Source organism: Anopheles merus, unplaced genomic scaffold (genome assembly GCF_017562075.2).
Source record: "Anopheles merus strain MAF unplaced genomic scaffold, AmerM5.1 LNR4000021, whole genome shotgun sequence".
NCBI classification, from domain to species: Eukaryota; Metazoa; Arthropoda; class Insecta; order Diptera; family Culicidae; genus Anopheles; species Anopheles merus.
Genome location: NW_024427601.1, coordinates 129547 through 201635, shown reverse-complemented (window position 1 = coordinate 201635; position 72089 = coordinate 129547). Strand labels below are relative to the sequence as shown.

The 72089-nt window shown below is 44.0% G+C and overlaps 2 protein-coding genes and 1 long non-coding RNA gene across 14 annotated transcripts; 2 read left to right on the top strand and 1 right to left on the bottom strand.

The window, feature by feature from the left end:
* The first annotated feature begins 20639 nt into the window (after nt 1-20639).
* Nucleotides 20640-46005, top strand: LOC121601046. 9 transcript variants are annotated; one of them, XM_041929841.1, is made up of 9 exons: nt 20823-20943; nt 21367-21641; nt 24022-24212; nt 24285-24673; nt 31012-31082; nt 31173-31748; nt 31828-32026; nt 32123-32223; nt 42496-46005. In XM_041929841.1, exons 6-9 carry the CDS (start codon nt 31182-31184, stop codon nt 42853-42855), a joined length of 1227 nt encoding a protein of 408 aa, XP_041785775.1. In that variant the 5' UTR covers nt 20823-20943; nt 21367-21641; nt 24022-24212; nt 24285-24673; nt 31012-31082; nt 31173-31181; the 3' UTR covers nt 42856-46005. The 9 variants fall into 9 exon arrangements, with proteins under 9 accessions (XP_041785778.1, XP_041785775.1, XP_041785779.1 ...); XM_041929844.1 differs by lacking the exon at nt 20823-20943 and adding an exon at nt 20640-20816 and having other exon boundaries at nt 24022-24673; XM_041929845.1 differs by having other exon boundaries at nt 21527-21641; nt 24022-24673.
* A 1030-nt stretch (nt 46006-47035) lies between these two features.
* On the top strand, nt 47036-53538 carry LOC121601053. Of its 3 annotated transcripts, none has more exons than XM_041929854.1 (4): nt 47036-52064; nt 52137-52500; nt 52587-52894; nt 52968-53538. In XM_041929854.1, exons 1-4 carry the CDS (start codon nt 52052-52054, stop codon nt 53354-53356), a joined length of 1074 nt encoding a protein of 357 aa, XP_041785788.1. In that variant the 5' UTR covers nt 47036-52051; the 3' UTR covers nt 53357-53538. The 3 variants fall into 3 exon arrangements, with proteins under 3 accessions (XP_041785788.1, XP_041785789.1, XP_041785787.1); XM_041929855.1 differs by having other exon boundaries at nt 47036-52500; nt 52968-53162; nt 53230-53289; XM_041929853.1 differs by having other exon boundaries at nt 47036-52500.
* Nucleotides 53539-63503: 9965 nt separating this feature from the next.
* On the bottom strand, nt 63504-64621 carry LOC121601050. Of its 2 annotated transcripts, none has more exons than XR_006005975.1 (3): nt 64029-64621; nt 63860-63963; nt 63504-63775 (listed from the first exon to the last, which is right to left on the bottom strand). It is a non-coding gene; the product is annotated as an uncharacterized LOC121601050 (long non-coding RNA). The 2 variants fall into 2 exon arrangements; XR_006005974.1 differs by having other exon boundaries at nt 63860-63957.
* Nucleotides 64622-72089: the final 7468 nt, after the last annotated feature.

Genomic DNA, 72089 nt, shown 5'->3' with positions numbered 1-72089 from the left:
TATGTTTCAGTTTTTGAGGATCTCTATTTTGTAAAATCAATGCAAAATCATCGGAATAATGTATAATTTTCACTTCCGTTTCATTTATCATATCATGAATCTCTTTAGTACAGATATTAAACAAACTTGGAGATAATATATCTCCTTGAGGAAGTCCATCTGATGCAAGTTTTCTAACCGTACTACCTTCAGCATTTATCTCTATTGTTCGATTGTTTAGAAAAGTACCTATCCACCTTATGATTTCTTTCGGGGTATTTTGTTTTTCCATGATATTAATCAAGGTCCGTTTTTACGTTATTATAAGCATTTGTTAGATCTATGAAAATAATACCCGTCACTACTTTCTTTTTTTTTGTTCATCATTATCTTGTTGGTAATATAATCTAAACATTGATTGGTAGATCTTTCTTTAACAAACCCAAATGTAGTGTCTGGTATAACCTTATTTACACTCCAAAATTTATTTAGTTTTTCCAAAACAGCAGCATTAGCTAATTTAATTATGGTTGGTATTAATGCAATACCTCTATATTTGTTAGGGTCCATTTTGTCTTTTTGGTTGGGTTTAGCAAATGTTATCATTTTTATTTTTTTGTAATGTTTTTTTATGCTACCTTTTTTCCACATATCGTTAATTTCATTTACTATTACTTGTTTTGTTTTGTCATTCATTTGAATGGTGCTGTGTTTTTCTTTTTATTTAATATTCTATTCTATTACATTTTATTATTATTATTATTATTTATTTAATCTTCAACGGGCCGTATGGCCTAATTAAGATGTAACCATTCAATAAAAAAAAAATACATAGCAAAAACAAGATTTGCATCGCAATTCACTGCGGCCACAGCAAAAGCCGGAGACGTTCCTTGAAGCACTGAGTTGAGATGTTGAAGTCGAAGCAATCCGAGACAGTGTTGAAGACAGCCGACATGCGGAACATAGGGTCAGACCGACCAGCACTGGAACGGGGTTGAGCGAGCCGTAGAGTTTCTCTAGACCTAAGTGTTCGGGATGGTGCATAGATATCGACTCGATGCAACAAAGGCGATGAGTTGATAGAGCCATTTAGCAATCCAGCGATGAAAGAGCACTGTGCATTGCGTCTTCTAACCGAAAGAGGTACAAGGCCTAGAAGACGGCACCGCGCAGCATACGCAGGAAGATTATTGCGATCCTGCCAGGGAAGTAGGCGTAGGGTATATCGCGTGAGCTTACGTTGAATCGCCTCAAGTCGAGAAATTGAAGAAGCGGTAGTTGGTCTCCAGACTACGCACGAATATTCCAGAACCGAACGAACGATGCAGTTGTACACAGCTTTGATGCACATGGGGTTGCGGAATTCATTAGTTGTCCGGATAACCACGCCAAGTAATTGATTTCCTCTGGCTACAACGTCATCGATATGCTGTTTAAAGTTCAAACTAGAGTCAAGCAGAACGCCCAGGTCTTTGGCATGATTCTGTCGATTAACTGCAGTGCCGTCCATGAAGTAGGTCCCAGTCACTGGGATCGACTAAAAGACACACAGTAGCATTTCTCGATGCAGATAGTCAGTCCATTACGCTTGCACCACGAACAGAAAATTTCGATGCAGTCTTGTAGGAATGTACAATCACCTGTGTTGTAAATCGGCGCAAAAATTTTTGGGTCGTCGGCAAACTGATACTGTCGGGAGGTAAAGCGAGGGTAACATCGTTGATAAACAATATGAAGAGAAGCAGGCCAATATTGCTTCCTTGTGGCACATCCGAGCTGCTGACTATTTCTTTGGACATGTGCTTATCAATTTTCACGATGTATGTGCGATTAATTAGGTAAGACTTAAGCCACTGTACGAGCGAGCTGGGAACTCCTAGCTTGTCGAGTTTAGCGAGAAGAATTGCGTGCGGAAGAGAGTCGAATGCTGCTTTCAGATCTGTATAAATTGCATCGACTTGAGCTCCGGCATCAATTTGACTAGTGCAATAGGTTACAAATTCAACCAGGTTCGTGGTAGTCGACTTTTTTGGGCTTAGGTAGCTGCGGCATGCATGTAGCAGATGTTTGTATATCACTAGTTCGAACACCTTGGCAATGGCACACAAAGATGTAATACCCCGGTAGTTGATGGCATCTGTCCTGTCACCCTTTTTGTAAATAGGAACCATCCAAGATTTCCTCCATGTTTTGGGAAAGTAGTCATTGGCTAGCGATGCATTGAACATTTTGCAAGGATAGGTGCTACTGTCGTTTGACAGCGTTTCAGCACGGTAGAAGGAATTCCGTCGGGTCCAGGAGCGAAGGAAGGCTTTAGTTGCGCTAGGGCAGATAAAACGATCTCACTGTCGATGAAAGGAGTGCTCATGTTAATTGCGCCAGCCGGAGTGTTGACGAGAGCAGCATCAATGGTTTCGCTATCATTCATGGCCGGTGAAAAGCAATCTGCGAAGCGATCCGCGAAGAGATTGCACATTTCATTAGTGTTGGCACTTGTTGCTCCTTTGTACGTAATGGATTTCGGTGTATGCGTGGATTTTGTTTTGCTGTGGTAGAAGCGCCAAAACGAGTCAGGCCACCTGCAGAGGTTACGTTGGATTTACTCAAATATCTGCGATATCGAAACCTGTTATAGCTGCAGTATAAAGAGTGCGTGTCAAAGTAGATCGAGCGAGATCTTTGGCAGCGGCGCGTTTGGTAGTGACGATAAGCAGCTCTTTTTACACGTTTGAGTCGTTTGAGTGTGCGGTCCGCCCAGGGGGGGTTAGGTTTAGGACGCTGAACTGGGACGCATACAACAAAGGCTTGCAGCATGAAGGACGAGAATGAACATACTGCTTCGTCAAGTGAAACAAAATTGGAACAATGAAAGCTATTGTTAAACATTGATATCATGTCGTTCAGTTTCACATAGTCAGCTTTAGCAAAGTTATAACGATAAAATGCGGTTGTCGTCGAGTTTTGTCGAGTCGTCGAATTGCGTCGGGTCGACGAGTTAATACGTATATTGAAGTCAAACGCCGGGTGGTAGGAGTCAAGAGGTACAAGCGGAACAACACTTGGAAAGACAGGCGAACACAATTTAGCTGCAGCGTTGTTAGCGTAGAGCAGGACAAGCATGCGTCCGTGTGAATTATTGATGTGATTAAGTTGCACTAATCCGTTAAATTTAAATCCATCCACAAAGGTGTTGTTGGCCAGTGAGCGCGCAGTTGGTTCATAGTGCGTGATTGATGAGTATGCTGGCGAGGACGAAGGATCAGCTGTGGACCAGCTTATGCTAGGCTGATTGAAATCGCCAATAACACACAACAGATCCGAAGGCTTCAGTGTGAGAGTGAAGCCGCTGATACAATCATGTAGAGAGCGAAGAGTCGATATCTCGGAGCTAAGCTGCGGTGGAATGTATACTACCATGACGTACAGATGTGCGTTATTGCAGGTGACGCGCACACAAATATACTCGAGAGAACGATCACGGGAAGGTAATTCTATCGACTCGTATGCGTTAGAAACGGCTAGCAAAACACCACCACCGCGAGAGCTAGAGCCGCTGAGAGAGCGATCACAGCAGTAAACAGAGAAGTTGTTGTTGAAGAGAAGAGCAGATGGAATGTTGTCAACAAGCCAAGTTTCCGTGAGGGCGATGAGGTCGAAGTCAGCCTCCGATACAGCTAGGTGAAATTCTTTTGTTTTAGTACGCAAACCTCTAACGTTTTGATAATAGAAGCTTAAATACTCAGAAGTAGCGTTGTCATTGTGGCGGTTGGATAAAGCGGGTATACGGTAAGTCAATTGAGCTGCGTTGTCAGAGCATGAGGCTTGGCGTGTTTGTTGCGTGCAATGAGCGGAACTTCGTCTAGTTGAGAAAAAAACGATCGATTGTAGACTGGTGCAGGTGCGGAGATGGTGGTTTTGGGGCGGTCCAGAAACAAGTGTTGAGTTGGGTGCTTCCAAGGTATCATTCACCGGGGGGTGACACTGTTGTGATGATGTTGTTTCAGGACCAGGTGGAGTAGACGTGCGTGCGGCTAAACGGTGAGTCGTTGTTGGTGTGCGTGTGGTGTAGCGGTGATCAGTACTAGTAGCTGGTGTGCGTGTTGTAAAGCGGTTTCGGGTGGCTATAGGAGATGAGGTTTGGTGGTCGTGTTGACGGGATGGAAAAAACTCACGTACACCGATACCGACGGGCCAGGTGGATGGTGTGAGTGCCGCATCTCGAAGGATAGCCGGGACTCTCACTTTGAATGAAATCCAATTCATGCTGTCCACACTAACCCCTCTTCTCAGCAGGCAATACGCTATAACGTCATCGGTGGCTAAGCGACCACTTGTTCCACAGTGACGGCCGTTGATAAGCGGGATAGGCGGATCCAGATCCTATCTGTGAATGGCTCACGAGATGCAGCTTGAAGCGGTGATGATAACGGATCGGTTCCCACCAGTTCATGAGGTTGTGTAGGTGCCGGCTGGACGGCAATCGTGGTATTGGTGTATGCCTTTGGCGATGACGCGGCACAAAGGATGTTACCGCTACTGTTTACAATTCTGTTTACACCAGGAGATACCGAATCCTCGATTAAGCACCTCCGCTTTCTACCAGTAGCCGGTCGAGCATCAGGATTCCGAATGTGAGGCATGGAAGCAGTTTGAAGGAGGGTAAAACCACTGCGAACTTCGGCGACAATAGGCTCAACGAGCTTGCCGATAGCTGCTACAGCTGTGGTGAGGGCGGCTTGGAAAGCGACCTGGGCGCCTATTTCTTTTACCGAACGGCAGCGCGGATTTTTAAGAATGTTAGTGCAGCCAATGCAGCTTCAGTGCAGGTCGACATTGGACAATACTGCGTCAACCAGCTCGGGGGGGGGGGGGCAATTTGCAACAGCCGCGGTGGGACGTAGCGTCACAATATGCACAACTGATGATGCAGCCGGTGGCCTCTAGCGGTTCAGCACACGAGAAGCAAATAGCCGCTATCGCGAAATCACGCGTAATCACAGCACAACACTGCTAAGCCGAGCAGGAAAAAACAGCAGGAAACCACAGTTGCGGTGCAACTAAACAATTCGCCTAGACGCAACGATGATGTGAAGCAGTTTAATAGTCCGTAGAATAGGCAACAATGCGATGCGACACAGAAAACACAAGAAAATTACTGAAAAATCACGGAGCGCGACGGAAGTGCGGCCGAACAGTTAAACGTCAAACGTCAAACGTAATGTTGCCAAATTTCGGGATGAAATGATGTTTTTCCTGTGAAATAATGTGTCCAAGCATTAAAAGATAGTTTATTTCCTGAACTATGCACAGAACACTTACCTTTTCTCGAGATTTCACATAAAATTTCACGATTGCACACAATCTTACGGACGGTTGTCCGTGTTTGTTTACGTTTCTGACTTGCAGGGTTTTCCATTTGAGTTTAGACTAGCAGCATACTTTTTTTGAATAGTCGCAATAGATTCTTGACTGGCATCCTTTATTTTTGATGACGAGCAATGGATTATTGACTAGGAGCAATTGATTTCAGCAGGTCCCTTCATGACAGCCTAAGAGTACTGCGTTTATAACATCCGGTGTGACAGATCGACTTGGATAATAATCTGTGGATAATATTTAATTTCATCCGCTCATTTGTTTAAATCATTTGTTTTACTGTTATGTATCATCGACAAAGAAAGATATATTTTATATGATAGGTTTTCGATGCTATTGTTTTGATTTTATGAATGCACAATACAACACAAAAGCACTTAACGGCTGAATTGAAATATGCAGTAGTGGACCCACATGCATAACCTGACCACAAGCTAGATTGCACAAGTTTTTCAGAGTAACCATATGTAGTTCTATCGATTTTCGATCGAATATCGGTTTACAATCGAGCACACTAAAATTCAATTTTTCTGACCGAAAATCAAATATTTTTCTAAGTATTCACCGTTCAACAATAAAATTGGAATTTAATAAATTTTGTGAGTGAATAAAAGGTTGTTTTCCGAAAATTACCGAGTTTGCTTTAGATTTCCTACCGATAACCTCTAAAAACAATCTGGTCACTCCGCGCCAGCAACCGGCCTGCTGAAATCAATTGCTGCTAGTCAAAAATCCATTAATCGTAATCAAAAATAGAGGATGCTAGTCAAGAATCTATTGCGACTATTCAAAAAAAAGCTGCTGCTAGTCTTAACTCAATTGGAAAACCCTGTAACAGATATGCGAGCTGTCTTGTGACGAAGTCAAATACATTATATAGATTCTTGACTAGTATCCTCCATTTTTGATTACGAGCAATGGATTATTGACTCGAAGCAATTGATTTCAGCAGACCGGTTGCTGGCGCGGAATGACCAGATTGTTTTTAAAGGTTATCGGTAGGAACTCTAAAGCAAATACGGTATTTTTCTATATGACAGTCTAAAAGTGTCTCGTTTATAACACCCGGTGTGACAGATCGACTTGAATAATAATCTGTGGATAATATTTAATTTCATCCGTCCACTAGTTTAAAACATTTGTTTTACTGCTATTTATCATCCACAAAATAAGATATATTTTACCTGATAGGTTTAATTCTTGTGTTTTTCGAATTGATAAAAATTCATAAAATGTATCTAAAAACATTAACTACTACTAACTAAGTAACACAAATAAACTAAATAAAATCATCCAAGCATCCGTTGTAACGTAACGCTGATCAGCCTTTACTAGAGTTTTATAATAGAGATTTGTGCATTCCTATCTCACTCAGTAGACCCGTCGTCAGTAGACCTGGAAGCGGATCAACGACAGTCTCCGCTGGTGGTCTTCTCGATGTCGATCACCGCCTCGCAAGCTGTTTCTATACCTCGTGCTACTGGGAATTTTCCGTTAGTGTGCGCTTCCATCTACGGGTGCGATCAAGAAGGAAGACACCAACGTCGAGTTGCGCACTCAAATTATCCAGCCGTAGCAGTAGTGACACCTCGCCGCCATCGCGATTTTTTTCGCTCGAAGAAGAACCCGCTTGGATTCAGCCGACAAGAAAAACGACGCCTCCATTTTTTCTGTACCATTTCGTCGCAAGTGAGGAAACGCCATTTTCTCCACCCGAGAAGGAAGACGATGCACGCCGCTTCTGAAGCGTTTTCACACCGATCGACCGCAACGACGACACCCTGGTTACGTGAACAATTAAGGTAAGATCCACCGTTTTTATTCACTACTAACCCCGACGCGGAAGGATGCAGCGTAGCCCGCAACAAGGTGCAGCGCCGGTCGCTAGCCCTGCAGTTGCCATCAGCCCTGCGGTGGCCGCCAGTCCTGCGGTGGTCGCCAGCCCCGCAGCTGGACTCCCCACATCGAGTCCATACTTAATCGAGGGGGGTTATCCTCGCTCGTGACGCTTCTACCGACCTGCCGGAGTTCCAAGTGGAGACCGTAAACGCCATGCGTCTCAAGCCGCCCGAATTGGATACCGCCGACATTCATACGTTCTTCTACGCCTTTGAGAACTGGTTCGATGCCTGGAATATTTCTCCGAACCATCATGTTAGACGTTTTAACATCCTGAAAACACAGATCCCTAGGCGAATTCTTCCCGAGTTGCGTGCCATTTTCGACAGCGTACCAAATACTCACCGCGTCGAATCCGCGAAGAAAGCCTTCATACTACTTTTCGAAGAGTCGCAGTGAAGCCGCCTACACCGTTTGCTATCCGAAATAAGCCTCGGCGACCGCAAGCCTTCTCAACTACTAGCCGAGATGCGGCGAACAGCAAACGGTGCGATGACCGACTCCATGTTGATCGATCTTTGGATCGGTCGGCTGCCGCCCTACGTGCAGTCCGCCGTGATCGCGTCCTCTCAAAACGCCGACGAGAAAGTTAAGGTAACCGATTCAGTGGTAGCCTCTTTCGCCTTGTACAACCGCACCGGTCCGTACCAAACCATCGCCGAGGTATGGAATAAGGAGGTCGACCGCCTTTCCTGACAGGTAGCCGAGCTGAGTAAACGCTTAGAAACTCTAATAAATCAGAACCAAGCTCGTGAACGCTCACGGGCCCGCTCACACTCTCACAATCGCAACACGAATCAGGCTACTAATCCTAACACTAACGGCAATTGTTTCTACCACGACCGATACGGGCAGCAAGCAAGTAACTGCCGCGCTCCGTGCTCGTTTAACACTCGTCCTCAAAATAACGGTACTCCTACTACTTCTGCATGACGGATCGCGGGAGACGTCCAGCTTCTAGTCGATTCGATATCATCGGCCAGTCATCGCCTTATTCAAAGACTATAAAACTAACCAACCCTTCCTTATCGACACCGGCGCCGACGTCTCCGTTATACCTCGACAGCACAGCTCCGTTCCTTGCAAACCATCAACCATGAAACTATTTGCCGCTAACAGTACGCCTATCCAAGTGTATGGAGAGTCACTCTACACATTGGATCTTGGTCTTCGACGCGCCTTTCTGTGGAACTTCGTGATCGCAGACGTGGGTACCGCAATAATAGGAGCCGCTTTCCTCCAACATTTTCACGTTTTAGTGGACATGCGCGACAAATGCCTCGTAGACACCTTAACCAACTTACGAACGTCGGGTATTCCTGATCCACCAGTTGCCCGGTGTATAATTTATATATATGTATATATAAGTTATTATATATAAGTTGTTAATATCATTAATTTTTATATCATTATGCCGATGTCGGAAACCTTTTTTCATTAAATTTTAGTTCAAGTTTCTGTTAATTTTGTGTTTTACATATGTGATCTGAATCGTTATGAAATATACATCACTCATCTTTTCCAAATTCAGTTAGACCATTTCGCTTTGCTTTGAATTCTAAATCAGAATGTATGGGGTGCGCGGTACGGATAAGAAGAACATTGGAGCGGGGGTACAAATAAACGCATCACAACACCAACCCGCTGCGCAAATTCGAGCAGTTTCCAGCGCTGAAAACCCGCTGCGCAAAGCGACGGAAGAAATTATGGCATTCGGAGAATTTTATCATGCCTTCTTTTTCTCTCCAACGGCAAATTTGTCAAGCAGCTCGTCGAGCTACCCGTCCCTGGCTCCGCCTCATACCCCTCGCCTGAGCGCGCTGCCGAAGGTTTGGATGTGTTGGTGCGTCAGACGGCCAATCGCTGTCAGCCGTCGTCCGTGCTTTTTCCCACCATAGCGCTATCTCTTTCTCGCGTGTGGTCAATGCTCATGAGTTGCTGTGGCGCTCAAAAAAGCCGTTAACAAACATTGCGGCGATGAAGTTGCATTTTCACAAATCAAACCAAAAAAGCGCAATAAGTTCTATTGTTGCAATGTAAAAATGACTAAGGAATAGCTAGCGCACGCTGGAGGGTTTGCTGTGAAACGCGCTGAATCCTAATTCGCATTAACACGTTCATCCCGGCGCTGATTTTCATCAACTTTCCTTTCCACCAGCACCTGGACGCACCTGGACCAGAACGCAGGCTGGAAAGGCAGTGGGGCCTGCCATCGATCTGAACGTATTAAGCATTAAGCATAACTTTGTTACACTAAGCTTTTGCTTTCGTATGTTGTAGATTACACAGATATGCTGAGCCGTCTGCGCAAGGGTATGAGCGTGCGTGTGTGTGCAAAACTGTCGCCAAATGTGTTTTTTTTTCCGAAATGTTATGATCCATCGGTCAAAGAAAGGAAGGTGTTCATGAAAGGCGGAAAGACGAATTGAGGCCCCTGTCAATGGTAACTGATGACAGGGAGGAGGGGGTAGTGGCACACAGCTGTTGGGAGATTAAACATTATACTTTAATTGCCGGCGGGAAGGGGGGTGGCCATGGGACCCCTACGATCATCGGTCACAGGCCCTAAAATTGTAGCCGCCATGAGGGGAGGGGAGGTGCAAATGGTTTTCTCCAGCCACGGAGCCCTAAAGACCATCTTTCCGGGGGCCCTTGTCGCTAATAATCTGTCCACTTGTAGACATACGGCATACTACAGACTAGAAATCTTCGGCGACCGCCTAGTCCGCCTATCGTTAGGTCTGCCGCTGATTACATGACCGTGTTTTTTTTATTGTGGAGGTGCATCCTTCCCCCTGCCTGCAGCGTATGCATCGGGAAGCAGACAATGTGGCAGTATGCAAGTTACCCGCTGGATAGGAGCGGTCCCGCGGCACCGCCGTCATTCCTCACATCTGCATGCCCGTCATGGGTTCTAACCGCGTATGAACCGTCCGCCGTAGCAAGGTCTGACTATCCGGCTACGTGGTACTCAAGTCCTGAAAAGGCCGGCATGATCGCGTAAACTATTACGCCAATAATAATAATAATAATAACAAGAAGAAGAACTTAGCATAGAAGTCCACACTCGGGGAAGGTTTTTGTTTTGACTTTGGTGCTGCCGGGTCTACCGCTGTGGCGCGACAAATGCATACCGATCCGAACTCATTCCAAGGCATTGTCGGATATCGGCGTCATGATAACTTCTCCAAACCAACAAGCCGCCAGATTCTGGACGGGCAGGTGCAGCACCATATGCGCGAAAGAAATTTGCTACATATCACATGCACGTTTGCTTCGATCGTGTGCCTTTTTAACACCCCCAACAGCAGAACCGATCGCAAAGATCGTGGTGCCAATCCGATAGTTGTGTTGTCTCTCAGGTAGCGAAATCGAAAATGCATGGACTTTGTAGCCGCAGCGGATGAAAATGTACGCATCAGAATCAAATAGTTTTGGGGTTTCCACACGCACACACACACACACACACACACACACACACACACACACAAACACACACACACGCACGCGAGCACGCACGCACGCACACACACACGCACACATGCACGTACGCGTGTACGCGGGCAGGCACCCGCGAAAGCGCAAACGCAAGCACCCACGCACCCACGAAAACGCGAACGCAAGCACGCACTCCCACCCCCCCACCAGACCACCCCCCCCCCCCCCTCCACGCATGATCGATTACGGCTACCGTATCGGTAGAACGGCTGGTTCAGCTTTCTTGTATCGCATCCTCATCCAAAGCGCCGGGCGAGGTGGGGGATCGCGGCATGATAGAGTGAACGGTCACTTTCCCCGCGCTGTGTGCGTGTGTGTGTGTGTCGAGACCCAAAAACTGAAGACAGATTTCGGCAAATTAAAAAAAAAATTATAACCACTATACACTGTGCTACATGATGCATAGAAGGTCGTTGAAGCACCAAACATGTTCAAATTAAAAAATATTAGATTAGTGTTAGACGTTCTCCTACGCTTGTTTGAAATAGGCTTCTTCACCCTCGATTGGCACGGGCATCGAATGGTCTCATCAGCAACAGCACGAAATTAAATAAACCATCAATACACCGATAACACTTTAAATCCCAATCCAGCTTCTCCCACAGCGTCTCAAGGTCACACACAAATTAATAAATGCTAACACCCACTGTTTTCTCACGAAGTCGCAAAAAAAGGATAAAAAAACACTAGGACGTAGAATGTCTTTAAACCGTTATGATGATACCATTTATTCCACTCAACTACACGTATACGAACGCTCGATCGATCCGCTGATCGATCGCACGAAGCCCACGATAGCCGATTCCCCAGGATGCTGAGAGAGAATTTACGCACAAAATTCTCTCTCACGCACGCTCCCACATGACACACACACACATGAAAGATGCTGTTCAAAACCGGTGACCATTTCGCCGTTGACGGTTTCGAACCTCATCGATTTACATGACCACCCACCAATAACAATACACAACCGCAATGCACATATATGAATCAACGCATACACCGCAACAACCAATCAGCTGGTGGCGGAAGGCACGGGTAGAAGCGCAAGTAAGGCAAGGCAGGGTGAGGGAGGGAGAAGAAGCGGACGAGAAAATGGGCGCCAATATTTTTAAATTTTTTTTTACCGTTTTTTTTGCTCCGTCGCCATAAATAGTTCGTCCATTTCGCCAACAGATAGCGCTAAACTTGCTCGACCCAACGCAGGAATCGCTGAAGTCCAGCGCGGTTTATTTTATTTCGTGCCGCTGCTGATGAGACCATTCGATGCCCCTGCCAATTGAGGGTGAAGAAGCCTATTTCAAACAAGTGTACGAGAACGTCTAACACTAATCTAATATTTTTAATTTGAACATGTTTGATGCTTCAACGACCTTCTATGCATCATGTAGCACAGTGTTTAGTGGTTATAATTTTTTTTAATTTGCCGAAATCTGTCTCCAGTTTTTGGGTCTCGACACACACACACGCACACAGCGCGGGGAAAGTGACCGTTCACTCTATCATGCCGCGATCCCCCACCCCGCCCGGCGCTAGGGATGAGGATGCGCTACATGATAGCTGAACCAGCCTTTCTTCCGATAAGGTAGCCGTACTCGCTCGTGCGTGTGCGTGGGTTCGTAGGTGCGTTCTTGCGTGCGCGCGTTCGTAGGTGCGTTATCGTGTGCGCGCTTTCGTGGGTGCGTTATCGCGTGCGCGCGTACGTGCATATGTGTGTGCGCGCATACGTTCATGTGTGTGTGTGTGCATGTGTATGTGTGCATGTGTGTGTGTGTGTGTGTTTGTGTGTGTGTTTGTGTGTGTGTGTGTGTGTGTGTGTGTGTGTGTGTGTGTGTGTGTGTGTGTGTGTGTGTGTATGTGTGTGTGTGTATGTTTGTGAGTTTGAAAGCGCGTGTTTGTGTGTTTGGGTGTGTGCGTGCGTTTGGAAACCCCAAAACTATTTGATTCTGATGCGTACATTTTCATCCGCAACGCCATAACGCCAGAACGCCATAACGCCTTCCGCCGCTTTGCGCAGCGGGCGCCCGCTGCGAAAAGCGACGGAAGAAATCATGCCGTTCGGAGAATTTTATCATGCCATCTTTTATCATCTTTTCATCATTTTATCATCTTTTTCCCTCCAACGGCAAATTTGTCAAGCAGTCATCCTAATCTGCATTAACACGTTCAGTCCGGCGCTGATTTTCATGAGGTTACCGTTCCGCCGGCATCTAGAACGTAAGCTGATTGTGGAACCGGTATACTGGAAAGTTCACTGGCAGTCCCTGGCACGCACACACACAGCGCGGGGAAAGTGACCGTTCACTCTATCATGTCGCGATACCCCACCCCACCCGGCGCAGGATGAGGATGCGCTACAAGAAAGCTGAACCAGCCTTTCTTCCAAAAAGGTAGCCGTACTCGCTCGTGCGGGAGGGGGGGGGATTGGTGGTGGGTGCGCGCTCGCCTGCGCGCATTCGTGGGTGCGCGCTCGCGTGCGCGCGTTCGTGCATGTGTGCGTGCATGCGTGTGTGTGTGTGTGCGTACGTGCGGAAACCCCACAACTGCTTCATTCTGATGCGTAAATTTTTATCCACTGCGGCAACAAAGTCCATGCATTTTTGATCTCGCTACCTGAGAGACAACACAACCATTGGATTGACACCACCATCTTTGCGATCGGCTCTGCTGTTGGGGGTATTAAAAAGACACACGATCGAAGCAAACGTGCATGTGATATGTAGCACATTTCTTTCCAAATCAGCTAGCAGATCCAAGTGGAAACAAAATTTGAATTGAATTCATACAAAAGAGGATTCTGGATTTGTTTATTACGGTGCGCGTATGGTGCTGCACCTGTCCGTCCAGAATCTGGTGGCTTGGTGGCTGGGCAAGCCGGTATCATAACGCCGTTCGACTGGCACTGCCTTGGAATGAGTTCGGTTCGGTAGGTTCATGTCCTTTGGTCGAGGGCATTTCGTGCATTTGTCGCGTCACAGTGGTAGTCCGGCAGCAATAAAGACAAGCCAATCTCTTCTCCGGGTGTGGACTGTTATGCTAAGTTCTTATTATTATTATTATTATTGTTGGGGTAATAGCCTATGCGATCATGCCGGCCATTTCAGGACTTGAATATCACGTAGCCGGATAGTCACCTCTTGCTACGGCGGACGGTTCATACGCGGTTAGAACCCATGACGGGCATGCTGTTAAGATGTGCGGAATGATGGCGGTGCCGCGGGACCGCTCCTATCCAGCGGGTAACTTGCATACTGCCACACTGTCTCCTGCTCGATGCATACGCTGCAGGCAGGGGGAAGGATGCACCTCCACGATAGAAAAAAACACCGTCATGAACCAGCGGTGGATCTAACGGTAGGCGGACTAGGCGGTCGCCGAAGATTTCTAGTCTGTAGTATGTCGTATGTCTACAAGTGGACAGAGTATTAGCGACAAGGGCCCCCGGAAAGATGGTCGTTGGTGCCCCGTGGCTAGAGAAGTATAATGTTCAATCCATCCATCCCCCCTCCATCCGCCTGCAATTTAAGTATAATGTTCAATTTATCTCCCAACAGCTGTGTGCCAGTACCCCCTCCTCCCGGTCATCAGTTACCATTTACAGGGGCCTCAATTCGTCTTTCCTCCTTTCATGAACACCTTTCTTTCTTTGACCTATGGATCATAACATTCCGGAAGAGCATACATTCGGCGACAGTTTTGCATACACACGCACACTCACAACCATGCGCAGGATGCTTAGCATATCTATGTAATCGGGTAACAGTTTTTGCAACAGGCGAAAGCAAAATCTTAGTGCTATGCTTACTGCTTAACACGTTCAGCACGATGGCAGGCCCCAGGGACTGCTAGTGAACTTTCCAGTATACCGGTTCCACAATCAGCTTGCGTTCTAGATGCCGGCGGAACGGTAAGCTCATGAAAATCAGCGCCGGACTGAACGTGTTAATGCGGATTAGGATTCTGCGCGTTGCACAGCAAACCCTCCTGCGTAAACTAGCGATTCCTTAGTCATTTTTATATTGCAGTGTTTGAACTCATTGCGATTTTTGGGTTTGATTTGTGAAAATGCAACTTCATCGCCGCAATGTTTGTTAACGGCATTTTTAGGCGCCACAACAGCTCGCGAGCATTGACCGCACGCGAGAAAGAGATAGCGCTATGGAGGGAAAAAGCACGGACGACGGCTGACAGCGATTGGCCGTCTGATGCACCAACACATCTAAACCTTCGGCAGCGCGCTCAGGCGAGGGGAATGAGGCGGAGCCAGGAACGGGCAGCTCGACGAGCTGCTTGACAAATTTGCCGTTGGAGAGAAAAGGAAGGCATGATAAAATTCTCAGAACGCCATAACGCCTTCCGTCGCTTTGCGCAGCGGGATCTAGACTGAAAATTGCAGGCTAGTTTTTTGTGTGGTTTTGTATGGAGTGTTTACATGATTTCAGCCTCCAACTGTCAAACTCCATACAAATGCTACCAATGCTGATGAAGCAAGACGTTTTGTCGCATTTTGTAACTATTATCGTAAATTTGTACAAAATTTTGCAAAGATAGCTAAACCTATTAATAATTTGATTAAGAAAGACGTTAAGTTTGCATGGACATCAGAATGTCAAGCAGCTTTCGATACCTTGAAACAAAGCTTACTCTCACCCACAATTTTACAATATCCAGATTTTAAAAAGCAATTTATGATTACGACAGACGCATCGGATATGGCATGTGGTGCAGTGTTATCACAAATAACAGATGGAAACGATTTACCAGTCGCGTTTGCAAGTAAAAGTTTTACACCAGGAGAGAAGAATAAGCCAATTATCGAGAAAGAGCTTACTGCTATACATTGGGCAATCAATTATTTTAAACCTTATGTATATGGTCAAAAATTTATAGTTAGAACAGATCATAGACCATTAGCATACCTATTTGGTATGAAAAATCCTACTTCTAAACTGAGTAGAATGAGACTAGATTTAGAAGAATTTGACTTTGAAATAGAATATTTAGCAGGTAAAGCTAATGTTGCGGCAGACGCACTATCAAGAATAATCCTTAACTCGGATGTCCTGAAGGCATCAATACCAAAATCCAAAACGATTTTAATGGTTAATACGAGAGCCATGGTTAAGAAAAATAACGCACAAACTGATATAAACAAAGGTATACCAATCGCAACAACAGGGACTGATCACCCCGAGATGTGGAAAACAGAAAGACTTTCAGAAGTGAGAAAGGTATTGAAAATATGTACGCAGAAAAATAAGAACAACAATGAATTCATTATATACAACCATTCATATGGTAAAGCACTAGGAAAATTTCTTTTGAGAAAAGATGTAAATGGAAGTCAAGCATTAGAGTTTGCTCTTCTAGAAATGTGCAAAATTGCGAAGCAATATGGAAGAAATAAGCTAGCGTGGTCAGAAGAAGACCATTTATTCAAAGAATATTCCCAACAAACTATTAAGGAAATCGCCAACAGAGCCATTACCAAGTTTGAAATAATCCTGTTTACTCCAACTAGATGGATAACAACAGAGAAAGATAGGCTGAGAATAATTTCAGATTATCATATGACCCCTTCGGGAGGACATATAGGCCAGTACAGACTGTACCAGAAAATAAGGGAAAAATACAAATGGAAAAATATGAAAGATGATATCAAGAAATACGTACGAAATTGTAAGGCATGCATAGTTAATAAGACGATTAGACATACTAAGGAAGACACAGTTGTAACTACAACACCGACAAAACCTTTTAACATAATATCAATCGACACAGTAGGACCACTAACAAAAACTAACAAAAACAACAGGTATGCAATAACCATACAATGTGACTTAACAAAATACATCGTAGTAATACCTATCCATAACAAAGAAGCAAATACTATAGCAAGAGCATTGGTAGAAAACTTTATTCTTACATTTGGAACATTTATCGAATTAAAATCAGATCAAGGATTAGAATATAACAATGAAATATGACACAAAATCTCAGAAATCTTAAAAATCAAACAGACCTTTAGCACAGCTTACCACCCACAGACAATAGGATTATTAGAAAGAAATCATAGATGTCTAAACGAATACCTCAGAAGTTATACAAACGAACATCATGATGACTGGGACGATTGGACAAAATTTTACGAATTTGTTTACAATACAACAGAACATGCAGACACAAACTACACATCATACGAACTGGTATTTGGTAGAAAAGCAAATTTACCACAAGAAATATTCAAAACAAAAATAGAACCAGTTTATAATATTGACCAATATTATTTTGAAATGAAATATAAACTCCAAAAATCTAACGAAATAGCTAGAGAAAATTTGATAAAAGCAAAGAATAAAAGACAGCAAATCTTAAATAAAGATACAGTACCACTCATTATAAAGATAGGAGATCAGGTTTATTTGGAAAATGAAAACAGAAAAAAATTAGATCCAGTCTACATTGGACCTTTCACAGTAGTAAGTGACCAAGGGCCTAATTGCGTAATACAGAACAATACAATAAAGAAAACCTCTACAGTACACAAAAATAGACTAATTAAGTACACAGGAGAATAACTTCAATCATTGTAATTCATTACGTTATTCTATTAAAGGGGGGAGGAGTAGCATGCATATGCTATACTTAGTTCATATAATTCTCATTACACTCAAATAACAGAAATTGTCAACATACAACACACAATAACAACCCTTAAGTCAGAAAATGTAAATCAGCAGAAAAACTCTTATCCCAAAACACTTACAAAACATGCAAGCCACACACTAACTTTCAAGGACGAAAAAACATTACTCAGCACAAAACCCGTAAGAACGCACTTTGAGCGTAAAACCATAGCATTGCATAATAGCAACCATGAAGTCACTTATAATGAAATAGGAGACACCGTATCCTCGTGTGTACAAACAGAACCGTTGACCGTAAGCGTAGGAAACAAAACACCGCGTAAGCACAAGAACCCAGAACTGACCTTACAGAACAATTGCAACCATATGTAAACTCAAAAACCTAACCCTCAGCATAACTGACATAAAACAGAAAGCGAAAGTAAAACCAAATCTAGCTATACTCGTAACTCGTATAAATAAAGATGTAAGATAAGACCGAGCACTGCTCAGTACGCACAGTGACATGGTTCAGTGGAGCCGTTTAAGTCTTATCGGAATTCGCACAAACAACACAAATGTGTTAAATTAATGCATTGTGTCCACCCGTTACCTGGAGCCCCGATGGCTCCCAGTGATCATCCGAAACTCTGCTTTGTTTTTTTGACGAATTGACCCCGCGAGTGATGTTTAATCCTTCTGCACCGCTGCTCTAACAATTGCAACCTGATCCGAACATTACATGAGAAAACATATAGAATTTCAAAATTTTACCCAATAATTATTTTTACAGGAGTAAAATAGAGGAGTCATAATTGCCCTATACCAACAAGTATACGAATTTGTAAACGATGATAGGAATTTCAAATTGAAGCAAATTTTTCGCAGGCCGAATTTGATGCTGCGGCGGGCCGCATTTGGTCCCCGGGCGACCGCTGCCGTATAGCATTTACCGCTCGTATAAACCATTGTGCAGTAGTTTATGGACGTACAAGTTAGCTTGCCGACCCCTGGGGACGAAGTGGTGAGTATCGTTCGGGCGGCGAAGATAGTTATTTGAGAGCAGGGAAGAGAGAGAGAGAGTTTGGTGCTCTCTCCTATGGACTACAACAGCTGTCGGACGTTTGCTATTTGGCTTGAAACACACACTTTAGTTGTATTGATTAAAATTTGTGTATGAAAATTAAAATACAGTGGTACAATCAGAGCATCGAAGAAAAGTCCGGTCCCGAATGGCCGATGACCAAAGGAAGGAAGGAAGACCAAAGGAGCATGCACCAAGCAAAATTTGGCTACATCGCTTCGTTTACTTGGCCGACGGATCGATGCAATCTGTCAAACAGTGAAAAAGTATCTTGGAAACATTACAGGGTTTTCCAAGTCACTCTCGAATGTAAACATTGTTATTCACCACGTGCAAAATTTTATTCCATATCGATCTGGTATTTCATTTCCATCATTGTAATTTTTAATTTATTCAGCATGATTTTAAACACTTCAACGGGCTGCTGCCATCGTTTCACCAGCGTTTGTAGCCGGATCGCATAACCCGTTGACAGATGAAGAATTGAAAATCGTGCTGAAGAAATTATGATGGAAATGAAATATCAGAGTAATGTGGAATAACATTTTGCACGTGGTGAAAAAAAAAATGTTTACATTCGAAAACGACTTGGCCCCTGTGGCAGACAATGATGCCACAACTCAAAGCGATAATTTTTGGGGATTAAGAGGCTGAATCTTGATTCAAAACGCTAGTCAGCGAACCGGCTCAACATCCCCCAACGGCTGAAGTATGTTTTGCAAGTAAATGTAAATAGTTACCTATCAAGGGATATAAATTTCTGTATGTCCTTTTGGATTTTTTTCTCTAGCCATCAGAAAAAAAAATTTCAAACGATTTTTTTTGTCAAATATGACAAGATACGTGTCGACTATCGAGTTGAGTGTGTGTATGTGGATTTTTAGATAATTAATTAAATTTTTAGAATGTCCGGGATTTGAATCAAAACGTCCGTAATATGAATAATAATATGGATATAATAATATAAATAATTACCTATCAAGGGATGTAAATTTCTGTATGTCTTTTTGGATTTTTTTCTCTAGCCATCAGAATAAAAATTAATGCAAACGATTTTCTTTGCCAAATATGACAAAAAACGTGTCGACTATCGAGTCGAATGTGTGTGTGTGGATTTTTAGATAATCAATTAAATTTTTAGAATGTCCGGGATTTGAATCAAAACGTTCGCAATATAAATAATAATATGGATATATTAATATAAATAATTACCTATCGAGGGATGTAAATTTCTGTATTTCCTTTTGGATTTTTTTTCTCTAGCCATCAGAAAAAAAAATTTAATGCAAATGATTTTTTTGTCAAATATGTCAAGATACGTGTCGACTATCGAGTCGAGTATGTGTGTGTGGATTGTAAGATAATTAATTAAATTTTGAGGATGTCCGGGATTCGAATCAAAACGTCCGTGATATGAAACATGAGTTTGACACTGTGAAAATATATGAATAAAAATACATTTATGATTTTGACAATGTTGCAAAAAAATAATGGGGCCCTTCGCGATTCTAGTCAGCTTTTTATATGTAGTTTGGCGGTTGGAAGCTGAAATCATGTCAACACTCCATACAAAACCACACACAAAACTAGCCTGCGATTTTCAGCCTAGATTATTCTAGCCTCAAAGCTAGAATTAGATTCGACCACGTGATCCAAAAATGGCAAAACAAGATGGTGTTTTCATTTATTCCAAGGTGCCTAGGTGGTAGATAGATAGATAGATAGACAGACTAGGTGGTCTCATAGCATGTTTTTATGTCTAAATTTGAACGGCACTTTTTCGAGAATATTTGTGGTTTATACAGTCAGCCTGTTTGAACCCGCTTCATTTGTGGTGGACATTGCTAGTGGTTAGTTATTTATAGAGATAGGGCTATAAAACCATAATTATGTCTCGAAGTTAACCTGGTAAATCGCGTTAAAAAACTAACAATAAATTGTATTGTGTAAAAGCATGCTAATTTGCTACTTTTAGGACATGTAAGGTTGAACAATTAAACGCTGTGGCACAGGGCGTACACAAATGATAGCTCTACAGTATAGATGAACATGTCACTGGTCACTGGAACATGGCCCAACTTCCGAACAATTCTATAGCTCGCTGAAAGAGTCTATTATATGTCTGAACCAAAATACAACTCGCGGAACATCTCAATAATATCCTCTAAACCCCTGTAATAACTTTTTTTTTACCGGTATGAGTTGACATCTAATTTGCTTTCCACAGTAATTTCACTCGCTCCGTTCTCTCAGAATGCATCATACTCTCTTTACTATGTTATTTTGCTCTCTTATCGATTTTGTTGCTCACTTGTACAATAATGAAACTCCCAACACAGACGTAGTCAAAGGTTCCGAAGATTTTAGTTTTTCACTAGAGCCAGGATAGGAGAAAACCAAACGATACCGTACAAATACAGTGTATTTGGTGCACTAGAAATACATTTTATTCGTGACAACAGTGTTACTTTCTTCAGAGTAATACATTTATAAGCAATAAATCATTTGGTGTTACAAATAGCCGAGTGCAAATTCGACACATTACTTGTTTTTTATGTTTTAAGTTATTTTCTTCCTTTCTCTGGTGTAAAACATACAAATGTGATATATTCAATGTGTAACTGGCAATTAAATGCAATTTAGTCGAAAAATGCAAGGGCAGCGTGTATGCGCAAATTCAATTATAAATGTATACATAAGATACATTGAATCATTTTTGGATTCGTTTGGCCAGCCTTACATACAGATTTAAAGTTTAAGCTATCTCAACCTGGCGAAAACTATCTCATCGGATCAAGCAAACGTTCGAGAAAGTGCACCAACATTCATTAAAGCAATTGTTTAATGTGGCCAAAAGGTTCAAAGTATAATAATTATTTTCCAACTTTATCACTTCTGCAGTGTGCATATCAATATCACAAACTTGATCGAGAATATTTGTGGTTTACATTGCTAGTGTTTAGTTATTTATAGAGATAGGGCTACAAAACCATAATTATGCCTCGAAGTTAACCTGGTAAATCGCGTTAAAAAACTAACAATTAATTATATTGTGTAATAGCATGCTCTAGCAAAACATAAACGATTCGTTGATTTATTACACACCTTGATTATGTAGCTTGGTTTGACAAACCAGCACTCGTTTTGGGACAATCAACAAATCCTCAATTTGACAGGTATGTAAAAAAAGTTTAGATACAATGTACGTGTACCATTGCTATTTTATTTTATTTTGGAAGCAATTGTTTGATATTCACTTTCTCTGAGTATTGATACATTCAGGGGAAGTTATGTAAAGACGGACACTCCGGATAAGGTCGACACTTCCCATAAAAATCATGAAAAGGAACTTTGAAAAATTCAACAACTCAGCATCCAAACTGAAAGTAAAAAAAACACATTTTTGGCATAATATATGCAACATTGGTTAAATACGTACAAATCAAATTTTCAATCGTGCGCGCCCTTCCAACTAATTTGACTGATGGAAGTATCGTAGGAGAAAAAGCGGGTATAGGTATCTACATTAAAAACAAACAACACTAACACTTCTATAATTACAACTTAAAAAATACTACATCCATAACTACAACTGAACAAATTGGTATAGAGAAAGCCTTAAAAATACCAGAAGAAAATGAAATAGAAACCCCCATTATATATACCGACAGTCTAACATCCTGTAACATCCTTCAGAACGCATTAATAGAAAATAAAATGGAACAAATCTTGTACAACATACTAAAAATTGCACCTAAAATACAAACAGATATTTTTTGGATCCCATCACATGTGGGAATTGATGGAAATGACAAAGCCGACGACCAAGCGAAAAACAGAACTCTCTCAACAAGCACAATACAGAATAAAATAAGATATACAGACGCTATCCAAACATTTCAAAACGAAATGAAAAAAAAAAAACACACAAAAATGGCTCATAAACACATCAAGAGAAAAAGGGAAAAAATTCTTAGAATTCCAAAAAGAATTTAGACTAGAGTTGTGGCACAAAGGAATTAATTTAAAAGGAAATGAGATAAAAATGATAAATAAGATTTTAGCAGGACATGACCTATCTGAATTTTGGCTACAGAAAATGAAAATAACAGATAACGGTACGCGCGATATATGCCAGACCCTTGAAAAGGGAAGACATAAAATTTTCGAATGTCAAAAACACAAACGTGAAAGAGATATAACCATACAAAATCTGAAAGACATTTTCAGTTGGCTGAAAAAAAGTGGGAACACATGTAAACAAATATTACAATTCATAGCAAAAAACAACATAACATTATAGTCACAACAAAAAAAAATGCACTACAACATTATAATTATACATACGATTATTTAATTTAATTCATTATTTATTTTATTTGTTTATCTATTATTTATTTCCCAAAAAATCAGAATACAGTCTGTTCCCGAGTTACGCGGTTCTCGACTTACGCGGATTCGGAGATACGCGGTTTTCTAAATTTGACAGATTAAATGTCAAATCAGTGCAATTTGCTTCAAGTTCGGTAAAAATTGCATTTTTTCCAACAAATTGAAACCACTTAAAAGCCAGAAATGGGGCCCTTTCCGTTGTAAGTCCGTAGGCTGAAATTTCAGCCTGTCAGCTGTTTGCATTGTATAGCAGTTTTCGGGCAGCTATCTGAGTGTGTATAATATACAGGTGGGCTTATCCCAAGGTGTATGAATTTAAAAGGCTGATTTTTATCGCTTTTGCTTATGAATAAAGATTTTAAGAGTGTTTTGAGTATTCGTCAAGTCTCAAGAAAGCTTGTTTGAACAAAAGTTTTCACCTATTCTATTAAAAAATGATATTCAAATTTGGTTTAAAAAAACATGTTATGAGACCACCTGGACTACATACACTTTGATTCCAGATTCCACCACGTCATCTCTTTGATGCACCTTGGGGTAAATGTAAACAACACTGTGTTTTCAAGCAGGTACTCGAATCTAATTCTAGCTTTGAGGCTAGAATAATCTAAACTGAAAATTGCAGGCTAATTTGTTGTGTGGTTTTGCATGGAGTGTTTGCATGATTTCAGCCTCCAAATGTCAAACTCCATACAAAAAACTGACTAAAATCGTGAAGAGCCCCAATATTAGAATTTTCTTCCCGAATCATATCAAATAAATGATAAAGTGTATAAAAATACCAAATTAAATAAAAAACTACGGGTAATCAATAGTATTTCAGTCAAAAAACGTGAAATTCGACTTACGCGGATATTCGAGTTACGCGGATTCGTCGGGAACGCAGAAACCGCGTAACTCGGGAACAGACTGTATAGGTAAACCCCACGAATATCGGTTGAAACCAAGGATTTTCCCATCAACAACGAACACCGAATATTAGTTGAAAACAAGGATTTTACCATTTTACCAACAAGGGACCACGATATTCGTCGATAACAAGGATTTTACGTGTAATCAGTGAATAATTGCCTTTTATGAGAATTTTACAAACAAAATGCCGTCGGCGAAGATAGAAACAGCTTTCAAACGTAAACAAACAGTTTACTATGCTCTTGCTTTCAGAAATCCAATGGTAGCGGCACACGATTCGATCGTAGTGGCATATGATTCGACCATAGTGGAACGCGATTCAACCGTACTGGCACGCGATTCAACCATGGATGCACGCATTCGATCGTAGTGGCATGCGGTTCGAAGCAGGCGGTTTGCGATTCGATGCAAATGGCACGAGATTCGAACGTAGATGGAAACAGGTGTAATATTGCTTGTGCAACCACCGATACGCTTCTCCTTCTCGGGGATTTTAACTTCCCCAATCTTTCCAGGAACACTGATGATTCTAACGTTTCTGCACTTCGAATCAATTATAAGAATTCACGTATTAACTGCCGCTCTTTGCTTCACTGCATCTAGAGTAATGGACTTTCTAAAATCAACTTTATACCTAATGCATCGAATAACATTCTCGATCTCATAATTTTCTCTGCTGAGATCCTACATTATTGTGCCCCACCGGTGATGTCACCTTTCCCCATGGATGCCGTTGATGTCCATCATCCTCCTGTTGAACTACGCTTAACTGGTGCTGGCAATACAGCTCGTTCCTGGTGTTCTACCTCACCAAGTCGTGAGTCCGGCACACGTAACTACAGGCGAACTAATTTTATCCGTCGAGCAGAACTGCTGCAATCTACCGAATGGTCTTTCCTGGAAGGTAATCCGGATCTTAACTCAGCATTGGAACTATTTAACACAACACTACTGGTGCTTATATCTGATTGTTATCCTCTAATGCCACCGCGTCGCAGTCCACCATGGTCTGATGCACGTTTACGCCGTCTAAAGCAAAATAAAGCGTAATGCTTTCGCTTTTAAAGTACAAATGGTACACAACACTCCAGATTAAGGATCATCGCTGCCCATAATGTATATTACAAATATAACAGACAACTTTATACGGAGACGTTTGACGACACCCCCTCCCCACCCCCTTACTCCATTTGGCACAACAACCGCTGCCCGTCAAGGCCTGCCTGCACCCACTAGTGAAGTGGGCTTGGCTTTCAGTGACTTTTTTTACCGTAGCCCTACGTATGAGGGCATAGTCTATTCGGGGGTCCACCCCCTTACAGCGTTACATAATTGATGGATGACGCCTTAGAAAAATTTAATATGTGCATTTAAGGGCCGGTCTGGTGGTACAGTCGTCAACTCGAACGACTTAACAACATGCCCGTCATGAGTTCAAGCCCCGAATAGACCGTGCCGTGAAAGAATAGAATACAACGTAGGACTGACTATCCTGCTATGGTAACAATAAGTCACTGAAAGCCAAGCTCACTTTACTAGTGGATACTGGAAGGCCTTGACCAACAACGGTTGTTGTGCCAAAGAAGCAAGGATGTTATATATGCCAATTTAATCAAAATATGTATGGAATAAGACGGCATCGTCAAAATGCCAATTGAAAAAAAAATATCATTGCAAAGAGACTTGCGAAGAGTCATCTTAGAGAGATTTCACTGTTGTTCGATAAACAACGATATCCACACAGCAAGGATAGCCTGTAAATCTTCAATCGTAATAAGTAACTCGTAACTAACATACTCGTTATCACATTCGAGTGAGTTTCGCTCATCAGACACCCAACACGATTCTGGAGGTATGTCGAATCAAAACGGGGTTACAGCTCGCTCCTCGCTGTTCTCAAATATAACAACGTCTCCACAATCAGTAAGGAAGGCATGTGCAACCTATTTGCTGACCGTTACAAGGACTGCTTTACTACGGATGATGCAAGCTTATCATTAGACGCAGCTTTAAATAATGTGCCCCGTGATGTTGTTGATATTGATGTACGCGATATTATTATTTCGGTAGATACTGCATGTTCTGCAGCAGGTCAAAACCTCATACAACCCTGGACCCGATGGTATTCCTACGGCAATCCTTGCCAAATGCCGCGAATTTTTAGCAGAGCCTATGGCTCACATCTACCAACTCTCTTTTGCACAAAGTAGTGTACCCACGGCCTGGAAATCCTCTGTGATGTTTCCGGTGTACAAAAAAGGGGATAAAAGCTCTGCTGAGAACTACCGCGGTATAACAGGTTGCCTTCTTGTAGTTCTCTCGTTCTTATATTTCTACACGCCAGCATGGTTTCTTTCCTCGACGCAGTGTTACCACAAACCTGGTGGAATTTGTCTCCAACTGCCACGCAGCCTTTACTTCCGGAGCTCAGATGGATGCAGTATACACTGATCTTAAGGCTGCGTTTGATCGTGTGAACCATCGCTTGCTGTTGGCTAAGCTCGCCCGGATCGGTCTCTCTACTCCGCTGGTGAATTGGTTCAAGTCCTACATCTCTGAACGTAGCTACTACATACAAATCGACGGTGTCTAACGTCTTCGAGAGTTCATCCGGCATTCCTCAGAGCAGCAACTTGGGACCCCTGTTGGTCTCGCTTTTTATCAATGACGTCACACTGGCCATTACGGAAGCAGATTGTCTGCTTTATGCGGATGATGTTAAGCTGTTTCATGTCGTACGGAACACTTCTGACTCTCTTTCTCTGCAAGGATCGGTTGATGTTTTTTCTGACTGGTGCAACAATAACGACCTGCTAATTTCTGTTGATAAGTGTACGTCAATGTCGTTCTTTAGAATAGCTAGTCCAATAAAGTATAACTATAGCATATGGTCAGGGATTTAGGAGTCACCCTGGACCGCAAACTAGATTTCCGACAACATTACTGTGATATTTTAGACAAAGCTAACAAAACGCTAGAATTTATTCGTCGTCATTCGAGAGAGTTCAATGACCCGCATTGCTTGTTAACTCTGTATAAGTCCTATATTTGTTCTATCCTCAAGTTTAGTTCTACAGTTTGGTGTCTGTTCTATAGTATATAATCCAATAGGATAGAAGCTGTCCAAAAGAGAGTTACACGTATTGTCCTACACTTCACTCCGTGGCGTAATGTAACCCCTCGTCCATCGTATCATACTCGTTGTTTGTTGTTTGGTCTGGACACACTTGGTAGGAGACGTGATAATGCCAAATGTACGTTTATGTCCAAACTTATTGTCGGTGAGATAGATTCGCCATAACTTCTGGCTAGAGTCAACATAAATGTCCCTCCTAGAGTGTTCCGTAACTACAGACTAATAACTGAGCTTTCAAGACGTGCATACAGCGAGAACGACCCTATGACTGCGATGGCCCGTAAATTTAATCAGCGTTACACTTCATTTGACTGGCACCAACCTACAAGATTCTGTTGATCCGTCTTGACATTGTACAGTGCGTTTAACCTGCTCTTTGTGTTAGTTATTTAAGTTCTAGCTTTAATTCAGTGATAAGGCCGCTTGTTTGGCCAATCACTTAAATACAATAAACAATTAAACAATTGAACAACTCACGAAGGGAAAATCACTCAAAATAGAGCGAGAGACAAATAGAAAGAGCGAAAGGTCTATATAAAATCTTCGGCTTTTGACCGTTGGGACTGTTCCGCGCCGAGGACATGCGGTCGGATAAATTGTTTACACGTATAACCTTTGTGTAAATCAGTGTATTGGAAACACCCAATTATTCTTTATGTTAAAAAAGTTTTTATTCGATGGAGTTTTTCTTCTATGATATTTTTGACCACCCGATGTGAGGATTGTAACGTCACTAGCTATGTTTGCCTACTCTTTGGAAGTATTTTTGGTTATAAAAGGATTTTAACGACACTTGTAAGATACCACTTCCGTTTATTGCAAGAGGTTTTGTTGCCGGCTTTAGACTGCTCCTGACAGGATCGCTATGTAATGTTAAGGAAAAGGAGCTATGAAAAGGAGATCCGCTCGGGTTTATTCATTACTTATACATATTAACAGTAATACTTATGCTGAGGAACGACGACAGACAGAAGATCTTTGCTTGAGCGAGGATGATCCTGGTCATAATATAGCTGCGCCAGAAACTCTCCGTGGTTAACAACCAACGGAGTCAGCCCACCCCAAGGCTCAACCTGGACCGGTTGAAATGCACTGATGTGGCGGAGGTGTACGCGAAGTGCTTCAGGCCGACAACAACATCGCCGCGATGCCCCTCATAGATCACCGACTACGGTGCTGATGGCTCGTTCCACCATACGCCAAACACAAGATCGACCGCTTACCACGTGGAGAGAAAAAGGAATGGTTCGACAAAAAGTGCAGACGAGCACTATCGGAGAAGAATGCAGCGCGCGCCTGGATGGTACCGCATGAAACCTGTCAAAACGTGGAGAAATGCAGACGACTGGAGAAACAGCAGACTCTGCTCTTCCAAGCCAACCAGCGTGAAAAGTCAGATGAACAGCTGCTGGAGCAGCTTTCTCAGTCGGGGGACACCCGCTTGTTCTACAGGAGATTGAAGGATGCACGAAGCGGGTTTGCTCCTAAAACCGCAATGTGCCGGAATGTAGTAGGAAAACTCCTGACAAACAAGATGAGTGATTGAGGCAGGTGATCGAAAGGTGGAAGTGCTTCTTCGAAAGACACCTGAATGGAGCAGAGACGCTGGCGCAGGTGGTTGAACATGGCAACCACCACAGCAGCAGCACAGTAGTAATAACAGCGACAGCATTGGCGCATACGACGAGGTGCCCCCGCCATCTCTGGATGAGATTGCCGGCGCTATCAATCTGCTTAAGAGTAAAATGTCTGCTGGCAGTGATGGGCTGGCGGCCGAGCTATTCCCGTCTTGAAGGCTTACCGGAGAGGCTTACCGTCGAAATGCATCAGCCGATCAGCATGAGGAAGTACATGAGGAGTGGAAGCTGGGTGTTATTTACGGAGTATAAAAAAAGGGCGACAGGCTGGATTGCTCGAATTTCCGAGCCATCACAGTCCTGAATGCCGCCTACAAGATCCTGTCCCAGATCCTGTTCCGCAGACTTGCGCCCCTTGCTACAAAGGTGGAATTTTGTCGGCAACTACCAAGCTGGGTTTGTTGGAAGCAAATCTACCACCGACCCAATTTGCATTTGCGGTGTAGCGCAAGGTGAGAGTTTCGAGCTTGACGTTGGAATCATTCATATCTCACAGCGATCTGAGGCAAGGGGACGGATTTTCAACATCGCCCTGGAAGGTGTCATTCGAAGCGTGGGCCTGGACAACGACATCCGTGCCATGATCCTCTATCGGTTCCTCCAATTTCTTGGCTTCAAGGATGACATAGATATCATCGGCAGAAGAACAGCGAAGGTGTGTGAGGCGTACACCCGACTGAACCACGAAGCAGCAAGAATTGGATTGAGAATCAATGCGACGAAGACGAAGTACCTGCTTACCGGAGACTCAGACCATCTGGGAAGCAGTGTATTAGTTGACGGCGACAATCTCGAGGTAGAAAAGGAGTTCTGCTATCTTGGAACGGTCGTTACTTCGAACAACGACGTCAGCAGCGAAATCCGGAGACGCTTTATGCAGGGGAATCGGGCATACTATGGGCTTCCAGTTCCAGAAGACTTCAAGCCCGCACGAAATGTGAGATATGAGCATCCTGGAGAATGATGGTTGATTAGGTTGAGAGAGAGAGAGAGAAAGAGAGATAGAGGGAGAGAGAGAGAGAGAGAGAGAGAAAGAGAGAGAAATTCTGGTTTATTCACAACTTCACAACTTTTTAAATCAACTACAACAAAATTACCATTTGTTGCAAGAGTTTCGGCTGCATTTTCGATGTATTCGTAAAGCCTACCAATGATCAACTTTGACGGAAAAAAGACTGACTGCATTAACCCCATCTCCAATTTTTTGGAAATGAATTGGGTTAGTAAGGAGTTGGATTGGAATTACAACTGTTTACAGCGTTATAGTTGATTCTCGTACCTTTTACTTCCAATCACGTGTCGTCACTTGCAACTCGCAAACTACTATTATCAAATGCCTGCCTATACAATCGACTTGCGCGCACACTGTGGTCGTCGCATTAACGGAATGCAATGCTACTGCGACGATCCAGAGTTCAGTTTTTCCATCCTTTCTTCCTTGGTAACAAAATTCGACGAACCAAATGATGGCTACGTTGTGCACCACCTGCGAAGCTTTTTATGTCACGAAGAAGAATGTTCGTTTATTACTCATCTGTTATTCGAAAAAAAAATCTAAAACATTTTATTCTGCGTTACGTAACAAAAGTTAAACTACCCCTCTCCCGCATGCAATAAATCATTACGATTGACGACACCCCCTCCCCACCCCCTTACTTCTTTTGGCACAACAACAGCTGCCGGTCAAGACCTGCCTGCACCCACTAGTGAAGTGGGCTTAGCTTTCAGTGACTTTTTTTTACCGTAGCAGGATAGTAAGTCCTACGTATGAGCGTTACATAATTGATGGACGACGCCTTAGAAAAATTTAATATGTGCATTTAAGGGCCAGTCTGGTGGTACAGTCGTCAACTCTAACGACTTAACAACATGCCCGTCATGGGTTCAAGCCCCGAATAGACCGTGCCGTGAAAGAATAGAATACAACGTAGGACTGACTATCCTGCTATGGTAACAATAAGTCACTGAAAGCCAAGCTCACTTTACTAGTGGATACTGGAAGGCCTTGACCAACAACGGTTGTTGTGCCAAAGAAGCAAGGATGTTATATATGCCAATTTAATCAAAATATGTATGGAATAAGACGGCATCGTCAAAATGCCAATTGAAAAAAAATATCATTGCAAAGAGACTTGCGAAGAGTCATCTTAGAGAGATTTCACTGTTGTTCGATAAACAACGGTATCCACACAGCAAGGATAGCCTGTAAATCTTCAATCGTAATAATTAAAACTTATTTATACGTTTTCATAAAGTAAAATCGAATAGTCACTGATACATGTAGCATTCAGTTGCTAAATCCTCATATAATTGCATGGTTTATTCTTTCAAACCTTTAGTATTTGCTGCATTCTGTAGCAAATCTATTCGAATTCAGTTTATTATGAATGCCCTATGAACCAAAAAGTTAATTTAATTTTATTCAATGATGAGTTCATTCATACTACCAATCATGAATTCTGCTTCCAGATGAACTATATTAACGAACTATTTCAGTTGCACAGTTGGATGACACAGATTACCTGGTGAATATTCACAAGGTACGTATTTAACATATATCTGCTGCGTCAAATGTAATGCAAATAGACAATAATAATATAACATGAATAAGAATGTTTTTAAACTTTTAGCTGGACATAATGCTACTCAGTTGGGCATACGATGGCGTAAACGGGTCTGTGCCTCGGAATACTGGTCCAGAATGTGCTGATTACTTATCACCTGTTCGTAAACTGGTAGAAACAATGGTGATAATACCATTGTGTCTAATAGCTATCAAGTGCTCCGTGAGCCGACTAAAACCGATCGCATACCAGCAGATAGATCGCTTTACCAGTAGTCCATTTAGCGGTAATAGAACACTTAGCACCAGCAATTATAATCTCAATAATTTAAGCTATCAGCGGAATATGGTTGAACAAGAACCGCGAGATTTACTTATGCCACATCATCGAGAACGTTCATTCTCTTCAGCATCAATTGCTAGTGGAATTGTAGAAGATATTCATTGTCAGCGATGCTTGCATCAAAGTGCTACGCCAATTCGAGGAATGGCATTTCCTGTTGACTTTTCTGTTCCTAGTTGGGGTAAACAATTTCTTCTTGTTACTATGACATTAACGTTAGGTGTTGAGCTTGGATTTAAATTTGCAACTAGAACTGTTATTTACATTTTAAATCCGTGCCATATTACCACCATAATGCAGGTAAGCCAATTATGGTAAAACATCTATATTATCTTTAGTAATCGTCTTTACTTTATTAACTGTAATTATAATTTTTCAGATATATCTATTGGCCTGTAACAAATCAACCAAAAGCAGTACCGTACTTTTTCGACTACAAATGAACTATTTAAATGGTCCATTACTAGCCTTCATGTTTCCAGAAACAGATAGCCGTCAGCTACCACTTGAATCATCAATCTACTGGATTCAACACGCACTCATGTGTATTATACCTATATTCTTATTAAAAAGTGGAGGTAAGTTGTCTGGAAGGGATTATTATTTATGGAAGGTGTATTATTTTAATACTCACACCATTTACTATGTTTAAAACCTTTTTTCTTACATTGTAGGAGTCTATAATATGGAACCTCTAAATGATTTCACCTGGAACGTTATTGGTTACGCTACTTTGATACTCTATCATTTTGGAATCCTGCAAGTTATAGCATCTGTGAGTCTTTTGACATCTAATTATTTTGGTTTTGTTGATTTCATTTTTTTTTAAATAACTTAAAATCATCATTTATTGTACGTCTATGTTGAATCCTATTAAACTTATTCAACCCTTTGACAGTTCCACAATTTTTAGAAAATGCACAAACCCATTCAGGGATTTTCAAGACAGTTTCGAATGTAGATACTGTTATTCACCGCATGCAATTGTCATTCGAAATCGATCATACATTTCATTTCAATCAAAATAATTTTTAATTTCTTCAGAATGATTTTCAACACTTCACCTGTCAAGTGCTGATGCGATTTTGCTTCAAATCCCTGTGAAAATCGATGGCAGCAGGTCGATGAAGGGTTGAAAATCAAATTAAAAATTAATTAAAATTGATTTTGTTGGTTGAAATTATTCGAGAGTGACTTGGAAAACCCTGTAATCAAATAATGATACAAAGTTAATAAAAGAAAATAATGTTGGCCCGTTCTGTAAAACGCTTCTTATTTTGGGCTGCAAACACACAAGATGATATGCAAAATGTGTCATTCGGCCTCAGCACAATTTTTCGATAAAAAAAATCGATCGATCTGGCTGTCGTTTTGGTGTCATTTGACACTCATTTTGCCGCCAAGGTGTTCATTCAACTGGTCTTTTTTAAAACTGGTATACCATGACACTCAGCCGGTCTCATGGTACAGTCGTCAACTCGTACGACATGCCAGTCATGGGTTCAAACTCCAAATAGACCGTGCCGCCATACGTAGGACTGACTATCCTACTATGGTGGGAAATCAATAAGTAACTTGATTCTCATCGAGTTCAGTATTTAGTTAAGGCAAACCAATTATTAAATGATTTTTTATCACCCAAAACATTGAAGAAAAAAACCAAAACAATTACCAAACTGCTTTTACAAAACTTTTTTCAAAAACATCAACCATGATTTATGGAATTATTCTGATATGCGAACATTTTCGTACCTCAATTCGTTGCGGATTTTTTGCCATACAAAGCGGAACGATCGAATTTTTGTAGCATAGTTCATTTTGCTCGTGAGTGGCCGAGGTTTCAAGTGCTAATGTCCCTGTCAAATTCACTGTTCTTTTAATTCTTCTTATTTGGAAATTAAGATCTAATCCTTTCTGTATAAATTACCCTAGTTTTCCTAATTCTAATTGTAAAATGCACATTGGCTACCGTAAGGCATCAACACCAGTTTTCAAAAAGACCAGTTAAATGAACACCTTAGCGGCGAAATGAGTGTCAAATGACACCAACATGACAGCCAGATTGGTGGAATTTTTCGAACGAAAAATTTTGTTAAGGCCGAATTTCTTGAGTTTGTTGGGAAATTCTTCAACAAATCTACCGAACTTTGCAAGCGTATGATCATGATCGTTTGAAAAAAAGACTCAACTTAATGTAGGGTTTTACAAGTTAGAATCGAATGTCTGCAAAACAGTTTCAGTAGTACAAAATTCAGTTAAGCAGTCAAAAGTTGTTGTTTGACCGCGTTGATGCTATTTTTCACAGGCGGAATATGAAATTTTCAGACGTACAAGGTGTTTTTTTTTATATTCGAAATATTTCAACATGACTCAGCCATATTTGCAACAGTTAACACGAAGATTCACCGAAGAACCACCGAAGGGAAAGGGCATCGATCGTAGCGCCGAGCAGGAACCAGCGAAAGGGTACAGTATCGGACAGAATGATAGGACCCTAGTGTTTTCAACGCAGCATGCATCCGTTTGGACAGGTTTATGTGTGTGTGTGTGTGTGTGTGTGAGTGTGTGAGTGTGTGTGTGAGTGTGTGTGTGTGTGTGTGTGTGTGTGTGTGTGTGTGTGTGTGTGTGTGTGTGTGTGTGTGTGTGTGTGTGTGTGTGTGTGTGTGTGTGTGTGTGTGTGTGTGTGTGTGTGTGTGTGCGAGTGCGCGGGTTTTTGTCTGAAGAAACGTAGCTGGACATGGTTTCATATTGCGTTCAAAACATTCTGATTATGTGTGTTATCATGTGAAACAGCGTGCGTTCACACTTGGATAAAAGCTAAAGTTTGCATCGATAGCAGCGAATGTTCTTCGGACGAGAACGCAGGTGTGCTGTTTCATGATTGTGCGACAGCGGTGCGAAATGAAAACGCGCACAATAGCAATGAACTCGGCATTCCCTCACAGGTGTTTCTCCAGTGCACGACATTGAAAGGCCAGCGTGCATCTCTGCGTTGAAGCTGGTGTGTACATAGGAAACATTGTGCGTGCATTGAGCTTGCGCGCAGTTGTTCTTTTCAATGGGCGTTTTGTTTCATGAGCGCGGCAGTATTCTGTTCTCGATTTAAATGGGTTGACGCTCACTCGCTTACTCATAGATAGTTTTTATCCATACACTTTTATCGCTGCTCTACAACGATGTAATTCATCACGTGTAGAAGCAGAACGCAGGCTGAGCACGGGATGAGCCGTGTCCAACTTTTTAACCAGCGCGTTCTTGACGGTCCAAGCAAGCAATGTTAGTAACAATGGGTCGAGGTAAACATTGTACCGATTATCAGCACCATATGATGAAGCGACTGGCTGCTGCTGGCATTAAGCGCAAAACGATCGAGTTCATAATGGAACGATCGCGCACTTTTGTGGCAAACGCGCTTCGGACAACCGAAACGTGCTTAGACAACCAAAACGCGCTTGGACAACCGAAACGCGCAAGTCAACCAGACGTCCTCAAAAGACCACGGCGAAAGAAGACCGTAAAATTGTTAATATATCGAAAAAACACTGATCGCGAGGGCGGTGGTCCTGCTTATTACATCAAAAACCTAACCCAAAACACAAAAAAACTACTAACAAAACTATCCGAAACGACATACTTGTGAAACAAACACACACACCAATACACATTCAAACATACATACACACACACATGCACACACACACATGCACACACACACACACACACACACACACACACACACACACACACACACACACACACACACACACACACACACACACACACACACACACACACACACACACTCACACACACACACACACACACACACACACACACACACACACACAAACACATACAAACACATACAAACCACAATAAACCTGGCCCAACGGGTGCTTATCTTTCTGTCCGATACTGTACTTAAGGAACGACGGCTGAACAAACGCAGTTTTCTCGCATATTAAAGTCCCGGAAGAAAGAGTATTTTTTTAACCCTTCCGTTTTGAATAAAGTGTTAAAAGAACTTTTTGCATTTACTATTCGCGGACTTTTTTACGCGAGAAAAGGGCGCTTCTTCAGCCGTCGTTCCTTACTCAAGTAGCAGAGCCGAAGTTGTTGAGAGATTTTTCTGTGTGCCAAAGCGAGATGCCCTGTCTTCTCTCTCTAGATTTTGGACGGCAAACCGCCGCCCGTGTAGAGGTGTGTGCGTGTGACGAAAAATGATGGAGGAAAAAGGGGGAAGCGGGGTCTGAAGTCTTTCGTTCGTCACACACACATGCATCTACCAGCGGATTGCGCTGGACCGAGTCTACCCATCTCTCTCGATCAACCATGATTTTTCTGCTATCGCTCTCATCCGGGTGTGAGGCATCTTCAGTTTGTCCAGAACTTTCCCTGTGGAAGGATGTACTGAAGTGAGGTGCGATTTCTTGTGCGACGTACTTTGCTCGTCTACGTTTTGGGCCGTCTTCCTTCTTCTTCAGTTATAGAATGATTTATCCTAGCAAATTGTTGAGGTAAGTTTCATGCCCATATGTGTTGTTGTACAGGTACATTCAACTAACCCTTGGCGTCTAAAAAGTTACAGGTGTGTGCGCTATTTATCAAAGACGACTACATGCTGGCCTCGTCAACAATGTTCAAAGTGAGCGACGCAAAGAAAACGTTTTCCAGTTTTAAAATATTAACGTAAATTTTGATCTAATCCTATGCGCTAAACTCTCCATAGTAATACATACTACTAACATTTATTATTGCTTCATTCAGCCCTCGGTGAGGACGTCATTACTTAACAGAAGCCAGCTTAACACGCGCAGCACGGATGGTACTCCGAGCGCGGTAGGAGGAAGGAAGAACGGTAAATTTGGAAGGGGGAAAGCGTTCTGCCTTCTACACAACGGAAGTATGCCAAAACACATGTGGGAAGGGAGAGAGATATTATTTTATAAACAGCATGCATGTGTGTGTAAAGCAAATGTGAACAGCCTCATCATTTCTATACGTAATCCGAAAAAGGGGGAGGAGCAAACACATTGGTATGCGTGAGCGGCTGAAGAAACCAGAACGTTTAGATGTGTGCGTGGCGGATGGTTCGGGCGCCTGTGGCGAAGCTCTCGACAAGCCTGCAAACGAGAGCTTCATGGAGAGCTTTGTAGAGAGCTCAGATTACACAGGCCGCCGTCGGTTTTTGCGTCCTTGGGCACTTACGTACCCACTTGCAGAAGAAGTGGAAATGTGGTTTCACGCACACATAGACACCTTCCACCCGAACGATCGCGTTCACACACATTATAACGCTCTGATTTCTTCTGCACCTCACACATACAAATGTGTTTGCTCCACCCCCTTTTCGGATTGCTTATAGAAATGATGAGGCACACATGTTTACATTTGCTGTATGCACACATTCGCATGCTGTTTATTCCAACTTTTTCCCTCCCTTCCAACACGTGCTTTGGCATACTCACACTGTGTAGACGGCAGAACGGTCTCTCCCTTCCAAATTTACCGTTCTTCCTCCTCTCGATCTTTTTTCTTCTTACCGCGTCCGGGGTACCATCAGAGCTACGCGCTGGCTTTAGTTTTTGCTCCTCTCGTTCTTCCTTTCTCCTACCGCTCCCAGGGGCTGCGCGCGTTTCGACAGGTTCTTAGCGCAATCCAGCGCGTTGTTTTGTGGCTGAGTTGTGCTGAACGCTGTCAATAAAAATAAACCAATAATTAATGTATGCAGTTTTGCGTATATCACGAGAGCAACACTTACCTTAATATTTTAAAACTGGAAAACAATTTCTTTTCGTCACCCACTTTGAAGATTGTTGATGATGCAAAACAGGTAGGCGTTGATGAATGGCGCATGCATCTATAACTTTGAAGACGATAAGCATTAGTTGAATTAGTACATTGAAGCACATTTGAGATCAAGAAACTTACCTCAACAAGTTAGCTAGGATAAATTATTCCACAATGGAAGAAGAAGCAACACTGCGCAAAACGTAAACAAGGAAAGTAGAGGACACAAGAAATCGCACATCACTCCCGCACATCCTTCCTCTACGAAAGTTCTGCACAGACTGAGGATGCCTAACACCCGAATGAGTGCGAAAGCAGAAAAAATCATGGTAGATAGAGAAAGATGGGTAGACTCGGTGTAGCGCAATCCACTGGTGGATGCATGTGTGTGTGACCAACGAAAAACTTCAGACCCCGCTCCTCGCGTTTTTCATCCATCGTTTTTCGTCACACGCACACATCTCTACACGCGCGGCGCTTTGCCGTCCAAAATCTAGAGAGAGAAGACAGGGCATCTCGCTTTGGCACACAGAAAATTCTCTGAAAAACTTCGGCTCTGCCGACAACTTGGGTATGGCTGAGTCATGTTAAAATATTTCGCCCTACGATCGTGGCATCGATGCCATCCTTTCTACGAAGTCAGCGCTCTCTATGTTTATCTGCTCAAACTAGCATCACGATGAATCACGTGCGTGAGTGAACCGTGTCGTAACACAGTTAAGGCCGCGAAACACCTAGGAGCGCGGCCAACAGACGATACGTCGGACGGTGAGACAATAGTTGAGGTGCACGTTATACATTACATTAACATGCGCAATTTCTCACTATGGAACATGAGCACGAATTGAAATTACCTCCAGCGGTAGCACAAACGAACGAGTTTCAGCAACCGCTCAAGGTCATCGACCCCGAACGCACCATTAGGTGCAGTTTTGTTGCTGATGGCACTGTAGCAACGGTTAACTTCGTTGGTCCGCGAAGTTTCTGCATCGCGGTACATACCGCTTGCGAACTCGACCGTGGCAGACCTGGGGTCTTTACATCGCTCATCCGCGGAAACCGTGCCACGGGCAGCGGTCGGTGCATCTGGAGAGGCCACCGCGGACGTGCAACAACCAGCGCCATCGCAGGGCTGCGCTTCTGCAAGAACCGTGCCACAGGCGGCAGACGGTGAATCTAGAGCGGTCATCGAGGACATAGAACTACCAGCGCCATCGCAGGACGGCGCTTCTGTGGGTACCGTACTGCGGACGGCCATCCCGGAACATACATCAGCCAACGCCATCGCAAACTGGAGTCATCGAAAGGCAAGCTGCAAGTAGTTATCACATTTTTTCGGCAAACCCGAGGAGTCTCAATTTTTATCGCCTCGTATAATAGCACATAATAATAAAATAATATAATATAGTAATGTAATATAATAGAATAATAGCACACATTCTAAAGCGTTGGGACGTGTTTCTGCGTTGCTTCTGTGTGCCGTCTGTTTTTGGTGTGATTTTTGTTTTGAAACCGCTCATGTTTGAGTTTTGTTAAGTTGTTCCTGTCGCAAGTTTTGCTGTGTTGCTGTGTTGAAGCGTTTTGTTCCTGCATTCTACGAGAATTTCTACGAGAACGCTTTCCTGAATTGTATTTCTACGTGATTTCTGTTTCATCGGCGACTGCGGTTTAGTGTTATTGACCTTGCTTAATACGCTCAGAGAGCAAATCGCACCAGCTCATCGATCAGTGTCCCCTACTAGCAAAGAGAATGAAAAAGTTTGCGACTTTCAGGCGAGGAGCATGTAGAAGCAGGGGGAGACTGTGTGAAATACGCGAAATTACGCGGTTGCGCGAGCGTGTTTTGATTTCTACACAATTTTTGCACTCACACAATCACACATGTGTGAAAGTGTGCGTTCACAGTTTGGTTTTCTCGCAGCGGCATGCTGGTATCGGTGTCTCGCTCGCACTAGTGCAGCGAGTGTTCCTCTGTGCGCTCCCTTTCTTGCCACCACACGAAATCGTCAGTTCAGCTCAAGCGTTCGCCGTGTAAGGCCGCGCTCGTGTTAGCCTAAGTTCCAGGCGATCGAAGTTTCGCTCAGTGTTGAAGTGTAGTGCACATTGAAATGAAGCTGCGCTTATCTTTCACCATTTATTGTGTTGATCGTGGCAATTCGGCGGCTGAAAGTGAACGTACACATTTACACATGTGTGATTGTGTGAGTGCAAATTCTGTGTAGAAACCAAAACACGCTCGCGCCTCTGCGTAATTCCGCGTATTTCCAACCGTATTCCCATGCTTCTAGATGCCTCTCGCCTGAAACTCGCACACCTTTCATTCTCTTTGCTAGTAAGGCAGTGTTGGTCGACATTGGACAATGCCGCGTCAATCAGCTTGGGGGGCAATTTGCAACAGCCGCGGTGGAACGTAGCGTCACAATATGCAACTGATAATGCAGCCGGTGGCCCCTAGCAGTTCAGCACACGAGAAACAAATAGTCGCCATCACGAAATCACACGTAATCACAGCACAACACTGCTAAGCCGAAAAAACAGCAGGAAAGTACAGTTGCGGTGTAACGAAACAATTCGCCTAGACGAAACGATGATATGTAACATCTTAATAGTCAGTAAAACAGGCAACAATGCAATGCGGCGTAGAAAAACCAAAAAATACTAAAAAATCACGGAGCGCGGCGGGAGAGTGGCCGAACAAAAAAATTATAATTATACATCAAACGTGTTTGCGAACAAAAAAAAAACAAAAAAAAAACAATAATGTAACAATCTTCTGTTCGAATGGCGCTAAACATTCTAAATACTTGTCAAGTCGTACGACTTAATAACATGCCCGTCATGGGTTCAAATCTCGAATGGCCCGTGCCGCCATACGTAGGACTGACTATCCTGCTATGGGGGGGGGGGGGGGGAGAATCAATAAGTTACTGACAGCTAAGCCCTCAAGTGGTACAAGCAGGCCTTGAGCGACAAAGGTTGTTGAGCCAAGGAAGAAGAAGCCAGTTACGCATTAAAGTGTAGAAAAATAAAACAATTCCCACTTCATTGCTTCATTGATCGATCGACGTTCTTGGTCTGCCTCAGGAGTGTCCAAAACCGCTCACGGTCTCGCGCCTTCGTCTGCCAGTCCGTTATCTAGGCCTTAATGATGGACGCCTCCACGCCATCTTGCCGTACAGTTTGGGCGTACCACGCTGGGCTGGGCTGGCCTTTACGGGCTGGGTCGTCCGTTTCCATGCGTACAACACGGCCAGCCCACCGGACTTTGACGAGCTTGAAACGCTGCTCTACAGTGAGATCACCGTACATTTCGTATAGCTTGTTGTTATAATGGCTTCTCCATTGTCCTTCCACACATACGGGGTCAAGTATCCTTCTGAGCATCTTCCTCTCGAACGCGGCTGAGAGGGTTTCGTCATATTTGGACAGTGTCCATATCTCAGAGGCGTATGTGAGTACCGGTACTATAATAGGTACTATATAGTCCCAGCATCGTCCGTCGCGACAGGTTCTTCGAGGTGATCTGATAATTGATGCTATAGAATGACCGGTTGGCAGCCAGCATCCCTGCGTGCAGTTCAGCTACCATGTGGTTGTCGTTGCTGACCTTTAACCCATGATAGGTGAATTCTGGGACGACTTCAAAACTGCGTTCGACTATCTGTACGTTTCGGCTACGTAGATTCTGATTATTTATTGGTAGAGCCGCTGATGTTGCCACTATCAGTTTGGTCAATGCCCCGTTTATCTGCAATTGTTTATAGTAAGACCGAAGAACAGCTGACCGCAATCGGTCGGCAATAATTAGAACTGCCGACCGTGATCGATTGCCAACGGACGGCCGAAGAACTGCTGACCGCGATCGGTCAGCAATAATTAGATATAAAACGCGAATTAGTTTCAACAAAATTTGTCATTTCACCATCAGAACGAGTTTGAGTATTTAGTTTGGTCTTCAGTCGGCGTGACCGTATAAAGTGCCTGTATAAAGAAACGCGCAGCGAGGCTAGCTTCGCGCACGCGACAGTACGACTGGTTAAATCTACGAACATTTAAGCTCGATCTTAAAGGAAAATACGGTACAGTCAATTCAACTTAAATTGCGGGATGGTAGACGTTTATGTTAAGGAGCGGCGATGTAAAATTGATAACTACAGTGCATGCCGACACTGCTACAGGATTAGCAAAGATGACATCAAGCTGACGATCCATGTATTTTTTTTATTTCGGAAATTTTAATTAAATAATTGAAGTTATTAACACGATAGTGAACTTAAGTTTTCAAATTTTACGAATTCTCGTCATTCTGGTTTTAATATTTATTCTGATAAATTGTTCCTTTTCCCGATTTTTCATCAAATGGAACGATTAATGTTCAATCTGATTAATTTTATTGCCGAACAGATGATTGAAATGCTAACTTAGTTGTGTGCGCAAGAAAAGCTGTTTGCACTGTTATTCAATAGCGGCTTGTATGGTATTATTTTTAATCGTAATAAATTCATCCAATCGTATATCTTCAAATCACATGCAATGTGTTCATACCTTATCTGAAATGAAATATGCTTGAAACATTGTGATTTTTGTGGTTAAAGTTTTTTTTTCATTCAATGTAAGTGATACATACACCCATGTTCCCTTGCTCACAAATAGTGCAGGGGAAAACTGATTCAGATTAGTGATTTTGAATGAATCTTTGGAATGATTAAATGAATCTGAACTTCGGTTGGAATGATTCATTGATATAAATATTTAGAATCTCAAAATATTAACAAATCGCTAAGAATTCATCAAATCAAAGGGATTCATAAATCTGTATTCAATCATAAACTTTGGACTTTGTATTATTCTTCTTCTTGGCGTAACAGCCTACATGGTCATGCTATCCTATCCTAGCCTTTCGAGACTTCTTGGAAAGTACCACGCAGCAAGATAGTTTGTTTTGCTACGGGGAGACGGTCCATGCGAAGTTTGAACGCACAACGGGCAAGTTTTCTCAAGAGATTAATGAATCTTTGAAGATACATGGATCTTTGAAGATTTGTGAATCTTTGAAGATTTGACTCGAGATTCGAAATACCCATCAATGAAGATTCATATGAATGAATCTCAACGAAAGATTCATACTATCCAATACTTTTAACAACCCAATCAATTTGTTTTAATTTAAATGATTTTTTGTTTATTATTCATGAAACACATAACATAAACATAAAATGTACTCAGATTAACTTGAAATATATTCCTTTTTTTGTAGCCCGTACAAGTAAATCTAAACCACATGCTTTGCCCAGCATTGAAAGATCCTTTCGAAGGCTCCAACTACCGTGTATATGCTGTGTTCCATGAGGCAATTCTATGCACACTACTTTGCAAAATAATCACTTTTCTGTTCAGTCCGCTGCCTTCGCCAATTATAAATCGTCCACCGTTCATCAAAAACGGAAAACCAACCGACGTTTCTACAGTGATTTCTGCTGCTATGAGTACGTCTACATCGCTTCCTCCACATCTTATTACATCATCTCGCCCATCTTCAAGATCGTCATCACCAGCAAAAGCATCAACTATTTTGCAGGAGAATAATATTATTATAAAGACTAGTAAAATTGACTAGTGCAGTTTTAGTCTATTTCAAGATCTTTGTTCCATACTCGGGCTTAACATAATGGTCAACAATAGTTGAGAATATTTCACGTCCAGTATCTATATATACATAAGGGCTGTTCATAGATAAAAATAATTACAATTTTAATCTATTATATTTCACATGCACGATAGTCCTAATGCTAGGAAAGTGCATGGAATAGTATGACATAAAATATTATTTTTGTCCATTTTTTTTTTGTTTTCAATGTGTTATTATTATCTCCCATTCGGTACGTGTAGCTTTATAAATTCCAATTATAGAGGGGTTTACGATTCAAGTCACGTTTTTTTATAACTATTTTTACACTTGGCGGCTGAAATAATTTCAACACTTACTATAAAACCACAGGCGAAACTAGCATCAGATTTTCAGCCTTGATTACTTAAGCCTGAAAAATATGTAACAAAAGACTCACTGCAGGCTCATGCTCATAAATGATCGAATTCTTTCATGTGAAATAAAAATAATTAACTAAGAATTATTAAAAACTATTTTATACTTTGAAACTATATTTTTTTAATTTAAAGGTTCCAGAGTATGTTCCTGAGATACGAGGTTTTTGCGTACCCGTGGCATATGCGTATCCCGAATATCACGTTTTTTAACCCAAATGCATATAATACATGAATATTATTTGTTTAATTTAATACTTGTATACATTTTATTATTTTATTAAAACGATTTGTGCAACAAAATAAAGATATTTAGAGAAAATACTTAAAAGGCGGAATGCAAGAATACAATTTATTTTGTAACAACTTTTTTCACAATTTTTCAATAAAACAAACAACAATAAACATTCTTTTGATTTCAGATATAAATGGTCAAGTTTAGAAAACCGCGTATCTTGGAATCCGCGTGTATCGAGAACCGCGTAACTAAGAATCAGACTGTGTAACCTATTTCAAACAGAAACAAAGAAAACCAAACGTTTTTAACACCGTAACATAACGATGTCTATCATATATGATAATCAGGGATGACTGACTTCAAATCTGAATATCTTTTTACATATTAGAGGTATTGTCATGAATTTTGGCAAAAAGATTATCTAAATGATACATCATTTTGCAATGTATACGGTTTTTTCTTGTTTTTTTTTTTTATTTTGATATAATAATTCTTTTATAACCATAAATAGCCAAAATACCAGAATATAAATGCAAAATAACAATTCCTTCGATTAGTATAGTGTAGCCACATATATTTTAATTATAATGTAAGTTTTCTAAACATCTGATATACAGCAGATATTATTTAAAATATTATTTAAATTACAACACACGTTTTTTACATGATCGCTTTTCAACGAAACATCAAGTTTTGAACAAATCTATACTTATCATTTAACTGTTGTTTTGCCGATTTCATGAAAACACGATATGAAATCAACCGAAATTGTATTGAAAATCATCATTTTCATCAATGTTTAGTTTGTTTATATTCAGTCATACTTCCCTGGTGGAAATGGCTATCATATATGTTTTGTGCATTACTAAATACTTATAATTATTCAACATTTTTGGGGCCTTGCAAGTTCTTATTTAACATTAAAATAAAGATTAAGCAGTAAATAAAATGAGTGATATTTCGTGAGTTTATTATATAATTCAGTGTGTTAACGAAATATTCAAGGATGACAATTAAAAATCGTTTATATTACTTTTTCTACATTAAATTATCATTATCTACGAGACGAATAGACGATTCAAGTGAAATTGGTATTTTTACTTACTTGAATTTAGATTTCGTAACTAAACAAATTATCAACAATTTTGTTAATTTGACAAATTTTCCCGATAACATCAATAAACATGCAAAATTGCACTCAAGTACTAAGAATTATGTTCTATTTGCTATGCTGCATTAGCGGAATCTGATTGTTAATGAATTTAAAATGACGTAAGGTTCCTCAATTATGGTAGTCCATTAAGACGCTTTTCCATCACTAGATCTCTTTAATGCACCTTGCTTTAACGGTAGAAAGGGTGTATGTCGAGCCTAAAATGAATTCCTGAAAAGCAAACATGCGTTTAAAAAAACAAAACATAAAAATTGGATTTAGGTCAGCCACCAAGTTACAAAAAACTATCTATTCAGAGAATAATTCAAGTATTGAAAACAATCTGGAATGAAAAGCATAGGTAGTCCCCGAGAAAAGCGGTAACTATTATACGCGAATTCGGAGATGCACGGAATTCTAAATTTTATAGTTTTTTAGCAACTTGTACTGATTTGACACATACATTGACAAATGCAAAATAAACTTCCTTCTGGTCGAATTTTATAAAAAGAGGTTATAAACTTTAAATTTTCAATCGGAATAATATCAATTAATCAATGCTTAAACCTTTCGCTGCAACCAAAATAACACGAAGCAGTGAAATTGGACATACGCGGAAATTCGAAATACTATTTTTCTTTTCGGTCTGCATTAACACTAGGTTTACGGGGGACTGCTACCTCCAATCTCTACGAACACTTCCGTTAAATCAAATCCATGACAGTTGGATAAGAATACTTGTTTAGATAACTTAATATATTAGGAAAATAATCTATCTAAATTATGTGTCGCTTAACAATCGTGGTTTCCATAGAAATTCATCTGCTCATTGCCAATTACGAAATGTAATTGTGATAGTCGTTATTGTTTCACCTACATAGTCCGATGCAGGTTTGAGTATCGACGAACAAGAGGAATAAGTTGGTTAGCAATGCCATATCAACATTATTTCATGATAGATATAGAGTTCTATCACTCCTATATTTCCTTTTTAAAGAAAATGTTACAATTAAACTTAACACATTAAATACAAACAACCCATCCGTCAATTTAATGGATTTCGTAGAGATAGGTTTACAACATGTGTAATAAGAAAATAATGATTATGTTACAAAATCGATACGAGAGACCTTTCAACTGTTTTCGCTCCCTAGTAGCGGTGTTTCTTTAACTTCGATTCACTGTCAACTATTGAATATGTGCTTTTTAAGTTGGCACGTTTTTCTCACGGTTTGTGAAAGAGAACAAGTCGAAGCGTTAAGAACGAATAGACAAAAAGTGAAAAATTTGACAGTTAAATCTAACATAAGCCGACATCGCGAAAGAAATGGTTTAAAATTAACAGTCGTTAAAAATGAACCACAGTTATTAAAAATTGCTAGAATTTTGCATCGCGAACGCATTGAGTTCATTTGTTAATTTTAACTGGTCCTATGCCGTCGTATGCTGGTTCTACCCAAGCGAAATTTTTCGGGGATAATGAACACAAACTCATGCCATCTCTTTCTATTCATCAGCCCTACTCTCTCACACGCATCGATGAACTTTTACACATCTCTTTGTTCATTGTACTATATTTGAAGGGTTTTAAAGTGATAGATAACAATTCATGTTCATGAAGTAGTTATGGTCAAATGTTAATGGTGTAATGTTTGTACCATGGTCGACCTGAGTTCAATTCCATTTTTATTATTTTTTTGATGATTTAAAGTTTTATTTAATTTTTAAAACATCCAGCTCCAATAACTTCAAACCCCTTTACTCATTGTTAGAAATGCGTGTTTAATAGTTAATCTGTTATTTTTATTGTTTTATTTATTTCTTTTAATTCATTTAGTATCAGTACCCCTTCATACAACCAAACCAGTAAATAGCACGATAATGAATAATAATATGATGGCGCAACTGGCAAAGTGATTCGAAGTAGAACTAGCGATGTGGTTGGTAGCATCAAGGATGAAGCATGAGCATGAATTGGAACATGAGTGGAGAGAGTGAATCCGAATGTTCATTTCTATTTTGAACTCTTTTTTGCATGGGTTCATCTTTCACGTGTGTTCACTATCCCCGAAAATGATCTGTATTTCGTTGGTCTTTTCGGGCATAATTCGTTAACGAATTATCCCCAAAAAGACCAGCGAAAACCAGCGTGGTCGGGAGCTTGGGTATGCTGGTAAACAAACGACTGTCAAGAGCCCGCTGCGCAAAGCGATCGAAAACTTGTCAGCCACTCGCTCAACGTAGCTAGAGAGAAAAAACCAATAACGGTAAAGCGTGGTGAAAGGATGAAGAAAAGGGGAAGGAGGGAAAGGAGAAAGAGAACGTGGGTGTGAACTATTTTTCGGCAATCATTATTTTTGCGCCAACACGGTCGCGTACCGGAGTTTTTCTGTCAGAAAGAAGCAAACACATCCCGCAGTGCAAAGCGATCGAAAAATTCACTGGATTTGACATATTTCACTCTATCGTTCTCTTTCCTCCTATGGCTGAGGCTTCGAGCAGGGTATCGAGCTTCCCCTTCCACAAGCCTCTTCGTTTCCCTTGGCCCATGGCTGTGAAATATTTCGCTGCGTGGACGTTCGAAACAACCGTCAGCCATAGCGCTGTCACTTTTCAACGAAGGCTGTCTCTTTCTAACTTTAAAATGTTTTCAATGGCAGTTGCGGCTCTTGCAAAAAAACATAAACAAATCGTTCTAGAGTGCTCAGCTGTCCAGTTGCAAATTTCCGCAGATTTTGGTGTGAAAATGGCCTCGAAACGGGACTTTGATAGCGGTAGGGTGCAACACGCCAGTGCCCGCAACCGTAAGCGCCGTTTGCAGCAGTTGGAGTGGGAACGTTGACTAGCAGAACAGCCGGAACCATCCAATGCCGGTATGTGAAATCTGGGAGCAGTGTGGAAGGTCAGTGTTTAAAAATGGACTCTGTGCCATTTTATTAAATATGTTTCAGCTAACCGAGCGAGTGCTTTGCAAGAGAATGACGCTGGACCGGGCCCTTCACTTTTTTTGTTATTTTTGTTATTTATTAATTAAAATTCAACGGACCGCAAGTGGCCCACTTGAAGCGAATTCATTTACATTCATTCATTATAACATAGTCACATTTCGGTCATTCATTTGTCACGCTTAGTCTTAAGTAACATAATTAACATGTAAAAGGTCGCACGACACGAATACTATTTAACAATGCGGTGCGCGACATGTCAGGTTGATGACGATCACAAATAACATTAAACTCACGGCACATACGAATAAACGGATCAGAGGAGCCAAAGCGAGTGCGGCGTTCCTCCACGTCAAGTAGCGATCTAGCACGGAGCGATCTCGGCGGGACATACATGTTGAGCCTCGAAAGAAGCGCGAGCGAGTCGATCCGATTGTCAAGAAGTCCCGCGACAAACAGCCTCTGAGCGTTGCAGTTCCGCTGCTTCAGCGTCTCGATGCCAAGCAACGCACAGCGTCCCTCATAGTCAAGTTGGACACTCCAGGAGCGCAAAGCGAACCGCGTGAATTTGCGCTGGATCGACTCTAAACGAGCTAGGGGACGAGCAGCTGTAGGCCACCATACTACTGAAGCGTATTCTAACACTGGTCGCACCAAAGCACAGTATAGCGTCTTGATGCAAATCGGGTCAGTGATGTCTCGTGCTATTTGTTTTAGTAAGCCGATCAATTGGTTACCCTTAGTGACAACGTGCTCTAGCTGGTCGTGGAAGCTCAACTTTTCGTCAAGGAGCACTCCTAGATCCGTGACACAGCTTTTGCGACCAATGGTAGATTCATTTAACGCATAGTCATACACTAAGGGGCACCGCTTTCTCGCAAACGTAACGACAACACACTTCTCGACGCACAATTCAAGACCATTCAAAGAGCACCATGACTGGAAGGCACTTAGAGTGGCTTGAAGGCGGAGTTGGTCTGACCGGTCACGGATAGGCAGGAACAGCTTCGCGTCGTCTGCATACAGTAGGTGGCCGTCAGGAGGGAGCAACCGTGTTACGTCATTCAGGAAAATGACAAACAGCAGCGGTCCAAGGTTACTCCCCTGCGGCACCCCCGAAGAAGCATCGATACGGCGCGACGTATGGGGTCCCATCTTCACGCAGTATGTGCGACCAGCAAGATAGGAGCGCATCCAGGCCAGCAGCTGCACATGCAGACCAAGCGTTTCGAGCTTTGCGAGCAGCAAGGCGTGCGGAACGCTATCGAAGGCAGCCTTGATGTCCGTGTAGACTGCGTCGATCTGTGAGCCGACATCGATGGTCCTGTGGCAGAGGCTAAAGAACTCAACCAGGTTGGTGGTGGTTGAACGCTGAGGGACAAATCCATGTTGAGCTGTGCTAATGTAGTTGGAGGCAGCTGCGAGGAGAGGTTCGTACACCAGGAGCTCGAAGACCTTAGCGCAGGCACAAAGCGATGTAATGCCACGGTAATTACATGCATTTGATTTGTCCCCCTTTTTGTGCACTGGAACAAGCCACGAAGTTTTCCAGCAGGCAGGATAGATGCCCGAACGCAGCGAGTCGCGAAAAATCGAGGCCAGGATAGGCGCGATGGTGGTGCCACAACGCTTAAGCGTGGAAGCCGGGATCCCGTCAGGCCCTGGAGCAAACGAAGATTTCAGCCTGTCAATCGCTTTCGAGACTGAATACTCATCGATGATCGGCAAGTTTGGGGCCATAGCATCCACCGGTACGTTTGATAATGCGTCGGCTATCTGCCTCTCATCAGTTACAGCTGGAAGGAAGGTGGCGGCAAAGCGCGAGGCAAAAATATCACATACAGCAGACGGATTGTTGCCGTTGCGCCCGTTGTAACTGACGGAGCAAGGAAAACCAGAGGATTTCCGACGATTGTTTGCGAAGTTCCACAGTTCACGTGAATTGCCGCGGCAGCGCAAAACCGTACGCCGTACGTGCCCCAGGTAGCGGAACCTGTTATAGCGCCGATAGAGAGAGTGCGCAGTATTATAGTTGCGCAATGCAGCGGGACACCTACGCAACAAATAATCACGATACGCGGCAGCTTTAGCCGTTTTGAGCCTGCGCAGCGTTCTGTCACCCCAAGGGGGGCCTCGTTTAGGTCGTTTCACCGGCGTGCATTCATTCAGGGCTTGCAACATGAACCGCTCAAAATCTTTCACAGCGAGGTCAAGAGTGGCGTAACGGGAACAATCGAAGACATTCGCGAACGAGGCGATCATCAGCAGGAGCCTGTTAAAGTTCGTCCGCTCGTAATCAAGGCGTGATGTTAGCGCAGGAACGGCTGATTCCTCTCGTGGTAGCGGGATGGCCAACTCAAGCGCAGGGTGATAGGTGTCAATTGCTAGCAGCGGGGTGAGGCAAAGTTCAAGCGGAAGGCAAACAGAAGCAACAGCATTATTTGCAAACACCAGGTCTAACACGCGTCCGCTGGTGTTAAGATGACCATTGATCTGGAAAAGTCCGCTATGATGCATCTCGTCCATAAACAGAGCGGAGAGAGTCGATCGCGTACGTCGCTCATAATGCAGAAATGGCAAATCCGGATCATGCTGAGCGTTTGACCAGCAGACGAGAGGTTGGTTGAAGTCTCCTAACAGGAGTAAACCGTCTCCGGGATGCATAGTTGAGCATAATGAGCGAATGCAGTTTTCGATTTCACGGAGCGTGGCAGCATTTGCGGCAAGTCTAGGCGGGAGGTATGCAGCAATGATGAATAGTCGGGAATTGCCTATTTGTATTACAACGCACACTAGCTCAAGCGATGGATGCACCGTTGTGTGTTCCCGTGACGTCAGAGACTGAGAGCACGCAATCAACACACCTCCACCGCGGGAACATGTACTGTTGTCAACACTACGATCGCATCGGTAGACTCGGAAGCTATCGTCAAACAGCAAAGCCAAAGGTAGACTAGGATCGAGCCAGGTTTCCGTAAGCACTATTACATCGAAATTGGATTCCAACACCGACAGGCGAAACTCATCGACCTTCGTGCGCAGTCCCCGCACGTTTTGATAGTAAACAGAGGCAGTGGAACGGGCAGTGCGAAGCGCATTAGCAGCAGGAACATAACAGGTAGGTGTTTGTGCAGACTTAACAGAGGTACGTCTATTCGTGAAAGAAACGGTCAAGTGTGGTCTGTTGTAAGTTGGTGTTGGAAGTGCGGCGAATTAAAAGCGGGCCGTCAATGAGTGTTGAATTAGGACCATGAGTGGTGTCATTCAGCGTGTGTTCTCCCAATTGTGGTGATGTTAGTGTTTGAGCCTGTGAAGTTGATGCGTGTGCCGGTGAGTGATAGACAGTGGATGTTGGTGTGCGAGGCATCGAACGGCGATCGATGACAACAGGTGTGCGTGTGAGAGAACGGTGTTTGATGGTGATTGGTGACGATGAGTGTCCATGCTCTCGTTGACGGGATTGTACAAATTCACGTACACCAATACCGACAGGCCAGGACGATGGGGCGAGTGCTGCGTCACGAAGGGCGGCCGGTACTCTCACTTTGAAAGAAAGCCAGTTTACGCTGTCAACACTGACTCCCTTCCTCAGCAAGCAGTATGCTAGGACGTCATCGGTGGCTAAACGGCGTTTCACAGAAGCGACCACTTGCTCCACGGTGACGGCAGTGGACAAGCGAGATAGTCGGATCCATATTCTGCCTGTGGCCGGCTGGGGAAACGCTGCTCGAAGCGGTGACGATAGCGAATCGGTTCCCATGAGTTCTTCCGGTAGCGTAGACGGGGGTGGGATGCCGACTGTAGTGTTAGTGTACGCGCTTGGCGATGACGCTGCATACATGTTATTTTGATGAACGTTTACGTTTTTGTTGACATCAGGGGACATATAATCCTCGATGATACGCCGCCGCTTTCTACCCGCAACGGGCCGAGGATCGGTATTGCAAAGCTGAGGTATGGGTGCATTTTGCAGTAGAGTAAATCCACTGCGCACCTCGGCGATAATCGGTTCAATAAGCTTGCCCACAGCCGCAACAGTTGAGGTGAGAGCAGCTTGAAAACCGACCTGAGCCCCGATCTCTTTGACTGATCGGCAGCGCGGATTTTTCAGGATATTGGTGCACCCAGTGCAGCTCCAGTGCAGATCGATGTGAGTCAGGACCGCATCAATCAGCTCGGAAGGCAGCCTGCAACAACCGCGGTGAAAAGTAGCCTCACAGTACGCACAGCCGACGATACAGTCGGCAGCATCCAGTGGCACAGCACACGCGAAACAGATAGCCGCCATCGCGAAATTATGCGCGGTTTTGATCACACCACCGTTTACCCGGATTAAAAACGTTAATACACAGTCGTGGGTCAATGAAATAACACATTAACGCGCAACAGTAACAGGAAGCAACAGTAACAAGGATATGAAGCCGGAACGGAACCGATGGAAGTGGTCGGTAAGTCAAGACCGTTATATTTTGACCGTTACGCGTTTCGCTCATTAGTTTGGTGTTCAATTTTTTTGGCAGACAATCCCCAACCGCAGAGTGACAGCGATGACGACAGTGTGGTTGCTGAAAGCATCGGAGGGGACAGTGTTCCCGACGACAGCGATCCCGGCATCGAGACATCGGCGCCAGATAGTCCGTTCGGATCATTGTCCTATGAGGACGGGTTGAGGCTGTGGGCACTGAAAACCGGCCATACACACAGTGCCTTAAACCTCTTGCTGGGGCATTTGAGGCAGCACGATCCGGGCAGGAAATTGCCACGGGATGCACGGACGTTCTTGAACACGCCCGTGGCAAGATCCACACAGTCCGCGATTACCCCTATCTCTGGTGGAGAGATATGGTACCAGGGCATAGAAACATGCCTTCGGTCCTATTTTCGGTAAGTAAGCTAAACCAACTATATTGATGCATAAGACAATGTGCATTATGCTCACCTATGGTGTGTATGTTTTCTTTCCATTGCAGATACACGCAGCCTGCCGTAGATCGCTTTGAGGTCGACTTTTTTGTGGACGGTCTTCCGCTTTACAAAAGCAGTCGGACACAATTCTGGCCCATCCTCATGGGCATCCACAACCTGCCTAATGCCCCGGTGATGACGGTTGCGATCTTTTGCGGCGTGTCAAAACCGTTATACGCCGAGGAATATTTAGGACAGTTTGTGGATGAAATGAACGAGCTGCAGCGTGTTGGGATATGGATCGGCAAACGGCATTACACTGTGCACCTGCGAAGTATCATAGCAGATTCTCCGGCGCGTGCATTCATCAAATGTGAGTTGTGATCGTAGCTAGTAATGTTGTGCAATTCAAATCATATAAATATTTATTTATTATATTCTTTTAGGTGCTAAATCGCACAACGCATACAGCGCCTGTATGAAATGCACCATCATTACGGAAAGGGACGGCAATCGCGTATACTTTCCGTATGGGGCGCCTTGCGAATCGCGCTTACATGGTCTGTTTTGTGCAGACAAATATCCGGACCATAAGATTCACATGACACCCCTTGTAAGGATCCACAAATGTGACATCATATGTGATATTGTGGTTGCCGAGGCCATGCACCTTTTTTACAAGGGTGTCATGTGCAAATTGTTGATATCGTGGACGGAAGGGATCCGTGACCTGGGCTGTAAGATGACACCTGCGTTCATTGAAACTGCCCTCAGATTTCCAACGGAAACTGAGCGACCTGCAATACGTCAAACTTTGGAAAGCTTCCGAGTTTAAGATGTTAAGGCCGGGCTACATTGATCGTACTCCGTAGTGTAATTTTAATTTTCACTAGCGCATCTGGCGGCGGCTGGTGGAAGCTGATTTTAGTCATCAAGGGAACGGTCGCACCGGATCTCAAAATTAAGTAGTTTTTTCATCGTTTTTTTATGCGAAAATGGCTGAAATACTTGCACAATATGTTTATCTATCAATTACAAAGCTTTTCCAGTCCAGTTAAAGTAAAAAACATGGAAAAATAACATATTTTCTGGAGCGGCTCCAAATTGTTTGGCAAAATGCTTCGGTCAGCCGCCGCCAGATGCGCTAGTGAAAATCGAAATTACACCAGAGAGTACGATCAATGTAGCCCGGCCTTTATTGCTTGTCGCCGGTTTTGTGGTACTGAAGGGCAGAATTAATAATGCGGCGTATCAACACTTCATGTTGCTGTTCGTCGCCGTTACCTTACTATCCACCTCCTACCATCGTGCGAAATGGGAACTGGCCAATACACTGTTGCATCGTTTTGTGAAAGACTATGGAACAGTTTATAGTCCAGTGCTGTTAAACAGCAATGTGCATAATTTGCTTCACGTATACGAAGATGTCCACAGATTTGGCGAGCTGCGTACCATATCTGCGGAAAAGTACGAAGCAAAGTTGCACGATATAAAGCAGCTGGTGCATTCAGGGAGGAACAGCTTGGTTCAAGCGGCCAATCGCCTGCAAGAACTGTGGCAAGTGGAATATGCCAGGCCAGGATGCAGTTCGGCAGGTCGAGAAGAGCAATCGGTGCGCCCGGTTGGTAGCGATACAGTTGCTACTGTCCGGCATGGTTTCATGCTGCGGAAAAACTTCCGCGACATGTACGAAACGGCCACAAAATCTGGACCAAACGTGACCGTGCATGGGTACACGTTTTCAAACCAAGTGTCCGCTTTCACCGAACCCTGCTCCTCAGCAGACCTGAACATTTATGCGGCCAGTATGGACGATTTGGACACCGTCACACTGCAGCATTTTCCCAGCAGCACGTTGCTGTGTAAGCTGGCTGCAGTGGAAACTGAAAATCCGGGAGAGTATGTGTTTGTTCCTTTGCCCCACACTTACCTGCAATAAAACCATTGAAACTGCAAACATAACACAGGCGTTTCTCGTACCTGGGGTCTAAATAATGAGAAAAGCTTTTCGGATGTGTTTTAATCAAATAAACTTTTTTCGGTTTTCGTTGGAAAGATAATTCATTTTAAAAAATTTCATTGATTTCATATGATATGAAATTCATACAAAAAAATTCAACAAATATTTACACTATGCTAAATAAAACTAACTAACTAACTAACTAAAATAACTAACACCAACCAAATTAAACTAGAAAAAATTCAACAAAACTAAATACTACCCTAAATTTAACGCTATCCTAACTAAACAAAAAAAAACTCCTCAAAATTCAACTTCATCCTAACGCTAATCTACATCTACCTAAAGCTAACCTACCCACTACTTTACATATCTTAAAGTACGTATAAAAAAATTCTTCACATAGCCTGGGGTTACCGTCAATTGATGGGTAGTCCCTATTCTGGCAAATAGCGATATTATGTTATTACACCTTTTGAGTGGTGTATTATTGTGCCTGTCGGTCCAACGAACGGTACGCAAGAACTGCGGCGAAAATATAATAGCGCGTGCCATTTTCAGCCGCTTGTCCACCTGGGGCACAAACACCTGGGACTGTAAATAGGCCAATACATCCCGCATGTTTTGCGCCTCTCCCAGCTTCCGCTCCATGCTGTGAAGTTCCTCCACTGAATCGATGGGCTGCAGCGTAAAGTCCTCGGGTACGGGTGGCGCGGTCCCTACGAGGTCCGCGCACACCACATCTTTAATATCGCGCACCATCACCTCTGTTGTGCCAGAGGTTTGACGGATGATAGGCACCTCATTCCGCAGAGCCGAGGCGAGGGACTCGATGGCGGCGTCAATCGCGTCAAACCTGCGCTCAACGTACGCCTTGAAATCCGCAATAAGCTGCGGCACATCATTCAGTGGAGGAACCCCTGATGGAGCGACGGAGGGAGAGGTGGTGAATGTGCCCCAGACATCCTCTGCGACGCTCGTTGGACCGACAGGCGACGATGGTTCTGCAGATACACCTTGGATCCGCGACGGCCCCGGTACAGCGCCAGCCGTTACAGACGAAGCGACAGTCAGCGGCTGGGCGTTGCAGCGCTGTGTGTACGGCGCTGCAGATGCAGCTTGGATCCGCGACGGCCCAGGTACAGCGCTGGCCGTTACAGACAACGCGACAGTCAGCGGCTGGGCGTTGCGGTGCTGTGTGTACGGCGCTGCAAATGCAGCTTGGATCCGCGACGGCCCAGGTACAGCGCTGGCCGTTACAGACGACGCGACAGTCAGCGGCTGGGCGTTGCGGCGCTGTGTGTACGGCGCTGTAGATGACCTTTGGATCCGCGACGGCCCAGGTACAGCGGCGGCAGCAGATGTCGACGGTGAATCAAACCGTTTCGCCCGCTGCGCAAAGCGACGGAAGAAATTATGGCGTTCGGAGAATTTTATCATGCCTTCCTTTTCTCTCCAACGGCAAATTTGTCAAGCAGCTCGTCGAGCTACCCGTCCCTGGCTCCGCCTCATACCCCTCGCCTGAGCGCGCTATCGAAGGTTTGGATGTGTTGGTGCATCAGACGGCCAATCGCTGTCAGCCGTCGTCCGTGCTTTTTCCCACCATAGCGCTATCTCTTTCTCGCGTGTGGTCAATGCTCATGAGTTGCTGTGGCGATCAAAAAAGCCGTTAACAAACATTGCGGCGATGAAGTTGCATTTTCACAAATCAAACAAAAAAAGCGCAATAAGTTCAATTGCTGCAATGTAAAAATGACTAAGGAATCGCTAGCTAACGCTGGAGGGTTTGCTGTGAAACGCGCTGAATCCTAATTCGCATTAACACGTTCATCCCGGCGCTGATTTTCATCAACTTTCCTTTCCACCAGCACCTAGAACGCAGGCTGGAAAGTTCACTGGGAGGCAGTGGGGCCTGCCATCGATCTGAACGTGTTAAGCATTAAGCATAATTTTATTACACTAAGCTTTTGCTTTCGTATGTTGTAGATTACACAGATATGCTGAGCCGTCTGCGCAAGGGTATGAGCGTGCGTGTGTGTGCAAAACTGTCGCCAAATGTGTTTTTTCCGAAATGTCATCGGTCAAAGAAAGGAAGGTGTTCATGAAAGGCGGAAAGACGAATTGAGGCCCCTGTCAATGGTAACTGATGACAGGGAGGAGGGGGTAGTGGCACACAGCTGTTGGGAGATTGAACAGTATACTTAAATTGCCGGCGGGAAGGGGGGTGGCCATGGAACCCCAACGATCATCGGTCACAGGCCCTAAAATTGTAGCCGGCATGAGGGGTGGAGTGGAGGTGTGAGAGTGCAGATGGTTCTCCAGCCAAGGGGCACCAACGACCATCTTTCCGGGGGCCCTTGTCGCTAATACTCTGTCCACTTGTAGACATACGACATACTACAGACTAGAAATCTTCGGCGACCGCCTAGTCCGCCTACCGTTAGGTCCACCGCTGGTTCATGACGGTGTTTTTTTTATCGTGGAGGTGCATCCTTCCCTCTGCCTGCAGCGTATGCATCGAGCAGGAGACAGTGTGGCAGTATGCAAGTTACCCGCTGGATAGGAGCGGTCGCGCGGCAACGCCATCATTCCGCACATCTGCATGCCCGTCTTGGGTTCTAACCGCGTATGAACCGTCCGCCGTAGCAAGGGCTGACTATCCGGCTACGTGATACTCAAGTCCTGAAAAGGCTGGCATGATCGCGTTGGCTATTACGCCAATAATAATAATAATAATAATAATAATAATAAAAAGAACTTAGCATAGCAGTCCACACTCGGGTAAGAGTTTGTCTTGACTTTGTTGCTGCCGGGCTACCGCTGTGACGAGGCAAATACACGGAATGCACTCGACCAAAACATGAACCTACCGATCCGAACCCATTCCAAGGCATTGCTGGTCAATCGGCGTCACGATACCGACAAGCCAACAAGACGCCCGATTCTGGACGGACTGGTGCAGCACCATATGCGCACCGTAATAAACAAATCCAGAATCCTCTTTTGTATGAATTCAATTCAAGTTTTGTTTCCAGTTGCGTCCGCTAGCTGAATTAGAAATAAATGTGCAATATATCACACGCACGTTTGCTTAGATCGTGTGTCTTTTTAATACCCCCAACAGCAGAGCCGATCGCAAAGATGCCAATGCCAATGGTTGTGTTGTCTCTCAGGTAGCGAGATCGAAAATGCATGGACTTTGTAGCCGCAGCGGATGAAAATGTACGCATCAGAATCAAATAGTTTTGAGGTTTCCAAACGCACGCACACAAACACACAAACACGCGCGCGCAAACTCACACACAAATACGCGCGCGCAAACTCGCACACACATAACACACACACACACATACGCGCGCGTGCACATGCATGAACGCGCGTACGCCAGCACGCACGCACGCACACACACACGCACGTACGCGCGCCCGCGAGCATGAAAGCGCGCACGCCAGCACGCACCCACGAAAGCGCGCTCGCGAGCATGCACCCCCGAAGTCGCGCAAGCACGCACTCCCCCCCCCCCCCCACTAGACCACCCCCCCCCCTCCACGCATGATCGATTACGGCTACCTTCTCGGTAGAACGGCTGGTTCAGGTTTCTTGTAGCGCATCCTCATCCCTAGCGCCGGGCGGGGTGGGGGATCGCGACATGATAGAGTGAACGGTCACTTTCCCCGCGCTGTGTGTGTGTTTGTAACGAGACCCAAAAACTCGAGACAGATTTCGGCACATTAAAAAAAAATTATAGCCACTATACATTGTGCTACATGATGCTTAGAAGGTCGTTGAAGCATCAAACATGTTCAAATTAAAAAATATTAGATTAGTGTTAGACGTTCTCCTACGCTTGTTTTAAATAGGCTTCTTCACCCTCAGTTGGCAGGGGCATCGAATGGTCTCATCAGCAGCGGCACGAAATAAAATAAACCATCAATACACCGATAACACTTTGAATCCCAATCCAGCTTCTCCCACAGCGCCTCAAAGGTCATACACAAATTAATAAATGCTAACACCCACCAATAACAATACACAACCGCAATGCACATATGAGTATCAACGCATACACCGCAACAGCCAATCAGCTGGTGGCGGAAGGCACGGGCAGAAGCGCAAGTAAGGCAAGGCAGGGCGAGGGAGGGAGAAGAAGCGGACGAGAAAATGGGCGCCAATATTTTTAAATTTTTTGACCGTTTTTTTTTGCTCCGCCGCCATAAATAGTTCATTCATTTCGCCAACAGATGGCGCTAAACTTGCTCGACCCAGCGCAGGAATCGCTGAAGTCCAGCGCGCGAGACCAGCCAAAATCTGCGCTGGCCAGCGCAGAATTTGGTACATTTCCAGCGCAGATTTTGGCTGGTCTCCCGCGCTGGACTTCAGCGTTTCCTGCGCTGGGTCGAGCAAGTTTAGCGCCATCTGTTGGCGAAATGGACGAACTATTTATGGCAACGGAGCAAAAAAAACGGTAAAAAAAAATTTAAAAATATTGGCGCCCATTTTCTCGTCCGCTTCTTCTCCCTCCCTCACCCTGGCTTGCCTTACTTGCGCTTTTACCCGTGCCTTCCGCCACCAGCTGATTGAGTGTTTGTAGTGTATGTGTTGATTCATATATGTGCATTGCGGTTGTGTATTGTTATTGGTGGGTGTTAGCATTTATTAATTTGTGTATGACCTTTGAGGCGCTGTGGGAGAAGCTGGATTGGGATTCAAAGTGTTATCGGTGTATTGATGGTTTATTTTATTTCGTACCGCTGCTGATGAGACCATTCGATGCCCCTGCCAACTGAGGGTGAAGAAGCCTATTTAAAACAAGCGTAGGAGAACGTCTAACACTAATCTAATATTTTTTAATTTGAACATGTTTGATGCTTCAACGACCTTCTAAGCATCATGTAGCACAATGTATAGTGGCTATAAATTTTTTTTTAATGTGCCGAAATCTGTCTCGAGTTTTTGGGTCTCGTTACAAACACACACACAGCGCGGGGAAAGTGACCGTTCACTCTATCATGTCGCGATCCCCCACCCCGCCCGGCGCTAGGGATGAGGATGCGCTACAAGAAACCTGAACCAGCCGTTCTACCGAGAAGGTAGCCGTAATCGATCATGCGTGGAGGGGGGGGGGTGGTCTAGTGGGGGGGGGGAGTGCGTGCTTGCGCGACTTCGGGGGTGCGTGCTCGCGAGCGCGCTTTCGTGGGTGCGTGCTGGCGTGCGCGCTTTCATGCTCGTGGGCGCGCGTACGTGCGTGTGTGTGTGCGTGCGTGCGTGCTGGCGTACGCGCGTTCATGCATGTGCACGCGCGCGTATGTGTGTGTGTGTTATGTGTGTGCGAGTTTGCGCGCGCGTATTTGTGTGTGAGTTTGCGCGCGCGTGTTTGTGTGTGAGTTTGCGCGCGCGTGTTTGTGTGTTTGTGTGCGTGCGTTTGGAAACCTCAAAACTATTTGATTCTGATGCGTACATTTTCATCCGCTGCGGCTACAAAGTCCATGCATTTTCGATCTCGCTACCTGAGAGACAACACAACCATTGGCATTGGCATCTTTGCGATCGGCTCTGCTGTTGGGGGTATTAAAAAGACACACGATCTAAGCAAACGTGCGTGTGATATATTGCACATTTATTTCTAATTCAGCTAGCGGACGCAACTGGAAACAAAACTTGAATTGAATTCATACAAAAGAGGATTCTGGATTTGTTTATTACGGTGCGCATATGGTGCTGCACCAGTCCGTCCAGAATCGGGCGTCTTGTTGGCTTGTCGGTATCGTGACGCCGATTGACCAGCAATGCCTTGGAATGGGTTCGGATCGGTAGGTTCATGTTTTGGTCGAGTGCATTCCGTGTATTTGCCTCGTCACAGCGGTAGCCCGGCAGCAACAAAGTCAAGACAAACTCTTACCCGAGTGTGGACTGCTATGCTAAGTTCTTTTTATTATTATTATTATTATTATTATTATTATTGGCGTAATAGCCAACGCGATCATGCCAGCCTTTTCAGGACTTGAGTATCACGTAGCCGGATAGTCAGCCCTTGCTACGGCGGACGGTTCATACGCGGTTAGAACCCAAGACGGGCATGCAGATGTGCGGAATGATGGCGTTGCCGCGCGACCGCTCCTATCCAGCGGGTAACTTGCATACTGCCACACTGTCTCCTGCTCGATGCATACGCTGCAGGCAGAGGGAAGGATGCACCTCCACGATAAAAAAAACACCGTCATGAACCAGCGGTGGACCTAACGGTAGGCGGACTAGGCGGTCGCCGAAGATTTCTAGTCTGTAGTATGTCGTATGTCTACAAGTGGACAGAGTATTAGCGACAAGGGCCCCCGGAAAGATGGTCGTTGGTGCCCCTTGGCTGGAGAACCATCTGCACTCTCACACCTCCACTCCACCCCTCATGCCGGCTACAATTTTAGGGCCTGTGACCGATGATCGTTGGGGTTCCATGGCCACCCCCCTCCATCCGCCTGCAATTTAAGTATAATGTTCAATCTATCTCCCAACAGCTGTGTGCCAGTACCCCCTCCTCCCGGTCATCAGTTACCATTTACAGGGGCCTCAATTCGTCTTTCCGCCTTTCATGAACACCTTCCTTTCTTTGACCTATGGATCATAACATTCCGGAAGAGCATACATTCGGCGACAGTTTTGCATACACACGCACACTCACAACCATGCGCAGGATGCTTAGCATATCTATGTAATCGGGTAACAGTTTTTGCAACAGGCGAAAGCAAAATCTTAGTGTTATGCTTACTGCTTAACACGTTCAGCACGATGGCAGGCCCCAGGGACTCCCAGTGAACTTTCCAGTATACCGGTTCCACAATCAGCTTGCGTTCTAGATGCCGGCGGAACGGTAAGCTCATGAAAATCAGCGCCGGACTGAACGTGTTAATGCGGATTAGGATTCTGCGCGTTGCACAGCAAACCCTCCTGCGTAAACTAGCGATTCCTTAGTCATTTTTATATTGCAGTGTTTGAACTCATTGCGATTTTTTGGTTTGATTTGTGAAAATGCAACTTCATCGCCGCAATGTTTGTTAACGGCATTTTTTGGCGCCACAACAGCTCGCGAGCGTTGACCGCACGCGAGAAAGAGATGGCGCTATGGAGGAAAAAAGCACGGACGACGGCTGACAGCGATTGGCCGTCTGATGCACCAACATATCCAAACCTTCGGCAGCGCGCTCAGGCGAGGGGAATGAGGCGGAGCCAGGAACGGGCAGCTCGACGAGCTGCTTGACAAATTTGCCGTTGGAGAGAAAAGGAAGGCATGATAAAATTCTCAGAACGCCATAACGCCTTCCGTCGCTTTGCGCAGCGGGGCACAGCGTGCTACGAAAGAAACAAGTGGGAGGGGGTGTCAGTCCAGCGCAGCGCAATTCGCTGGAATCAAGTGGGAGGGGGTACCAGCTCAGCGCAGCGCAAGCCGAAAGAAACGGGAAGGAAGGGGTATGATGAAACAGCGCGAGCGAGCGTTCTTTACAGCGAGAGCGCCTCCTGTATTTTAAAGGTAAGCAAGAGAGCGCATTCTCTCCGTGGTAGCGCTCCATCCGCCATTTTTAATTTCGAGCCCAAAACAACGGACTTCGGATCCGATCTTGGGCCGGGCCCCCACCGCGTGTTTCTACCTACCCCTCGCCTGAAAATTTCGTTCTCTTTGTCTGTCGGGTTACACTTCTACTGCAAGTGGGTACGTAAGTGGCCCAGGGACGCAAAAACCGACGGCGGCCTGTGTAATATGAGCTCCCTACAAAGCTCTCCACAAAGCTCTCGTTTGCAGTCTTGTCGAGAGCTTCCCCTACTAGCAATGAGAATGAAAAAGTGTGCGACTTTCAGGCGAGGGGCATGTAGAAGCATGGGGAGACGGTTGGAAATACGCGGAATTACGCGGAGGCGCGAGCGTGTTTTGGTTTCTACACAGTTTTTGCACTCACACAATTACACATGTGTGAATGTGTGTGTTCACTTTCAGCCTACGCGCTCAGTTTGGGTTTCTCGCAGCGGCATGCGGCTATCGGTGTCTCGCTCGCAATAGTGCAGCGAGTGTTCCTCTGTGCGCTCCCTTTCTTGCCACCACACGAATTCGTCAGTTCAGCTCAAGCGTTCGCCGTGAAAGGCCGCGCGTGTGTTAGCCTAAGTCCCGGGCGATCGAAGTTTCGCTAAGTGTTGAAGTGTTGTGCACATTGAAATGAAGCTGCGCTTTTCTTTCACCATTTATCTTAAATGTGTGATTTGCGCTGCTTTATTTCAATATTTGTTTACTGCATTGAACAGCAACAACGGTATTCATGCAGTTAGACGGTTTTTTAAATAAGATGATTTTTTTAATATAAATAATGTGTGTGATTTTGTGGCAAGATTGTGTGAAGCTATGTGCGAAAATGCCCCTTTATTTGCAATAAAAGTGATAAAATATAAACCAACTTTAATGTGTTCAAGTTTTTGTTTTGATTCGGGTGCACCAAGTCCGAATGAAGGGAAGCGCACAGCGTGCTACGAAAGAAACAAGTGGGAGGGGGTGTCAGTCCAGCGCAGCGCAATTCGCTGGAATCAAGTGGGAGGGGGTACCAGCTCAGCGCAGCGCAAGCCGAAAGAAACGGGAAGGAAGGGGTATGATGAAACAGCGCGAGCGAGCGTTCTTTACAGCGAGAGCGCCTCGTGTATTTTAAAGGCAAGCAAGAGAGTGCATTCTCTCCGTGGTAGCGCTCCATCCGCCATTTTTAATTTCGAGCCCAAAACAACGGACTTCGGATCCGATCTTGGGCCGGGCCCCCACCGCGTGTTTCTACCTACCCCTCGCCTGAAAATTTCGTTCTCTTTGTCTGTCGGGTCGCCACAGGCGCCCAAACCATCCGTCACGCACACATCTAAACGTTCTGGTTTCGTCAGCCACTCACGCATACCAATGTGTTTGCTCCACCCCCTTTTTCGGTTTACTTATAGAAATGATGAGGCTGTTCACATTTGCTTTATGCACACATTCGCATGCTGTTTATAAAATTATATCTCTCTCCCTTCCCACATGTGTTTTGGCATACTCCCGCTGTGTCGGCAGAACGCTTTCCCCGTTCCAAATTTACCGTTCATCCTCCTCTTGTTCTTCCTTCTTCCTACCGCGCTCGGGGTTCCATCCGTGCGGCGCGTGTTCCACTGGCTTCAGTTTAGTGATGACGTCATGAACATGAGCTGCGCGTTTTGAACCGGCTTCTGTTAAGTAATGACGCTGGGCTGCGCGCGTTTCGACATGTTCTTGGCGTAATCCAGTGCGTTGGTTTGTGCTGAACGCTGTCCAAAAATGAACCAATAATTTATGTATGTATTATGTATTACTATGGAGAGTTTTGCGCATAGGATTAGATCAACACTTACCTTAATATTTTAAAACTGAAAAACGTTTTCTTTCCGTCGCTCATTTTGAACATTGTTGACGAGGCCAGCATGTAGTCTTTGATAAATAGCGCACACACCTGTAACTTTTTAGACGCCAAGGGTTAGTTGAATGTACTTGCACCATCACACATGTGAGCAAGAAACTTACCTCAACAATTTGCTAGGATAAATCATTCAATAACTGAACTGAACACGGCCCAAAACGTAGACGAGGAAAGAACGTCGCACAAGAAATCGCACCTCACTTCAGTACATCTTTCCACAGGGAAAGTGCTGGACAGACTGAGGATGCCTCACACTCGGATGAGCGCGATAGCAGAAAAATCATGGTTGATCGAGAGAGATGGGTGGACTCGGTCCAGCGCAATCCGCTGGTAGATGCATGTGTGTGTGACGAACGAAAGACTTCAGACCCCGCTTCCCCCTTTTTCCTCCATCATTTTTCGTCACACGCACACACCTCTACACGCGCGGCGGTTTGCCGTCCAAAATCTAGAGAAAGAAGACAGGGCCTCCTTTGGCACCCAGAAAAATCTCTCAACAACTTCGGCTCTGCTACTTGGGTATGTGTACGACACGATCCCATACAAAACTTCGGCTTTTTGCGGACTGGGTAAGCGCAGAACGATCAAGTTCGTGATGGAACGATCGCGCACATTTGTGGCAAACGCGCTTCGGACAACCGAAACACGCAAGTCACCCGGACGTCTTCGGAAGACCACGGCGGAGGAAGAGCGTAAGATTGTAAATATATCGAAGAAACACTGACCGCGAGGGCGGTGGTCCTGCTAATAACAACAAAAACCCCAACCAAAATACAAAACAAAACTACTACCAAATCTATCCGAAACGACATACTTGTGAAACAAACACACACACCAATACACATTAAAACATACATACACACACATATGCACACACACACACACACACACACACACACACACACACACACACACACACACACACACACACACACACACACACACACACACACACACACACACACACACACACACACACACAAACCCGCGCACTCGCACACACACACACACACACACACACACACACACACACACACACACACACACACACACACACCACACACACACACACACACACACACAAACACAAGTAACGTGGTCAAACAAGTGCACAGTGCGATGAAAAACCAGGGTCCTATCTTTCTGTCCGATACTGTACCACCGGTACCAAATTCATTGTGAATACTTCTGTACTAATTGGAACTCTTTTAAACGATTGGAAGAAAGCTTACTTAAATCAACCTCCGGTACTGCCTGCATACTACAACCTATCAGAAAATGAGCCGGGGTTAATGCTTCCAAATCAGTTGGTTCGTCGGATAACGGTACCAACGGGCGAGAATTCAGCCTCATCGATTTTCAGCATCTTATAAATGCGATGCAATTCATGCGCTGACCCCTTGAACATTGTTGCATTATCTGAATGCAATTCAGCAACCTTACCTCTCCGCGCGACAAAGCGACGTAAAAATGCAGTCGATGTGAGATCACTTACCAGTTCAAAATGAACTGCCTCGCGAAGCAGACGAAAATTGTGATATACGCCTTGGTGGGATTGCGATTGCGGATGGTCGACTTCAACAAGAACGGACCGCAATAATCAAACCCACTCATCGCAAAAAGTCTCGTTGGTGTTACCCGTGATTCAGACTAATCCGCTACAGCCTGTTTCACCAACGTCGGCTTGTTCCAAGTGTGGCACTGGTGATACACTCGCTTAACCATATTTCGGCCTCCAATCAACCAAAACTTCTGCCGCAGTATGGTTAGCATTGCTTGTGGCCCGGCGTGCATCTCCTGTTGATTATTATTATTATTATTTATTTAATCTTCAACGGGCCGTATGGCCTAATTAAGATGTAACAGTTCAATTGAGAAAGAAAAATACATAGCAAAAATAAGATTTACATCGCAATTCACTGCGGCCACGGCAAAAGCCGGAGACGTTCCTTGAAGCACTGAGTTGAGATGTCGAAGTCGAAGCAATCCGAGACAGTGTTGAAGACAGCCGACATGCGGAACATAGGGTCAGACCGACCAGCACTGGAACGGGGTTGAGCGAGCCGTAGAGTTTCTCTAGACCTAAGTGTTCGGGATGGTGCATAGATATCGACTCGATGCAACAAAGGCGATGAGTCGATAGAGCCATTTAGCAATCCAGCGATGAAAGAGCACTGTGCATTGCGTCTTCTAACCGAAAGAGGTTCAAGGCCTAGAAGACGGCACCGCGCAGCATACGGAGGAAGATTATTGCGATCCTGCCAGGGAAGTAGGCGTAGGGCATATCTCGTGAGCTTACGTTGAATCGCCTCAAGTCGAGCAATTGAAGAAGCGGTAGTTGGGCTCCAGACTACGCACGAATATTCCAGAACCGAACGAACGATGCAGTTGTACACAGCTTTGATGCACATGGGGTTGCGGAATTCATTAGTTGTCCGGATAACCACGCCAAGTAATTGATTTCCTCTGGCTACAACGTCATCGATATGCTGTTTAAAGTTCAAACTAGAGTCAAGCAGAACGCCCAGGTCTTTGGCATGATTCTGTCGATTAACTGCAGTGCCGTCCATGAAGTAGGTCCCAGTCACTGGGCTCCTGCATCGACTAAAAGACACACAGTAGCATTTCTCGATGCAGATAGTCAGTCCATTACGCTTGCACCACGAACAGAAAATTTCGATGCAGTCTTGCAGGAATGTACAATCACCTGTGTTGTGAATAGGCGCAAAAATTTTTGCGTCGTCGGCAAACAGACTGATACTGTCGGGAGGTAAAGCCAGGGTAACATCGTTGATAAACAATATGAAGAGAAGCGGGCCAATAATGCTTCCTTGTGGCACACCCGAGCTGCTGACTATTTCTTTGGACATGTGCTTATCAATTTTCACGATGTATGTGCGATTAATTAGGTAAGACTTAAGCCACTGTACGAGCGAGCTGGGAACTCCTAGCTTGTCGAGTTTAGCGAGAAGAATTGCGTGCGGAAGAGAGTCGAATGCTGCTTTCAGATCTGTATAAATTGCATCGACTTGAGCTCCGGCATCAATTTGACTAGTGCAATAGGTTACAAATTCAACCAGGTTCGTGGTAGTCGACTTTTTTGGCACGAATCCATGTTGATACGGGCTTAGGTAGCTGCGGCATGCATGTAGCAGATGTTTGTATATCACCAGTTCGAACACCTTGGCAATGGCACACAAAGATGTAATACCCCGGTAGTTGATGGCATCTGTCCTGTCGCCCTTTTTGTAAATAGGAACCATCCAAGATTTCCTCCATGTTTTGGGAAAGTAGCCATTGGCTAGCGATGCATTGAACAATTTAGCAAGGATAGGTGCTACTGTCGTTTGACAGCGTTTCAGCACGGTAGAAGGAATTCCGTCGGGTCCAGGAGCGAAGGAAGGCTTTAGTTGCGCTAGGGCAGATAAAACGATCTCACTGTCGATGAAAGGAGTGCTCATGTTAATTGCGCCAGCCGGAGTGTTGACGAGAGCAGCATCAATGGTTTCGCTATCATTCATGGCCGGTGAAAAGCAATCTGCGAAGCGATCCGCGAAGAGATTGCACATTTCATTAGTGTTGGCACTTGTTGCTCCTTTGTACGTAATGGATTTCGGTGTATGCGTGGATTTTGTTTTGCTGTGGTAGAAGCGCCAAAACGAGTCAGGCCACCTGCAGAGGTTACGTTGGATTTTACTCAAATATCTGCGATATCGAAACCTGTTATAGCTGCAGTATAAAGAGTGCGTGTCAAAGTAGATCGAGCGAGATCTTTGGCAGCGGCGCGTTTGGTAGTGACGATAAGCAGCTCTTTTTACACGTTTGAGTCGTTTGAGTGTGCGGTCCGCCCAGGGGGGGTTAGGTTTAGGACGCTGAACTGGGACGCATACAACAAAGGCTTGCAGCATGAAGGACGAGAATGAACATACTGCTTCGTCAAGTGAAATAAAATTGGAACAATGAAAGCTATTGTTAAACATTGAAATCATGTCGTTCAGTTTCACATAGTCAGCTTTAGCAAAGTTATAACGATAAAATGCGGTTGTCGTCGAGTTTTGTCGAGTCGTCGAATTGCGTCGGGTCGACGAGTTAATACGTATATTGAAGTCAAACGCCGGGTGATAGGAGTCAAGAGGTACAAGCGGAACAACACTTGGAAAGACAGGCGAACACAATTTAGCTGCAGCATTGTTAGCGTAGAGCAGGTCAAGCATGCGTCCGTGCGAATTATTGATGTGATTAAGTTGCACTAATCCGTTAAATTTAAATCCATCCACAAAGGTGTTGTTGGCCAGTGAGCGCGCAGTTGGTTCATAGTGCGTGATTGATGAGTATGCTGGCGAGGACGAAGGATCAGCTGTGGACCAGCTTATGCTAGGCTGATTGAAATCGCCAATAACAAACAGCAGATCCGAAGGCTTCAGTGTGAGAGTGAAGCCGCTGATACAATCATGTAGAGAGCGAAGAGTCGATATCTCGGAGCTAAGCTGCGGTGGAATGTATACTACCATGATGTACAGATGTGCGTTATTGCAGGTGACGCGCACACAAATATACTCGAGAGAACGATCACGGGAAGGTAATTCTATCGACTCGTATGCGTTAGAAACGGCTAGCAAAACACCACCACCGCGAGAGCTAGAGCCGCTGAGAGAGCGATCACAGCGGTAAACAGAGAAGTTGTTGTTGAAGAGAAGAGCAGATGGAATGTTGTCAACAAGCCAAGTTTCCGTGAGGGCGATAAGGTCGAAGTCAGCCTCCTATACAGCTAGGTGAAATTCTTTTGTTTTAGTGCGCAAACCTCTAACGTTTTGATAATAGCAGCTTAAATACTCAGCGGTAGCGTTGTCATTGTGGTGGTTGGATAAAGCGGGTATACGGTAAGTCAATTGAGCTGCGTTGTCAGAGCATGAGGCTTGGCGTGTTTGTTGCGTGCAATGAGCGGAACTTCGTCTAGTTGAAAAAAAAAGCGATCGATTGTAGACTGGTGCAGGTGCGGAGATGAAGCGCGGTGGTTTTGGGGCGGTCCAGAAACAAGTGTTGAGTTGGGTGCTTCCAAGGTATCATTCACCGGGGGGTGACACTGTTGTGATGATGTTGTTTCAGGACCAGGTGGAGTAGACGTGCGTGCTGCTAAACGGTGAGTCGTTGTTGGTGTGCGTGTGGTGTAGCGGTGATCAGTACTAGTAGCTGGTGTGCGTGTTGTAAAGCGGTTTCGGGTGGCTATAGGAGATGAGGTTTGGTGGTCGTGTTGACGGGATGGAAAAAACTCACGTACACCGATACCGACTGGCCAAGTGGATGGTGTGAGTGCCGCATCTCGAAGGATAGCCGGGACTCTCACTTTGAATGAAAGCCAATTCATGCTGTCCACACTAACCCCTCTTCTCAGCAGGCAATACGCTATAACGTCATCGGTGGCTAAGCGACGCTTTACAGAACCCTTACTCCCAAAAACACTGACAGACGATGTGATGCTGCAAGGACTGTCGGATGCTTCGTTGCCTCCGAGATGTTGGCATTACCTAGCCGGCTACCGACACGTAACACACCCTGTGCGTCGATGTATGGGGACAACCACTTTAGCTTCGATCTCGCACTGACCTGTTTCCCTCATTGAAGGTCGACCAGCTCTTCCACCAACGACTCCTCGGCACAAACGCAGCTCGGTTTGCTGTAGCTCCTCTGATGTAAGCGGTGGAACGGAGTGCAGCTACGTCTTGATGTCCGCCTTTACCTTAACGCGCTTGCACGATGATGCCTTGCTTTCCCTAAGTGTTGCGATAAACCGCAAACAAAAAGCCTCGACTCTCCTTAACTTGCCATACCTAGAGTAATTGCGCGAACAGCATGTTGCTAAAATCACACATCGTAGATGTAGTGACAATGTGCGAGACTGCCAGTCGCTCTTCGATATCAGCTTCGCTTTCCTTCATCGCCGGTTGATCACGGCGCCACGGCGTTCTTAAGCCAAGCCCAATGTTGAAATCGCTTGATCTTCTTGCCAGTCTAGAAGACGTTCGGAGACGTTAGATGTCCACTTCTTCAAGGGGAGACCTGCCGATTCAAGCATTTGCAAAATTGGCGTTCGCATTCCAATAGCCTCTGCTACATCGTCTGCTCCAGTCAACAAATCATCCACGTAAAAATCATGTAGCACTGAGTCGACTGCCAAAGGGTATTCTTGTTTCTGATCGTGCACAATTTGTTGTAGCGTCCGAGTGGCTATAAATGGTGCTGTTGCAGTACCGTAGGTCACCGTTTGCAACTCAAACGTTGAAATGGGATCGGAGGGACATTCACGGTAACGTATGCGCAATAGATTTCGATCGTTTTCACAATGAAGAATCTGCAGGTACATTTTCTCTAAGTCTGCCACTATTACGACAGCGTGTTTTCGAAAGCGTAGGATGATTGTAAGCAGATCATCCTGCACTGTTGGACCAATCAGCAGCGTGTCGTTTAGCGAGTAGCCAGATGTTGTTTTGCAGGATGCATCAAAAACAATACGCACTTTGGTTGTTGTGGTCATCGAGATCGAAAGCAATTCGATTTTTGGAAGCCGCAAATTCACTGCACCTAATCGTCCCGAACTATTGAATGTCGAGCATCGACTCACACGATATATTTTCCGCGGCCGGAGGAGGTGGTTGCTTTCGTAGAAGAAAGCCCTTAACACGACGATACCGTGTATTCATATCACATCGCTCACCTACACTCGCATCGGTGGCCTCCTCATCGAGTTCCATTACTTTCGCATTTGCATGTAAGAAGGCCTCATAATACCTTTCTGATTGTTCCAAACACACTGTTATTTCACTGGCATTTTCCTCGATATAACCGGTCGTAAACTGTTCAATACTCTTCACCAATTCGACCGCTTGATGCCTTTTCAGTTGAGCCTATTTCAACTTCTTCTCCATTTTTATTTTAAAAATTGGCGCGAAAGTTCACTAACTTTGCACAGCTTGCACGAAAATTGTACGCAAAGACGTTCACGATTGGCGCGAGCTTGATTAGCATTAGGATGGCGGTTTTCGCAATGATTCCAACGGTCGGTGTCACTTTTCTCACGAACTATAATAACTAGCATAACGCATGAAAAGTTTTTACCAACACGGAAAAAACGAAACAAGAATCACAGCACACTAATGTCTAATTTGCCCGTGATAGCGGGGCAACCCACGTGGTGATTTGCGCAACACAACGGATAGCAAACGAATAAGTCCACACTTTGGTTCACACAAACGGTCACGGAGTGCCGTTTTCCCAAAATTAAGGCCACGTAGTGTCCGTACACAAATTTTCACTGCACGTGTACCTTCCTTTCACAATGCGGTTCGAAAGACCAAATGTAGAAAAATTACATCGGGTGTGAAATGAGAGGAAAATTGTGATATTTTGGGAATATGATGAAATATCGTGTAGGCGGTTGAACTTTCACTTTGCTAATGTGTATTCACTTGTCCGTTTGAGTTCATTTGTACATGCTATAATTCTTTATGTAGTTCATCTAATCCTCATCTATTTCCTTGTTTGTAGTCTAGCCTTCAAGTGTTGTCTGTTCCTAATCCCGTTACCATAATCCCATAATTGATGCCATAATAAAATATAATTCAAATATAATAAATAAATATAAATGCAAACACCATGCGTTATGTCCACGACTTGACCGAAAAAAATGTTCACAAATCACGAAGGAGAAATTAGTGTCACAAATGTTCAAAGATAGACGCTGCTGTGAAGGAAATGATCACATCCTCTCGTAGCAGCTGAAGAGTGCAGACTAGACATGGGCAAAATGATTCTTTGCGACGATTCGAGCGAGCTGGCTCTTTTGCTTACTGCGAATCACGAGCGAGCGGTGATTCGTCCGCTCGCGCTAGCCATATATTAGCAATTGGACAGGATATATAGGTAATATCTTTCGTGAGGTATTACTTAATTAATGCAGATTGTTCTCGAATAATAGAGTATATAGTTAATGGTGAGAAAAAATCAATACACAAAATACACATATTTTACATCTTCGATGGGAGCACAACAACCACTAATGAGTTTTCATCTCATTAATTGTGCTCCTCATTTTTTTCATCCGTGGCATTTGTTCATAAATGAAATAATGATCTTTTTAGACAATGGCTATAATCAGGCAGGAAGAAAAA

Bases quoted from the DNA above. Each gene is read 5' to 3' on its own strand.
- LOC121601046 (XM_041929844.1), top strand. From the start codon at position 31,182: ATGCTACTCAGTTGGGCATACGATGGCGTAAACGGGTCTGTGCCTCGG. The intron at 31,749-31,827 runs GTAAGCCAATTA...ATAATTTTTCAG, and splicing joins ATATTACCACCATAATGCAG to ATATATCTATTGGCCTGTAA. The intron at 32,224-42,495 runs GTGAGTCTTTTG...CTTTTTTTGTAG, and splicing joins TCCTGCAAGTTATAGCATCT to CCCGTACAAGTAAATCTAAA.
- LOC121601053 (XM_041929853.1), top strand. From the start codon at position 52,052: ATGGAAGTGGTCGGTAAGTCAAGACCGTTATATTTTGACCGTTACGCG. The intron at 52,501-52,586 runs GTAAGTAAGCTA...TTTCCATTGCAG, and splicing joins TGCCTTCGGTCCTATTTTCG to ATACACGCAGCCTGCCGTAG. The intron at 52,895-52,967 runs GTGAGTTGTGAT...ATATTCTTTTAG, and splicing joins GGCGCGTGCATTCATCAAAT to GTGCTAAATCGCACAACGCA.